We start from the raw sequence: 72,089 nt of genomic DNA, 5'->3' as shown, positions 1-72,089 counted from the left end.
CTCTCTCTCTCTCTCTCTCTCTCTCTCTCTCCCTCTCTCCTGATTGCCTAATTTGAAATCTGTGTTTGGAGACAGATTTTATTTCCTTGTAGGCAATGACTCAGAAATGCTTGGAGAATATTCCACGAATGATGTTGTGTCCTGTCCTTATTGCCATGGTTGATTCTTTGTGTCAACTTGACAGAAATTAGAGTTATGTAGGAAGAGGAATCCTGGTTGAGAAAACACCTGAACAAATGTGCATATAACTGAAAATAATTTTGAACATTTGCTTACTTGATGGTTGATATGGTAAGAATAGCCCAGCCCACTTTGTGGCTGTTCCTGAGTTCTATAAGAAAGTAGTATGAGAAAACCATGGGTAGCCAGCCAGTAAACAGTACTCCTCCATGCCATCTGCTCTACTTCCTGCTTTGAGTTCCTTCCCTGACTTCCCTGGATGATGGACTGTATGCTGTACGATGAAATGATCAGGTGAATTCACATTTGTCCTTTTTGCTTTTGGTCTTTTCTGTGTCTTTGCCCTGTTCTGGGTCTCCATTATGTGTCAGGAGAGTTTTTCCACTGTGAAATTTTAGTGACCTTACCACATGATCTTTTGAAGATGTTCCAGAGTCCAAAGCACTGCCTCCACCTTCAAGGCAGAGAGCTCCATCCTGGGAATAGCAAACACCCTGTTTCCTCCCAGACTGCCAGTCCTGTCTCAGGTTCAACTTCTGCAGGAAGTCAGCCTGTCAACTATGCCATTCAGATTGACAATACTCATTCTGCTGCAAGTGTAGGATAGGTTCTGGGCTTTCAGGGAGTTAGATGTCCTTGGGAGATGGTTAATGGGTCTACTCAGACCTCAGGAATGAGATAAATTATTATTCTTAACAATGCTGACTTAGGAGATAACACTGTAGACTTTATAGTGTGATTACAAGTTTACAATATCTATATAAAGAAAGCAATGGTATGCTATTTATTATTTGAAACAGTAGAAGTCATGGACAACCCTAAAGACAGAAGTCTCAGAACATTATTAAAATACAACCTTCTCTCCATAAAATTATATATATATATATATATATATATATATATATATATATATATATATATATATGCGGTTTTTTTCATTACTGTTCTGGTAAGGATGCAAACTCCCAGGTGTAAAAATTATGGTTTAAACATGGCAAGCACACACACTGAACTAGAAGGTAAGCAGGCAAGGCATATAGCATTGCCTCGAAGGCACCTGCAGATCCCTGACCCCAGTGAAATGAGACAAATCGTGACGATTTGCTCTCTCACATATAGACAAGACAGTGCATCACATCAACGGGACCTGTCTGCAGAAGGGACTGTGTCCCTCAGTCTCTCTAGTTTCCTGTCTGGCAATGTGCTTTCTTACTGACATGCCTGAGTACAGATGTATGATGTCATGCCTTTGAGGGCCTTTGCCAGAGCTTAGACAATGTCAATCATTACCTCTGAGTTCTGCTTTTTTATATAGAAAGAATGAGTCAGATAATGTCATTGATACCGATCCCAACTAACTAAGGAGGTTGCCTTTAGAATTCGAAATTAGGGCTTTGAAATTCCATTTCCCAACCTAACCCAAACAAAAAGAAAACATCTTAGAGTCAGAGGTCATCATTCTGTAATTTATTTCTCTAGGAACAGTACACGTGTTCGAGAGATTAGTCTATTACCCCAATTCAAGTAGATCTGTTCAGTTCATCACAACTTATTAGCTGGTGTTGGTTCAAACTCTGGCAGTCTGACCCCGATCAGTTCATTTTCGGCGTATTTAAGCATAGCACATTGTGGTGGAAACTTGTTCTGGTATAACTGACTCAAAGCATAGATAATTCCCTTTGAGGATCAAATAGACTAATTACAGAGGATAGGCAACTACATGGAAACTCTTAGTGAAGCCCATCAAGACAGGTTCTATAGATTGACTGAGAAAAGTAAATTCACAGTAAGTTTCTTGGGGAGGGCCTGATTCTGGAAAGTCTCTGGTCACACAGATAGAACAAAGGTTACCAGACTCGTAAATAAGACCACTCAGCCTTCTGGGTGGAAAGTAGTTATATATTCCTCCTTTCAAGGAGACACCCCATGTGCTAAATATCTCAGGTCCCCCTCGTGTTTATCTAGGAGCACAAAGACGTCATGCGATCTTTACAATTCCAAACCAGGGCTTGGAAATTCCATTGCCCAACTTGGCTCAAATAAAAAGAGTTCAGCTTAAACTCCGTGGCCACCCTTTTCTAATTGATGTTCTAGCATTGGGGCAGGCGTTTGAGATGGATTTTTGTCGAGGAACAAGTTAAGGGGATAACTGCGTTCTCAGACAGGCTGGAAAAGCAAAGAGTGAACAATGTCTGAACAACTTGGACAAGACCTGGCTTCCTGAGGAGAAAATCCATCAAGCCAAGACAGTGTTTTCGCTGCCTGACCTTGCTGGGCTAGCCTATCGTGACTATTTCTTTGTGTAAAGAGGCATTTTAAATGCCAGGAAGCTAGAAGACAGGATTATGGTAGCTTTCAAGCTAAGAATTAAATCAAATCACTTCAAGGCCTTGAGGCTTAAAGTCCTGCTTATATAACAGCGGCCAAATTGCAAAGAGGGAAAGGTCAGGCTGTTTTATTTACTGGAGCTTTACAGCCACATCCCCAAAACTCATTTGGAAACCCCCAATTGTATTCTACAAGGCCTTGACAGAGCTTATAGCAAATGTAACCAAACGATTTGAATCTGAAATTAAAATTGGCTGCAAGTTTCAACTTAGTATGAGGTGTATAGAAGAAAGGAAATCTATTTTTTAATTGCTTATTTTGTTAATTTACATTTCAAACATTATCCCCCTTCCTGGTTTGCCCTCCACAAACCCCCTATTCTATGCCCTTCCCCCTCCTTCTATGTGGGTGCTCTCCCCCACTCCTGCCTTACTGCCCTAGCATTCCCCCACTTTGGAGTATCAAGTCTCCACAGGACCATGGGCCTCCCTTCCCTTTGATGCCAGACACGACCATTCTCTGCTACATACATGTGTAGCTGGAACCATGGGCCCTCCATGTATACTTTTTGGTGGGTGATTTAGTCCCTGGGAGCTCTGGGTGAAGGGGTCTGGTTGGTTGATATTGTTGTTCTTCCTATAGGGTTGCAAAGCACTTCAGCTCCTTTAGTCCTTTCTCCTAACTCCTCCATTGGAGTTCCCATGTTCAGTCTGTTGGCTGTCTTTGAGCATCTGCATCTGTATTGGTTAGGCTCAGGCAGAGCCTCTCAGAGGACAGCTATACCAGGCTCCTTTCAGCAAGTGCTCCTTGGCATCAGCAATAGACTGGGTTTGGTGTCAGCAGATGGGATGGATCCCTAAGTGAGACAGTCTCTGGATGACCTTTACTTCAGTCTCTACTCCACTCTTTGTGCCTGCATTTCCTTTAGACAGGAGCAATTCTGGGTTAAAATTTTTGAGATGGGTGGGTGGCCCCATCCCTCACCTGGGAGCCATGCCTAACCTCTGGATATGGTCTCTACAGGTTTTCTGTCCCCTTTGTTGGGTATTTCAGCTAATGTCATCCCTGTCAGGGTCCTGGGAACCTCTTGCTTTCCTGGCATCTGGGACATTCTAGTGGTTACCCCCAGTTCCCCTATCCCCCCGCTGCTGTTACACACCTCTCTTCAGTTTCCTGACACCCTGTGCTTCTCACCCCCCTCATCTCCTGCTCCCCTTTCTTCCTCCTCCTTTCTCTCTCTCTCTCTCTCTCTCTCTCTCTCTCTCTCTCTCTCTCTCTCTCAGGTTCCTCCCTCCTTCTACCTCTCATGATTATTTCATTCCCACTTCTAAGTAGGACTGAAGCAACAGGGAAATGCAAATCAGAACAACCCTGAGATTCTACCCCACACCAGTCAGAATGGCTAAGTTCAAAAACTCAGGTGACAGAACATGCTGGTGAGGATGTAGAGAAAGAGGAATACTCTTCCATTGCTGGTGGGATTGCAGACTGGTACAACCATTCTAGAAATCAGTCTGGAGGTTCCTCAGAAAATTGGACTCAGCTAATCCACTCCTGGGCATATACCCAAAAGATGCTCCAACATATAACCAGGACACATGCTCCACATGCCTTATTTATAATAGCCAGAAGCTGGAAAGAGCCCAGATGTCCCTCAACAGAGGAATGGATATAGAAAATCTGGTACATTTATGCAATGGAGTACTACTCAGCTATTAAAAACGACTTCATGAAATTCGCAGGCAAATGGATGGAACTAGAAAATATCATCCCGAGTGAGGTAACCCAGTCACAAAAGAACACACAATGTATGTACTCACTGATGAGTGGATATTAACCCAATAGCTTGGAATACCTACGATACAACACACAGACCATAGGAAGCTCAAGAAGAAGAAAGACCAAAATGAAGAAAGGAAAGTTAATAGAGAATATGTAAAGTTATAATAGATCCCTAAAAACTAAGCAAGGAAAACATATGGAAGGACACATTTTCTTACAGTTTTGTTGGCTGCAAAAATGTCTTGTTCAAGAATTATGGGTTTGGGGGCTGGGGATTTAGCTCAGTGGTAGAGCGCTTACCTAGGAAGCGCAAAGCCCTGGGTTCGGGTCCCCAGCTCCAAAAAAAAAAGAACCAAAAAAAAAAAAAAAAAAAAAAAAAAAAAAGAATTATGGGTTTGGATCCAGAAAGACAAACATTGAATGTTCTTTCTCATTGGAAGCTCCTGGTGCCAAATCTTCAGATGTTAGTCATAATCTTGAGCAACTGCAGAAACCAGGGAAGTAAAAGGGACCATAGCAGAGGTGACAGGAAGAACAATAGAGAGGGAATAGCACAGTAAAGATGATCTGAAGAGGATGATGGGAAAATAAGAGGGTGGAGTGAGACCATTATGGAAGATGGGGGCTAAAATAACAGGAAAGATGTTAGGAAAAGTCACGAGGAATCCTATTATTAACTTTCTACCAAAATGCCTATAATACATATAAAGTCAGCTTATAAATCTTGCTTAAATAAAGATTCCCCCAAAGAGCTATAGACCATCTAACAAAATTCCCAGTGCTCTCTTGAGTTGTTGGGTAATGTTGTCCAGGAGACCCCCAAAACTTTAAAGGTTATTGTATTGCCCTTGGTTGGTCCCTGTCCCCAGAGGCGAAAAGTCAGTCCATACTTCTGAAGACATTATACAGGTTGGATACAGCGCCCAGAGGCCCAGACCTGAATCTGACCTGAACCAATACTTGCAACTTTAATAAACCAGCATGATTCCTAACTACATTCTAAGTACGTGTCCTTTAGCCACAGGTAAGTGTAGTCTCTTCCCTTCATCAAGGAACCTTCTTTTTGCATCAGACAGAAACCATTACAGCCATCTACCACCAATCAAAATGCTGAGTTGTGGAGCTTAGTCCTAGCCCATGCATTTATAGCATAACTCCTGCGCCCAAGACTTTGGCATCACCGTGGAAGAGAAGGCAGAGAGATGGTAAGAGCCAAAGGACCAGGAACTTGGTTGTAATATTGTGTCTTGTAGGGATGACAGAAGCAACTCAGAGGAAGTCTCATCAACATGGCTGCCTAACTGTGATATGAACAAGGATGATATCCACAGACATCTTAATATGGAAGGGGGAACTCAGGAGGTCTCACCTGTAGACAAGATCTTCAGGCATGGAAATATGCTGGGAGCAGAAGTCATCTTCCCCAAGGAATCTCACTACATTTACATACAAGAAACTTTATAAAGACTGAGCAGGTTGTGGGTAAATCCTTGTTTCTTTGGGTTGCTTTTAGCAAGTATTTTACCACAGTAACACAAAAGTGTCCAAGACGTTGGGAATTCGTCAGGCAGGACATTCAGTATTTCTTTGTTTTAGGAGCAAATTGTGCTTTGGAATGTATCTGGAGTGTATCTTGGGTGTACTTTTTTGATGCTGTGACCTAAAGCTAAATGCATCTGTGTAGGAAACAATCAATGTGATGAAGAAGAAATCCAGAGTGGGAAAAAAATCTTTGCCAGCTACACATCTGACAGGATTACTATTTACAATATTAAAAGAACCCTACAGGTCCAAGCCTGAGCGGGTCCTAGTGCTGAGAGGGGAAGTGACACAAGCTCCCACCCTTAAACCAGAAGCTACCTTCAGTTGACAACTGCTTGCAAATGAAGAGTTAATTCTTTCCAATGCAGCCTCACTGGGCATGCTAACCACACTTAAGGGCAGGCCCAATGCCTCACATGGGAAGGATCCAGAAGGAGATGATGGAGGGGGTCACAACAGATTATATAAAAGTACTTTCAAAAAAAAAGAATTAAAAGAAAAAAAAGGGAAAAAGGGTCATGGATCTATACATAGGGTCCTCTGTAGAAGAAATAAAAATGTTTAAGAAATCCATCAAATAGTGTTCATCATCCTTGGCAATTAGAGAAATAAATATGAAACGCCTTTGAGACTTCACCCATCTTGGCTACAATCTTATCCTTAGAAAGGCTAAGATTGGAAAGACAACAGATGACAGTGCTGGTGAGGATGTGGGGAAAGGGGATCCTCCTTCACTCTTGATGGGAATGCAAACTGGAGCAGCTGCTCTGGAAGTCAGTAAGGGAAATCCTTCAAAAGCTAAAAGTAACTCCACAGATACCCGCTCAGCCATGTTCACCGATGCTCTGTTCACAATAGCTAAGACAAGGAAAGAACCCAACATCCTCCAATTGGTGGGCAGGAAATGCGGTACATGAACACGATGGAATACTACTCAGCTGTGAAGAAGAATGAAGGGATGGGAATTTCAGGGAAATTAGTGGAACTAGAAATTATTATGTTGAGTGAGGCATTCCAGACTCAAAAAGACAAAGGCCATATGTTCGCTGTCATTTGTAATTCCTAGTTTCAAATATTCACATTTTAATATATAAAATCTGGAGTAACCCCCAAAACCAGGACAGTAAAGAGAGACTGTTGTGTTAAATAATAAAAAAGGGATCACCATCCCACGCTAGCGCTGGCTACTCTCTGGCCCCAGCGGTCTCACTGCCGCCATGGCTAGCCCCGTGTAGTGACCGTCCATCTTGCCGTTAGCTGCCACAAATTCCTCTAACCCAGTAAACTCAAAACTGTAATTTATCAGTCAGATTTACAGCAGTAAATTCTCACCCCACAAAACGTTCACGAAATAAACTGAGAGCCAATTGATATTGATATAAGCTGCCCACTTAGATTGGACAAATTGTCCTGTAGTAATCCATCCCTTATATGATATTCATAGCTAACTGTGGCTATTTAAAATCACATAGATCTGGGCCATTCTTCTTTTCCTCCATCTTTCCTCCTTCTCCTCTCTCTCCTATCTCTTCAGCCTCTCAAAAACTCTCAGCCCGCCCTCCTTTTCTACTGTCCAATCACAGGCTCTAGCCTTGTCTTTCACCTGTCCTCACCTGCTTACAGACAACAATCCACAAGACCAAAGGTGGGTTAAAGATCCGAATAGAAGGATACAGATGATATGATGGGAAAACAGGAAAAATGAGAGTGCCTGTAATGGGGGGGGAGAGGAGGGGGTGGGGGGAGGGGAAGGGCAGGGGAGGGGAGACTAACACAAAAAAAGAGGGCTGGACGAGTGCAAATAACACTAAAGATGTACAATAAAGCCTAATGGGATCATATTATTTTATCTATCTAAATCATATACAAAATATTACATTTACATTTATTACATAAGTGAAGCAATGTCACTTGGGCTAATAATGCTTCTCACATGAGCCATGATCAATCTAACACAAACCCTGGTGGCAGGCATGAGGGGATCTTTTGAGTTGTTGGAGAGGGTGATCCAAGTGACTCCCAAAACAATCTAGTCCCTGCTGTTGCCCCTAGCTGCATCTCAGAGGTTTGCATTGTTGAAGACGCCACAAGCTTTGGAGACAGGACTCAGAAGATTCAAGATGGATCTGAACTGGAGGCCCCTTTCTTGTAGTCTAGTTTTCAGAAAGGACTATGCAAGTTGCCAATGTGTGTGTGTGGGGGATAATCAATAGCCCCACCCAGCTGCGATGCCAATGAACTACAAAAATGACCACCATGGCAAGAAAGTCCCAAAGGTGCACCTCTGGTATTCATATCTTGGCAGTGACCAATAGCAGTCTAATTGGATTTAAGGGTCACTCAATAGGAGAGACCCATGCCTGGAACTAGAAACCTAGCCGACTCCCTGAAGGCAATGAGGTCATAGATCTTAGAGGAGAACTCGCTATGATCACTTTACTGGGCTGGGATAATGCAGTCGTAAACTTTAGACTTATGGCAACTCTGTATGGCTTCATATTGTATAACCAAGTATAGGAGCGAGGTCTTGGCAAGTGTGAATGCTGTGTTCACCGAAGGAGGGAGTAGAAGGAGCAACAGGGACTGTATGGCTGAAGGCTGCTGTGAGCCAGCCAGCGAGCAGACTGACAGGCAACATGTTGCAATGAACTCTGGGTAGATGAGTCTTCAGAGAGAACTCAGAGAGTTTGGGTTTGGCAGTGCCACTGCCGGGCTTAAATCCGGAGGCTCACACAACAGTGAGCATGGTCTATGGTCTACCGTGGAGCCACGGTCTAGTGTCATGAAAAGTTCTTCCCAGAAGCATTGCGATAGTGGCATTAGAAGACTCAAAGTCAGTTTTCCTAAAAAATGTGCAGAAAGAAAGCAGTGTCCTTGTGAATACTGGAGATTAGAGCCCAAGAGTGAACGAGCAACAAAAATAGTGTTTTTGCTCACACAGTAGGAAGCGAAGTGTGAGTAGAAAGTTTGGATGAGGTAGGAATCACGTAGGATTAGGGAACGGAATTTCTTTCTTTTTTCTTTTTTAGCCTCAAACCAGGCTTTTCCTGCCACCTAGTGGCTACTGCTTGCAATTAAATCTAATTAGATGTAGTAAAAAGACCAATACTACAAACATTTATTTCCATATGTTGCAATCTTAAAAATACTTTTATTTACTCTTTGGTGATTTTATACATGGATTTGATCAAATTCACCCCCTCCTCCCTCTAACTTCTGGATTTCCTCCCATCTTAGTTACGGTTCTGTTGCAGTGAAGAGACAGCATCCAAGGCAAGTCATAAATGAAAGCATTGTGGACCTGCTTACAATTGTAGAGGGTTGGTCCATGATCATCATGGTAGAAACCAGACAGGCATGGTGCTGGAGAAGTAGCGGAGAGTTTTTTTTTCTATTCTTTTTTTTCGGAGCTGGGGGTCGAACCCAGGGCCTTGTGCTTGCTAGGCAAGCAGTAGCGGAGAGTTTTACATCCTGATGCACAGGTGCAAGAGAGAGGAGGAGGGGGAGGTGTAGGAGGAGGAAGGGGAGGAGGGGGGGAGGGAGGGGGGAGGAGGGAGGAGGGAGGAGGAGGGAGGAGGAAGGAGAAGAGGGAGGGGGAGGAGGTGGGAAGGAAGAGGAGGAGGGGGAGGGAAAGGGAGGAGGAGAGGGAGGGGGAGGAGGAGGGGGAGAGGGAGATGGAGAGGGAGGGGGAGAAGGAGGAAGAGAAAGAAGAAGAAAGAAGAAGAAGAAGAAGAAGAAGAAGAAGAAGAAAGGAGAGAGGGAGGAAGGGAGAAGACTGGACTAAGGAAAGCTTTTAAAACCTCAAAGTTTATTCCCAGTGCCACACACCTTCTTTTTTTTTTAATTTTAATTAGCTTTATTGACTTGATAATGTATATACAGAACAAAATATTCCTCTCAAAATAGTTCCACATTCAAGCTTATGAGGCCCACAGGAGGCCTTTGTCATTCAAACCACCACATCCACCGCTCAACTTCATTTCTTTACCCCTGTTTTGTTAGGGTTTCTATTTCTGTGATGAAACACCATGACCAAAGAGCAAGTTGGAGAGAAATGGGTTTGTTCAGCTTACACTTCTGCATCACAGTTCATTATCAAAGAAAGTTAGGGCAGGAGCCAGAAGCCAGGAGCCAGGAGCTGAAGCAGAGGCCACGGAGGAGTCCTGAGTTCTGGCGTGCTCCCTGGTGTGCTCCCTGGCTTGCTCAGCTTACTGTCTTAGGACCACAGGGCCACCAGCCCAGGGATAGCACAACCTACAATAGCCTGAGCCTCCCCACATCAGTCACTAATTAAGAAAATACCCTACAGGTTTGCCTGTAGCTCCATCTTATGGGGGCATTTTCTCAACTGGGGTCCCCTCCTTTCACATGACTTTAACCTGGATCAAGTTGAAACAAAACCTGTCTGGCACAGCTGATCCCTTGTCAGTCTGACAAACACATTACCATAAAGGCACACCTTTTCTTTCTCCTTCATTCCCAAGATCTCATATTTAGAAACATAAATGTCTTTAAAAGTCATGCAGTTCTTTCAAATTCAGACACATTAATAAAAGTTTGGTTTCTTTAAAATATTCAATCTCTTTAGAAATCCAAAATCTCTTTAAAAGATCAATTTCAACTGTGGGCTCAAATAAAAATTAAGTTCTTTCTCCAAGAGAAAAGAACCAGGGCATGGTCACAATCTGAACAAAACAAAAACCAAATTCCAACAGTGTCAATAAACCAATGTCTAATCACGTGGGATTCACCCATAATCTTCTGTGCTCCTCCCAGGGGCTTGGGTCTTCAGCTCTGCCTTCTGTCTTACATGAGTTGGTTAGCTTTATCTCCAGTTCTTGGTACTGGCATCTCCAATTGCTGGTTTTCTGCTGAAGCTGGGCTGCACTTTCACCATTAGGCTCTCCTGGGCTCTCTTTATTGTGGCAAGCCCCAAATTTCAATCCTGGGCCTTCAACTATCACTGAGGCTACACTTTTACCATCGGCCTCTCCTGGCCTTTCCCAGTGCCATATCGCAGCTGCTCTCCGTGACCCCTTAATGCCTTCAAAACAAGTGCCACCTGAATGACTCTTAGGCTTCCAAGTTTGGCCCGCCAGCACAAGGTGCAACCTTGCTGCAGCTGAGACAGTTTCTGGGTGTTGACTTCTAGGAACCACTTCCCAGAAGATCTCACTTCAACGATGCTGGTGTCCTAATTACTGATCGTTTCTCAGCTCCCGCCAACCAGAATAGAGCTCCCAGCAAAGCCAAAGGTTTCATTTTAGAAGTTCTGGTACCTTCTTAATCACAGCTGCTTCTTCAGCCCCAGCTAACCAGAACCACAGACTGGTAATTCAAAGTGACAAATGTCTCTGATAGAGTCTTTAAACGTTCCTCTGAAATGTCACAAGCCAAAGCCTTCATCTTCTGCATTGCTGTCAACATTCTTACCGTCCAAGCTCCTACAGAACAATTCACCAAACACTGAAAACTCAATGACTTTTCTTGCACAAAGTTCCAAAGTCCTTCCACAGTTCTCCCCAGAGCAGCATGGACTTATCTTGGCTCACAGGGTATAACCCGTCATGATGTAGCTGGCCACTTCACACCTACAGATGGGAAGTAGAAACCATTAATGTGATCACTCAGCTAGCTTCTTCCTTTTATGTAGCCAGGGCTGCATCCCCGAGAGGGTCGCTGTTCTCTTCTAGGGTAGGCATTCCCACCTCAGTGAACAGAATCACGATTATGCCCAGAGGACAGCAAATCAGGTTTCCCTGGGGGATTTTTTTCCTTCTTGGTGATTTTAGACCGTATCAAGTTGACAATGCCATCACGGCTACTTACTGTGGTCGGGTTGATATATACTGTATATATGGTTTAAAAAAAAAAACCCTCACCATATTTAAATATATGTATGTACAATTATTACAGTTAAAGTTTTTAAAGCTTCAAAAAAAAAAAAAGAAAAGAAAACGACAGGATCGAACTTTGAAGAAACTGCATAATCATCATTGTTCACATATTACAACAGAGAATAAAAAGGCCATGACTAATATCAAGACTTCTTAAACACAATGCTTTTTGAAACTGACCTTCAGAGGGGACAGAGAATATGCCCTTGTCTATGTTTTCCTTGACGAGCTTTTAGGGATCTAATGCTGTCTTAGCTTTAGTCTGATAAGCTCACTTTTCCCAAATACTCGTATTCAATCCAAGCTTATGATTATGCACAAAAATTTAATTTCAGACACAGTTATCATTCGATTAAATATACCACAAGTTCTCTCAGTGCCTTGCAGAACGCCCGCTGGGTTTCTCAGAGCATTCTTGGAATGTAGCTCCAGGCTCCAGTAAACAAATCAGTCTGACCTTTCCTTCCTTGCAATTTGGCCATTGTTATATAAACACGACCTTAAGCTTCAAGGCCTTGAAATGATTTGACTTAACGTTTTGCTTCAAAGCTACTCTAATCCCATCTTCTAGCTCCCTGGCATTTAAAATGCCTCTTCACCCTGAGAAATAGTCAAGGCAGGCTAGCCCAGCAAGTTCAGGCAGTGTAAACACTGGTTTGGCTTGGTGGATTTCTTCCCCTAGGAGGCTAGTTCCTGTATAAATTTTTTCAGACTTTGTTTTCTCTTTGCCCTTGCAGCCTCGTTGCCATAGAATCCATTCTTGTTTCCTTGAGTTTGGGTGATAGACTGATCTCTCAGACACAGGCACCATTGCTAGAGAAATGAATTACAGAACGATGACCGCTGCCTCTGAGATGTTTTCTTTTTATTTGAATCAGGTTGGAGAATGGAATTTCCAAGCTCCAATTTCGAATTCTGAAGGTGACCTATTAATGAGATCCTTTACTATGTAAAAAAAGCAGATTTATTTAGGTAATCACGGGGAGGACTCAGAGGTAATGACGGACATTGTCTAAGCTCTGGCAAAGACCCTCAAAGACACGGCATCATATGAATGCACTCCTGCACGTCAGTAAGAAATCACACTGTCAGACCCAAAGCTAGAGAGACTGAGGGACACAGTCCTTTCTGCAGACAGGTCCCCAGTGACCCACACTCTGTCCTGTCTATCTGTGAGGGAGCAAATCCTCACAATTTGTCTCATGTCACTGGGGTCCGGATCTGCAGGTGTCTTCATGGCAATGCTATATGCCTTGCCTGCTTACCTTCTAGTTCAATGTGTGTGTTTGCCATGATTTAATTTATACCTTTGCACATGGGAGTTTGCTTCTTTGCCAGAACAGCAATGCAAAAGGTTATTTTTTATTTATTTATTTTTTATTTCGTGGGGTGGATGTTGCATTTTAATCATGTTTTCAGGTTTCTGTCTCCAATACTGTCTGTGACTTTTACTGCTTCAAATGGGAAATAAGACACTGTGGCTTTCTTTATATAGACACTATGAAGTCTACAGTGTTATCTCCTAAGTATTAAGCATCATTAAGAATAATAATTTGTCTCATTCCTCGGGTCAGAGTAGACTGGTTAACCATCTCCTAAGGACATCTAACTCCCTGAAAGCCCAGAACCTATCCTACACTTGCAGCAGAATGAGCATCGTCAATCTGAACAGCATAGCTGCCAAGCTGGCTTCCTGCAGAAGTTGTGCCTGAGACAGGACTGTCAGTCTGGCATGTAACATGTATTCATATGCATATGCTCATTGGTATATGTGAATGCTAGGGAACAATCTCTAGCATCTGTCATTCTTCAGGTTCATTCACCATATTTTTGAGTGAGAGTCTTAGTTACCTGTTACTTGTCTATTGGCTAGGCTGGATGACTCTGTTCACGATTGGTTATAGCACAAGTTTGCTGTAGATGATGGATATCCTGCTTTCTCCTAACTGGAAATGATTGCTCTGCCTTTTCTCGTAAAGCAGTTTTGCTGGGAATAAAAATCTAGGTGGGTGGACTCTCTTTCTGCTTTGTCCTTTAAAGACACTGCACCATTTTCTTTATTCTGTCCTCAACCTGCATCAGTGTCTGTACTCCATACCTAGTCCTCTTCAGTTGTCTCAGGTTGAAAGGTGGCATTGGCACTGGGAAGGGAACCATGCTACCAATGCATCAGAGAAGCCTGAGGCACTGACAGACTTGTAGGACAAGGAGTGTTTGGGAGGAGGCTGCATTCATCACTACTTTGGCTTAGACTTGGTGTAGTTAGGACCCTAGGATTAACGTTATCTTCAGTTGTATGCACACTCCAGTGAGGCCTGAACATTGAATGCCTGTGCATTATTAGGTTTGTTTCCCTGCCCTCAGAAGAAGAGGATCAACACAGAACTTTGATATCTTAAGGAGGTCAAGTTTGCAGGGTCCTGGAACTGAGTTTTGATTTGGTTGTTTCTAGACAGTGGAGATACTGAGTCTTTATAGATTGTTAAAACTTTTTAAAAATCATAACCAAAGCTCAATTTTTATGACTGTTCAACTGGGGGCTTGAAAAATGAATGTGCACCCTCTGCGACCACACGTCATCATTTGTTAGTAAACCAAGAACACTGCAGGATTCACCTTAGTGCTCAGTGGGCTGTTTCACATGTTACATACCACAACCTCAACATCTCTCTCACAATTTTGCTTCAGGATACACAAACTGGCAGAGACAGGTATGTCCCAGAAATGTCCAAGTCTATGATATCACAGAGCCCTACAGTGGTTGAGCCACATGTAAGCCTTCCTCTAGTTCTCTGTAAGAGGATTCTCCCCAGACAGACAGAGCTGGTCATGGACATCAGGATCAGCCACCAAGCTTTAAAGATGCAGTAGCCTGAGCCAGACCCCAGATTTGCAGAAGCAGAATTTCTTAGCCCTGTGCTCCATATTCAACCTCCACCTTTCTTGGAAGAGACAGAGGAGAAAGAGGCATGGGTGTTGGGGTACAGACAAAGCCCTGTAGCTAAAGATGCAGAGATAGGAGTTAGGAAACTTTAAGCCAAGGCACCCCTGGAGTCATCAAGAGCTGGAAAAGACAAGGAAGATTTTCTGTCAGAGCCTGTGGGGAAGTCTGGCTTTGTTAACACCTGTATTTTGGGCTATTAGCCTCAGAGGTCTGAAATAATAGCATTTTGTGGTATTTGTCCACCAAATTTGAGGCAAGTTATTATAGGGCCCATAGGAAATATAGGAGTTGGTATAGTTTTCTCATTTCCAATCACAAAACGAGAACTCCCGCAGTGGAATTAAATTTTATTTCACAGAGTTCTTGGTTCTAGTACAATGGTAATAAAATTGTTTCTACACCAGGAGACTTACAGTTCAGGTATATTTATTTGTATGCTGAAGACCCCAGAATTTTTCTCTGCAAGGAGAGAAGTAAAGAGGCTGGAGGGGAGTTCCAGAATTCCCAGAGAACCTTGTCTCGGGACTCATTTCCACGGAGTGCGTCCTTCACTGGAAGTTGCTGAGTGGTGACCATGGCAGCGCTAACAAACACACTGGAAGCTGTGTGTGGCTCAGCTGGAGAGAGTGCCCTCGGCTTCCATCCCCAGCAGTGCACAGAGAAAACCACAGCCTTATCTGTGCCTGTGCCCACTGTTCTCATAGAGCTCAGAGCCTGCCTGTCAGGGACCAGACACCCCTGGCTGAGGTTTCTTGCCTGGCATTAAGCACAGAGTCCAGCTCCATTTTCTCACCAGCCCCACCTTGCACAGCTCTGAGCACAGGGTAGGATCCAAGAGGAAGGAAAATGGAGGTGGTGCCGACATTGACCCAGTTCAGAAAGGACTCTGAAGCATATTCAGTCTATAAAGTATTCATGATGCTTCACTCCTTCTTTAAAAGGGGAACAAGAATACCCTTGGGAGGGAATAGGGAGGCAAAGTTTAGAACAGACACAGAAGGAACACCCATTCAGAGCCTGCCCCACATGTGGCCCATACATATATAGCCACCAAACTAGATAAGATGGATGAAGCAAAGAAGCGCAGGCCGACAGGAACTGAATGTAGATCTCTCCTGAGAGACACAGCCAGAATACAGCAAATACATAGGCGAAAGCCAGCAGCAAACCACTGAGCTGAGAACAGGACCCCCGTTGAAGGAATCTTAGAAAGGACTGAAAGAGCTTGAAGGGGCTTGAGATCCCATATGAACAACAATGCCAACCAACCAGAGCTTCCAGGACTAAGCCACTACCCAAAGACTATACATGGACTGACCCTGGGCTCCAACCTCATAGGTAGCAATGAATATCCTAGTAAGAGCACCAGTGGAAGGGGGAAGCCTTGGTCCCTGCCAAGACTGAACCCCAGTGAGCATGATTGTTGGGGGGGGCGGTAATGGGGTGAGGATGGGGGGGGAACACCCATAGAGAAGGGAGGGGAGGGGCTAGGGGCATGTTTGCCTGGAAACTGGGAAAGGGAATAACATTTGAAATGTAAATAAGAAATACCCAAGTTAATAAAGATGGAGAAAAAAAAAGAAAGAAAGGTAGCTGAACTTGTGAACATTGAGCTCCTACCATGGCTTTCCTTAATGATGGACTATGAGCTATGACCTAAAATAAACCCTTTCCTCTTTCAGGAAAAAAAATAAAGTCTTCATGGCTCTAAAAGCCTTTCAGGGGATTCAAAGCACGTGCTGAGTTGCCGGTGGATCCAGACTGGAATTCTAGCTCAGCCTCTTACCAGCTCTGATGGGCTTTAGGGAAGTTCCATAACCTCTGGGATTGTCCCTTTCCTAACTTCCAAAATGAAGTCTTGCCTCACTATGAGTCATGGCTGGGGATCAACAGAGAGAATTAAAAGGACTGATCTAGTGGCTGGCAGACAGGAAGTGCTCAGTGCTCACCATTCTCACCATGGGGATGGCGCTTTGCTTTAACCCCCTGTGTGGGACAGGCTCACCGCTTTTCTTAGATGTACTGGGTAAAAGATGTGCAGGCAGGAACAATTTGAGGTCCTTCTATAACTGGAAATTAGCAACTTAATGTTTCTCCCGTGACTCCAAGTCATTACCTTTTTCATTACTTGATTTTTGGTTTCTTTTTTTTGCATGCACCAGCACTGGTAAGAATGGTTGAGGTAAACTATTACAGAGAAGTGGTGAGATTCAACCCAAGTATGGATTTAAAGAAGGATATGATATATTATTTATTGTGCTGTCCTGTAGGGGACTCACAGATTATACATATTTAAAGGCCCTTTTCATGTACATCTTTAATAGACAGATTGTTGTCTTGTTCTGAGTTTCAATCAAACTGACAGTTGGATGGAAGTCTGCAGAATGTTCATTCATGCATTTTCTGTGTCAAAAAATCCCCTCCAACTTCAAAAAAAAAAAAAAAAAGCACACACCCCATCTTATATAACTGTGTCAAAGTTATTTTGCTCTTTTATTTTAAGGGCAGGTTGAGGTAATGCATTTTGCATGCACAGAAATAAAAATCTTAAAATAATTTTTATCCTAAAAGTTTCATGTTAACAAATGCTACTTTGCAATCCAGGATAACAACCCTATTGGTGTCACTGTTTATATATTAAAGGAAAATCAAGACATTGTATCAATTTTTTTTTCTGTGAAGCCATCAGACTCCAATTTCCTAATGTATTAGCTCCAAGAACATATACTACTCTATACTTTTGTGTTCTTTCTTTTTTGCCTCACTAGGGATGCAACATAGGGCTTTGCACTTAGTAGCAAACATTTTAACATTGATCCCATCCCTAACCCTTGTCCCAGACTCTCTGGGTAACGTTGGCTCCTTGACGATGAACTATACACTGTTAGCCAATGTTGCTTTAGCCAATGTTTTAGAACAGCAGCAGAGATGCAAGTTCGGACAATGGCAGCTGTTAGATCGTGAAGGTTGGCAGGGCCCAGTTAATTAGCAAAGGGGTTCAACTGAGGAATACAGAGATGTAGATTTTTTTTTTTTTTTTTTTTTTTTTTTGACCAGATCTTTTGGCCTCATTTTGCCCTCTGCTTTCAACCAAATGTGTACAAAGATTACCTTTTCCCAATGTCACAAGATTGATGTGAATATCTGTCCACACCCCCCCTCCCCCATAGATATTTGAATCGCAGGCCGGTTTCCCAGCTCAGATTGGCCAGGCAGGGCTTTGCGCATGCCTACTCAGCACCTTTACCCAGTAGCCTCAGAGATGCCACCGGTGTCAAGAGTAGCACGCCCTTTCACGCTTGTGCAAACTAGCACGTGCACACTGTGCTAGAAGCGTTGCTTGGCAACTGCGCCTCTACCAACTGTGTAAGGCCCTGGTTGGCAGACGTTTAAGCCCTGAGGTCCTCTGTGCAAATGTGGATGGTGGGGCTCGGTTTTACTAAGACCTAATATTGGGCTCGAGGACCAGAAAAGATGAAAGGTTTGGAAGGGACTTGAGGCCAAATGTCTTTTTCCATGAAGAAGATCTTTGGTGCTAAGGAAAAGACACCCTTGGGTTTCTGCGATGCCCCACAAATGACGGTCTCTGAGTTTTTCTTTGGTGACAATCCAAACTATCCGAAATATCATACAACATACAGACCCCTGGGGCATATCCACCGGGTTGCAGCGGAGGGTGATGCAGCCCAGATGGAGATTCTCATCACGCTTGGACAGTGCAGCGTGTCCGATAGAGACCGCAAGGACAGGTAATAGAGGAGGGAGGGCAACTGTTTACTTCCCCGTTAGGCCACTGTGGGAGAAGGGCTGACTTCCTGACTTCAGCGAGAGCCCGGCTGCCCGCCCACCAGCAAGGGCAGGAGTCGGCCTGCTCTTCTGAGGCTCCACACCTGAGACCGGCACACCCGAGAGTGGTCCTGAACTGCCAAACAGGAACTTTTAACTCCTTCCCAGTCTCCTGCTTAGCCCAGCAGAGCTGGCAGTCATAGCTCTGTCAAGTGTCTATTGTTGTCAAAGTACTGAGGTCCCTGTGACTGGAGAGCTGTGCTTTCCACTGAAACCTAATATTGATTGGGGTTTCGCGGGGAAAAGTGAACCACGTGTTCTAGTCACAGCGTTCACACTCATCTTTGGCTCTGTGTTTTAGTGACTATACAAATGGAGACCTTCCGTACTGGTGTTGAGAAAAAAAGTGCATTATTCTGACCCACTCCTTCCCACTTCTTCGCCTCTTCCCTGTCTCTTCCTGCTCTTCCTGTTTCACTTTTTCTTCCTCCTCCCTGTTTCTTTTCCTCCATCTCTCTTTTCCTTTCCTCCTCCTCCTCCTCCTCCTCCTCCTCCTCCTCCTCCTCCTCCTCCTCCTCCCTCCTCCCTCCTCCCCCTCAGACCCTCTTCTCCTTGTGTCCTCCTCTTCCCCTCCTTTCCCTCTTCCTCCTTTACCTTCTTTCTCTTTCTTCCCTTTTCGTCTCCCCTCCTCAGGCTTCTCATAACACTGTTTTTGAAGCAGAGTTGGAGTTTCTTAGGGAGAAAGGTAAACAGATGCAAACACAGGAATTAATGGAGGCACTTAGTAAAGGACACTGCATACCCACGATGGGGAAGGCCCACCGAGGTCTGGGTGCAGGTTTCTCAAGACGGTTATCTATCTATCCTTTCTGTTTCTAATTTTGTGGACCAGGAAACCGAGGCACAGGAAGACTGAGAGGTAGTCGTAAGCAACTTAGCTTGGAGGAGAATTAAACCTAAGGGAAGTTCAATTCAAAGAAGGTGCTTTCTTTTGTTGAAAGAAAACATTTCATGTATTTTCTGATGAAGCTTTCCCCTCCTGACACTCATCTCAGATCCTCCCCATCCCCACCCACCTGACTCCATACCCTTTCTCTGGTTAAGAAACAAATAAACAATACCACCCTCCCAAAAAACCCCTAAGAAACTCACACAGAAGGCCTCAGAAAAACACAAAATGGAATGGAGAAGCAAAAGACCAATAAAACACACACACACACACACACACACACACACACACACACGTGCATGCACACACATTGGTTAAACAAAGCAAACAAAGCAAAATGAGACAGAAAGTATACAAAAATACCATCGAGGGTTTTTTGTATTGGGCCCTACTTTTTTTCTATTCAAACAAGCCACTCTGGGCTGATGGAAATGAACAGCTCAGTGTCACAGCTTGTCCCTATCTGGAAGGCGACCAAGTTAGTTATCTATGCATAGCTCACACAGAGAAAGGAATTCCAATAGGATCCCCTTTCTTTAATAAGAGTGAATCTTGTCCCCCCTTAACAAGAAGAACATTGAAGCTTTGTTTAGAAGGCAGAAGAGTGACATGGCATTTAATGTTATATTTACACAAGGAATTGTGGGTTTTGAGACAGCGCTCTGCAGTGGCACCAAAGTTCCTCTCATCCCCACAGGACAGCTTTGCATTTTGCCTGTGTTTATGGCCGGCTACCAGTAGTGACTGTTCTAGTGAACAATAATTGTGAGATCGATGCCTTTGACAAGAACCACATCACACCTCTCATAAAGGTAGGTGACAGCCGTGAATTTCGTCATGGGCTAGGTGTGGTTGAAGCGCTTATAACGGAAAGAAGTCTACCTCCACTACGTATGGCTTGCCTGTCGAGCCTTGTGGGATGTGGGATGTTGATCTTGAATTCCTCCAGCCGACCATCTGTCTCTTGTGATAAACCGCAGTCTGTCCAGTGCTGGAAGCAGAAATGCGCGACCCTGCTGCTGGAGCACGGTGCTGATCCGAATGTTATTGACAGCAGTGGCAACAGTGCCTTGCACTACGCTGTGTACAACGGGCATGAGGAGATGGTGGCCCTACTGCTTCAATACAACGCCAATATTGAGCAAAAAACCAAGGTAGGGTTCACTGCATTTCAACCTCAAAGTTCTCTGGAATAGGTGTTTTAACAGCGGCAGAAGTGGGGTCACTCTTTCAAGCTTAGAAACCCAAGCGGTTCTCAAGTGGAAGTGTTTGAGAAGGGCTTAACCATAGAAGCTGTTGAGTTCGACATTCATAATTTGGAAGACATATTTGATGTGCAGCTTTCTTCTACAAATTTAATGTGAAATAGTTGAGAAACCACTGACTTCGATAAATGTAAAATTTCCTCATTTTTGTCCTTTTTTTCCCCTCTCTCACCATTTTCCCCTGACTCCTGTAAAACAATCTCAGTAGACAGCAAAATTTACCTTGGGAATGGCGTTAGGTTAATACTCAAAGACAACAAAAGCCCGTAGGTAAAATGAAAATCACGATGCTTTTGGTGAGATGTTGCCAAGTGACCTATAGCTGAAGAGGAGGAGGTATGGAGGGAAGTTAGCCAGAGATGGACATCTGGAAATTAGGGACTTGAGGCAATGAGGAAGGTAAAAAAAAAGAAAAATCAGTTAACGTGTGCTGATGCAGTCTTTCTTCATGTCGAAGGTTGTAATTTGGGGTTTGAGCAAGAAAGCTACTTGACTGCAAACATGTCTAGAGATCAGTTGAAGGAGGACCCCGGAAACATGAGACTGACAGTGACTAATTATGTGGAAAAATAGGTGGAAGGTCAACCCGTTCACTAGTATATTTTCCGGAAGAGATATCCATTTAGGCAAAACAAAACCAAACAAAACAAAACACAATGAAAACTAAGCTCTGCTCTCAAATCTACGATTGCTTGCTGAGGGGGCAAATATTTAAATATTGCTTTCTTCTATATTGAAATTATGTCGCATCCCATGCTGCGGGCTCCCTGTTTTTAGCCATTGAGTCCCTCTTGTCCGTGCCCACGTAGGTGAGTCTCAAGTTCTGTTTGTGTGGGTTCTGGTTCTCAGCTGCACTTGTGTGCAGTTTGATTCATCACATCTAATAAGTAATGGGCATGCATCTCAGAAAACGTTTCCTTGAGATTCTGAAACAACTCCTGAGTTAAAAAGAAGACCCCAAAGAGATACCTGGAATTAAGGGTATTCCTAGGTTCTAAAATCCTGACATCTCTAAAGGAACTAGAATTTGATTAGATACCACTTCCTGTTAGTATGGTTTTTTTTTCTAATAATGCTAGCCTAACTTTTCTTTTACTTTTGTGTCGAGAAGCTAAATGGAGTATTATTTTGTGGCTGCGATAAAATAATCCTGACCAAAAAGCAACTTCGGGGAGAAAGGGCTTATTTTGGTTGACAATTCTAGGTCTATCATTTGGACAAGTCACTACATCGGAAGCTTGGGTCATATGTTGGTCCCATAACACCTAAACTCAAAACAGAGAGAAATGAGCACGTTTGTGCCCACTTGCCTGATTGTGCAAAGCTCGATGTTTTTACTCTTAAACAGTTCAGGCGCCTGCTTTAGGGAATGGTGCCACCCACAGCAGGCTGAGCCTTTTCACATTAATTAAGACAGTTGGCCATAGACATGCAGACAGGCCAGATCAATGCAGACACTCCCTCGTTGAGACTCTCTTCCTGGTTCCGGGTTGTGTCAAGCTGACAAAGCTAACTGTCGTAATCCATAATGACTAGTAGTTTACAGAATAAACCATTTCTCTTCTAACTACTTATAATTATTCACTACTCTTAGAAGGTCTTCAAAGATTTCATAAGTGGAGAATTTTCTTTTAAAAGGTTTCATGTCAATATGTTCTTCAAGATAACAGATCCTCAAATGTCAAGTACAAGCGAATTTTCTCTATCAGAATATAAGAAAACAGGAATCTTCTTGTGGCTTGAAAAATTATCCGTTTGGTCACCAATCTCAGTGCAGATGTTCAGTTGATTAAGCCTGGCTGTTGTAAACACACACACACACACACACACACACACACACACACACACACACACACACACACACACACACTACAAAGTCCATAGGAATCATTTAACTTCAGATTCTGTGACTAGTACTAATCATTTTGCGGACACTGGAAAAATTGAACACAAGCGGAGGATAAATCACGAAGGGCAGGACGAACCAAGTACGATGAGTCTTTTTATGACATTTTGGAAGGCTAATGGTTCTAAGTCATATATGCCTACTGGAAAACACCACAGCAGCAGTGAGAACACAGAGGATATGGGCTCAGTGTGGCCCTGGCTTCACTCACTCAGTTTCCTCCATGTCTTGAACCTATTGATAAGCTTCAGGAGACTTCTGCACAAACCATCTCATTGCTCCTAAAGAATTAAGTAAGCCCTGTCTCCCTTGAACCTTGTATTGTTGGGTGCCCATGCAGAAGGCCGCCATGTTGCCTGAGGCCCACATGCACTTACGTTAATAAAATCTTGATGCAGAACTGAAAATTTGGCCATTGATTCACTAACTTCTGAATATCCCTTACTACTGTGTGACGAGGCTTGGTTTGTTGTTTGAAAGGAAGATGCAGGCTCTGCTCTGGAGAAGCTTTTAGATTCCATGAGAGTCATCGCATGACTTCTAATAATGGACGCTGTAATAGAAACAAATGTTTGAGGCCACAATGTGGGACTAAAATGGGCCCTGGAGAGGCTTAGGCTCACATGACCACTGTCAGCCAGAGAAGCAGAGTATGCGAAAGGCAGTGCGGTCAGAAGCAAGAGTCATTTCTCCACCGTGATGCTACTGTTTCCTCAATGTCTGTATTTGTACCGCCCTTTACAGAATTTTTGGGTAAGCTGTTATTTTTTAATTTCCAGACTGCCTTTGTTGTCTTGCAGGATGGCTTCACACCACTGCTGCTGGCACTCAGAGAGAAGAGGGTGGAGGTAGCAGAGCTTTTAGTAAGAATGGGAGCCGATGTCCATGTTGTAGATGAACTGCAAAGGTAAAGTCGTTTGCTCTCGGAAGGAATTAAACCTTAGTGGGAACAGTCACTCCACTCGGAAGCATGGCTGGTTGGGAGAGGAGGACTAATTTACAAGGGTAGAGTTAAGGCATAGACATGAGTGTCAGTCTGTTAGGGAAACAAGCAATTGTGAAGTGAGCTATACAAGGTAGAATGACAATAATAACACACACATACATGTATACGTCATATACACACATACATCATATACACACATACACACATACACATACACGTAATGTATGGTCACATCGCCTTATAGTGCCGACTGAAGATTGTTACTTTGTTATTTGAAATCTTACTCTGTCAGGTCATATGACCTGAGGAGTTATCAGCTAAGTGAGTTTATTTGTTACTAAAATGTACAAATTTTTAGTATGCTTTCTTTGATTCACAATAAAACTGTTGACCAGCTTATGATATTTCCTTTTTTTTTAAGATTTTCTTTTTACTTATTTATCTTATTTAAAGTATTTTTAGTGAGTCTGAGAATTTAATGTTATCTATTTTGTTCATGCTCCCCTCAGCTGTTCCCCTTAATTCCTGTCTGTTCTTCCCCCATCTTTCTACCCTAACTTCACATCCTCTCTTTTTTTAATTTTTAAATTAATAACACTCCCACGCCAGTTTGTGCTGTCCGTATACTTCTGTTTGTGGCGCCATCTGCTGGAGCTTGGTTGACATATCAGGAGCCACACTTAAAGATACCTGATTCTCCTTCCTCATCAGCAGTCAATAGTTCCTTAGCTAGAGTGGGAACTCCTGAGCCCTTCCCCAACCCTCCCTAGAAGGCTGACCGGCTCCATCTCACGCAGGCGTCCACAGCTGCTGTGAATCCGGGAACACAGCCGTCCGTCCTTTAATTTCCAGAGGACACGGTTTCGTTTCACTCCTCCCCCACCTCTGGCTCTCACAACCTTCCTTTCTCCTCTTCCTCAAGGCTCGGGGACTTGAGGGACTCGGGAATTTGAAGGGGTGTGATGTAGATGTCCCATTTATGGCCCAGGCCGCCTCTGTCACTCATTTTCTTCACTTTGACTAGCTGTGAGTTTCTGTATTAATCACCATTCACTACACAAGAAAACCTCTTTCATGAGGTCGCAGAGATCTTAGAGTGTGATGTACACACATTTTTCTTTGTGTGTACTTAGAGGCATGATATTTCAGGATTTGAAAATTATAATACAGGGGATGACTCCTTAAATTGCTTTTCTTTGTAGAATATTGATATCAGGTTATCAATGTTCACTTCCACGTTTTCCCTCCCCGATTTATTTTAATTCATTTATATTTACGTGGCAATGGAAGGGAGATAAAATAGTATGCATCGGATAAACTTTAATTAAGGTAAGCCATAAGCAAATGGTAAGAGAGGAGGCTTTAGATTCATCCAAGACCGGACTTAGTTCTCAGTTTTCTCAGTAGCTAGGCCTGTCATCTTCAGAATGATGCTCACAGCAAAATATATCTCCTGATTTGAAACAGGATAACACCCTTGATAAGTGGTTATTCTTTCCTTGGCATTTACGTAGTGTATAGTGCATAGTTGTCAATATCATTAATTGAAAGCACTACCTATTTTATTATTATTTTCATAGTACTATTGCTCAAATCATGCAATAGCATTGAATTATTTCATCTTCAGCTTATTAAGAAACATATAACTATATATAATTATATATAACTATATATATAAACTATATATATACATACACACATATATATAAACTATATATATATATACATACATATATATATATATATATATATATATATATATATGATGTTCTATTAGGTTAGAGTAATGTGGATTCTGCCTCAACTACTTCAGATGCATGATCTGAGCATAGCTATTTTCTTCCAAAGGTCATGAAGTCAGGGGTTCTTCTACTTCAAAGTAAACAACGGGCAAAAGATCTTCTGAATGTGTTCTTCCCTGGTTATGGCCCCACAAAGAGAAGCAATTGTGCTTCCGCGATGCTGTCCGTTAGTAAATGGTCAATTCTGCACAGGCAGGCAAGACATCAACTTGGCAAAACACATCTATGTAGATTTAACTAATTTCATTCTTTTCATAATAGTGAGTCTATGTATCTGCTGTTTTAGAAACACCCTGATATACGCTATAAGATGTGGGTCAAAAGATCTGGCTGTATCACTCCTCAAGAAAGGTATCGATTTCTTCTACAAGGATGTCTTCGGATGGACGGCCCTGCGCTACGCTATCGAGGGCCACTGTACTTTGTAAGTATTTCCATTAACACGGGGAGCGAAGCTGTACCGAAGTTCAGAGCAAACACAGCTACTGCACCGTCCAGCCGAGGCGACGCTGCACTGCGCAGGCGTTTCAGAACGGCGGTGACTTAGCCCACTAAGTCGGTCAGGAGTGTAGAGTGAGGCACAGCACTGGGAAGAGAGTGCTCAGGCCGAGCCCGTTTGGGTGAATGCTGAACTCTGGACCCAGAGCCTGATATTGTAGTCAAGTCTCCCATCATCTTACTAAATCTCCAGCTAGGAGATCTTAAGACCTATTTAACCTTAGGGATCTCAGCATTTTCCATGCTATCCCCGAATATGACCCCTAGAAATGAGGTCTAAACAGTATCTACCGCAGTTTCGATCTTTCCAATAAGCTGATGAGTGTCCAGTCAGGTCGTGAAACGTCCATTTTAGCACAGTCTCACTTTCCCGTGGGAGTTGTCTTCGGTACCTTACTCCTCGATTCTCCAGTTGGTGAGGGGGTTTCTTAGATCCAAAGAGGCCAATTCTCTTTAGAAAAATCAAATGGAGCAGAAGAATGGTACCCCATCATTCTTTGTGCCTGTTGGTTCCGTCACTATTAAAACATGCCCCGAAATTGAATACCAGTTAACCTTAACCACCACATTGTCCTTACTAAGCCAGACCTCTAAGTCCTTACTGTAATGTACCCCGAGCCCTGAAGGTCACCATATCTTAAGTTCACATGTACTTATTTTGTAAAATCCAGGTATTAGTCTTAAAGCAACACGTTATCTTTTGGCAGCTAGACTTCCTAGCTTCTGCTACAAACATCGTTAGCAATCTGGCCCTTCCCGCCCATTCAGAATCTCATATAGAACTCACGTATTAGCTTAGATTTGTGTGGTCAAGTCACATTGAGCACTTTGTGTGTCTTTTTCTTTTCTTTTCCTTCTTTTTTTTCTGCTGACAGATATAAACTGTATAAAAGCCCAAATCATGTTGCAGAAAACCTATGAAGTTTCTCTATTGATTAATACGAGATCTGTACCACAGGCCAATTGTACACTTTGTACACCTTTTCCTAGGTGCTGGAATTCACCATGTGAATTCTACTGATTCATATTCTCTCTCTCTCTCTCTCTCTCTCTCTCTCTCTCTCTCTCTCTCTCTCATCTGTCTGTCGATCTATCTATCTATCTATCTATCTATCTATCTATCTATCTATCTATCTATCTAGTACCTATCTGTAATGTCCCTCTATCTACAGCAGTAAAGTTTTCCGAAGTTATTTCAGTCCTGGTCTCAGGTTTACAGAGATTTTTGAGTTCTTCCCCATGAAGAAGCAGCAGAGCAGGCCTCTATCCAAAGAGCAGTAGGGCCTAAGAGAACAAACTCACGTCAGGTGGCTGGGTGTAGTGGTTCACACCTTTAGTCCCAGCACTGGGGAGGCCCGAGGCAATTTGATCTCTGTGAGTTTGAGGCCAGCTTGGTCTACAAAGAGAGTTCTAAGGCAGCTGAGGGAGGCTGTTACACAGAGAAACTGTCTCAAAAAACAAAAACAAACAAACAAACAAATGAAACAAACAAACAAAAAACCCAAAGAAAACCAAACAAACAAAAAGAGTCACTTGGAGATAAATATGATGATTTAAAATAGGCAGGGAGGACAGAGGTGAGAGCAAAGGGAGATGTTGGGATGAATTCTCTTTCTGCCCTCAGTGTGACTATTTTAGTAAGAATGACCAGTCATTCATTCAGCAGGTAATAAATCAATAAAGTACTTAGTTTCCAATTGTTAAACAATGCATTTTCTCTGAATTATAAGCCACGAAACAGACTAGCTAACAACCAAAGAGTAAGGGCTTAATGCTTTCTAAACAGCTGTAATATTTGAACTTCGGACACTGCCAAGAAACATACCTTAGACTTTATTTGGGGTTGAAAAAGAGCTCAGGACTGGGAAATCCTTGTTGCTTTGGTATTTCCCTGCACATATTTTAATACTGTCCTAGGAAATCTTAGAAGAAACCTACAGAATGCAAGGGGTAAAAGTCCTTATTTATTTATTTATTTATTTATTTATTTATTTTTAAATAACACTTAATGCCTATGGGAAAGAACTTGCACAATGACTCTTAGTTGCAGAGGGAGGACGTCTTCTGACATCAGAGAACATCACTGCCTGTCAAGCAAACCCCGTCCAGCCCCTAAGCTTTATTTCTTCTCATTTGATGTCCCCTTTATTTAGTCTTTTCTCTTCTCTCATTATAGGCTTCGTTAAAAGACTTAATTTAGAGCTCGTACATTTCAAACACGAGGCAAACACTTCTAGTAGCTCCTAGATACTAGGATAGTGATAGTCTTCATTTAGAGACAGGGTCTCATGTACCTCATGTGGCCTGGAGTTCACTGCGTGTCTGGGGATGTCCTTGGACCTGCTGATCTTTCTGTCCCCCACCTCCCAAATGCTGTGGTTATAGGTGTGTGTCCCCTCAGTGCAACATTAGAGACAGAACCGAGGCTTGGTGCATGCTAGATAAACACTCTGCCGACGGAGTTACATGCTCCTCCCCCAGCCTCTGTAATATCCTGACGGACTAAATGTAGTAAAATGCTTTCTTAGAGTATTAAAGCAGTACTTGTATTTATGTTTCACACAACAGTAGACAGACACTTCTGGATTTTGAGGAAAATCTACACAGCAAAAAAGAAAACGAACCAGGTAAGGCTTACAGTGAACTTCTCTTTGTAGTCCTACCATACACGAAAATGTCAAACTAAGAAATTTTCACTCAGAAAGGCCAGAAAATTACATTCATAGTATCTTGAGTCCTTTCTTAATGGTCCACAGATCAGAATGATCTCAGACATAAATTAGATGAACGTCACAATAGGAAGTGTGATTTTTTTCTCAAAAAATCACGGGGGAAGTCATCGAGGAAGACCCTTAATATTGACATCTGGACTTCACACGCATGTGCACATATGCACACAGACAACCCCATGAACATGTGCATACAGAGAGACAGAGACGAAAGAGAAAGAGAAAGAAAGACACAGAGACATACCCCCAGAACAGGAAGAGGAGAGAGAGAGAACAAACTAATCAAAACTTTTGTTTTTATAATAGAACTAGAAGAACCCAATCCCTCCTGCATTTTAGGTAAGTGCTGTATAATTTGATTTACCTCCAGCCTTTTTATTCCTATGTTCTTGCTCACCATCAGAAGCTATGCACTGTATTCTATATGTAAGTATATATATAATATATATATTTAAGCCAATATATTGTTATGTTTGTGAAAACACTCTGTGGGCATGCGCATGAAGGTCAGAGGACTACTTTGTGAGGTTAGCTCTCTCCTTCTCCCCTTACCTCCCGTTACACGGGTCCTATTGACTCAAGTGTCCTGGCTTGACATTGCCTCATGGGCCATCTCACTGCTCTCCAAAAGCTTTTATAGAAATGACTTTATTTAGGTGTCTGAGCCTTTTGCACCATGTGTGACGAGCTGGTGAAGGCCAGAAGAGGGCCACGGGATCTCTTGGAACAGAGTTACGGACAGTTGTAAGCATCCACGTGACTGCTGGGACTTGACCCTCTGCAGGCGTAGTAAGCGCCTTTAACCACTAAGTCACCTCCCCATCCCCCAGGCTCTGTCCTTATAGCAGTCTGCTACCTAGTAAGAGAGTCTGAGAGAAATGACGTCACGCTTGAACTGGCAGCAGTGATTGGGCAACCATGTTCTATTCATGTCTAATAGACCCTTAACAACTTCAGGAAGCTGTGCTTTGAAAAGAATATGTCTTCCCAGGCAACATGTAGTTATAGCTCAGAATGGATAAATTCTCAAGGAAGTGATCTAAGATTTTCTCCACCGGAGGAAGAATGTTAGACGAATTTGAACTTTGCTCCAGAGATAAGAACAAGAAAACAGCCTTTACCGAGAGAGCATATTGGTTAGTGTCTTAGTTAGGGGTTTTACGGCTGTGAATGGATTAAGGCAAGTCTTATAAAATACAACATTTAATTGGGGCTGGCTTACAGGTTCAGAGGTTCAGTCCATTATCATCAAGGCAGGAGCATGGCACCATCCAGGCAGGCATGGTGCAGGAGGAGCTGAGAGTCCTACATCTTCATCTGAAGGCTGCTAGTGGAAGACTGGCTTCCAGGCAGCTAGGATGAGGGTTTTTAAACCCACGCCCACAGTGACACACCTTCTCCAACAAGGCCACATGCTCTAATAGTGCCAATCCCTGGGCTGAGCGTATACCAACCATCACAGTTAGCTAGTGCAGGCATCGCATGACTGAGTCTTGGGGTTCTTGATTAGCATCCGGGAAGTCTTTGCAAGGTCCTCCCTCTTGGTCTGCTTTTGTGTTTCGAATCCTTCCCCTTCAAGGCACAGTGTCCATAGATAAGTGTCATTGGCATAGTCTATTCATCCTAAGCTGAAAACTGATTACCTGAAGAATCTCCCTTCTGCTATAGCCCACACATTCTCTTATTGGACGTGACTAAGAGTGTTCAGGGTGGTATGGCCGTAGACTATATTCCTTTAACTCCCTACACTGTTAGTCCAGATATATCAGGCGGTTTTCTTCATGCTGTTATTTTAGATGCCATTTTAAGTCAGTCTCACACTGGTCCACTGGGATTATGGTCACTGCACACAACAGTTTGCGCTTCATAAACGTCTTAAGTTTTTTCTTTCTCCTTGCATCGCGCTAATACAAACAAGAGAAAGGACCCGGATGCCTTCATCGCTCCACCAGCAGTGTGATTCGTATCTACTGTGGGGGATTTTCATGGTCTGTTTTCCCAACAAACGTCCTTCTAGCAGAGCTCCCGAGTTGTTGATTTCAAGCGTCTGAAACTTTTCTTTCGTTAGTTTAAAAGGCATTTTATGTTTTTCTTTAGCAGAGCAAGTAGATGCTGGCGATGACTCATTAGCCAGGTAAGTCTGTTCGTTATCTGAGTGTCGAGTGGACAGACGAGGAAGAAGCATCGCTCAGCCTTCCTCTGTGGGACGCACCACGCTTTGCAGTTCCAATAGTGTTGTTTGTTCTCATTCTCATGGCAGACATTCAAGGTCGTCGTCATTGTTTGTTTCTCACTAAGTAGGCAGCTGCAACTGAGAGTCGCCCATTCATGCTTTCACTGCCATCTTGCTTGGCTCGCCCATTCATTCTCTCAGTTATCCACAGGTTGACGAGAACCTGTGTAGATGCCCCCTCCCCCACCCCTCCCCCAGGGCTAGATAAGGTCTATGTCAGATCAACCACGGAAGCTCAACTTACAGATGAGTTCATTTGGGACTTTCTTGAGAAGTGTAGCTACACGACAATTTTTTTCTTCTTCTGAGAATTCTGGTAATTGCAATGTTAGTCGGTAACCTTGTCTCGAGCACAGCAGTTGTCTGCACACCTTACTAAGGTGGACTTAGGGTCACAGGAAAAACTTCGGGAGAGGATTTTCTTTTCCAGAAATGAAGAATATCTTTGTTAAGAGGATATTTGGAAATTATTTTCCCTGATGACTAATTTTTCATTTTTGTTTTTTCCTTTAAGCTTTTATACATAGGCAAACGGCATTTTATCTATTCTTGGTTATTATTATTATTATTATTATTATTATTATTATTATTATTATTATTTTTGGTGATAATAACTTTTCTCTGTAAATCAACTTTTCTGATCTCCCTCTTGTTTGTCCTGTTTGTAACACTGCTGCCAGCTAAATACTGGGTTTTCCTGCAGAGAAGATTGAAAGCGTTAAGAATTTTCAGAATTTTAAGGAATCAAAGAACTAATCAAAATATACTCTTGTGTTTCATTCGGATGGAGAACCGAAAACTCAAAAGATATCAATGTGAATTCTCTGGATGGAAAAACATGGCACAGATAACAGTAGACCCATGAGCCTTAGTATTCAGGCCAATTACTGTTTCATGTTTGATTCCATAGATGGCTATTTTAGTTAAGTAACTGGGAAGTGAGCCTGGTAATTCCAGGACACAGGATAAGAATAAAATTAAGATACTGGAGGACAAGAATGGTGTTAGCAGAAGGTGGGACTAGGAGGAGATGGGGGGCTGTGATCAGGATGTAAAGTGACTACTACTACTACTACTATTACTATTACTACTACTACTACTACTATTATTATTACTACTACTACTACTACTACTACTACTACTACTAGAATGCTGTTAACAAACAGGACATGGATAAAGAGAAGGACACTGGGTTCAACAGAATAGAGGTTTAAAAGACTGGAATGCAGGTATATTTGACAAATTTGGTAAGAAGAAGACAGGAATCAAGGACACAAGATATTGAACATTTATAGGCAGGCCCAGCAAAATGTGCCTGCCTATAAACATGAAACACGACAGTCTTGATAAAGATACTGCCTGCGTGTTTACTTGTAGGACTTGAGAGACATCAGCATTTCCGTTGAAAGTCAGTAGGATAATTTGAGCCACTGGGGTCAGTCTCTGCAGCAGCTAGACATGGATACTGTATATATCGCCTCAACTTACAAGATGCCTTCGAGCCCATCAGGCACCAGGGTGTTGGAAGTTGAGGGACAAGGTGTCCCTGTGGCTGAGGCGGGTTTCTCCCTCCCGCTTTGCTGAACAGATTGGCATCCTTCCCACCTGCACGGTGGGCAGGACTGTTTTAGGCTCCCCTGGCACTGTAGTCACCAAGGCTCTGTTGGGTAGATAGTGAAATGGCTGTGTGGAGAGTTGAAGCTCTGTTAAGCTCTGATGCTTTTTTTACTTATAATTTTCCTGGGCTGGACATCTTAATTTTGGAGATTGTCTTTGAGTCCTGTGGAAGTCACCAGAAGGAAATAGTTCTGTAGAGGACCCGGAGGAACAGTGCTGACAACGGGAGACTGGTTTTATTGAAGTTTTTCCCCTCCAGTGTCGGGGCCCTTTTGAAAGTTCTTAAGTGTTGTTTACATAAACACGAAAAAAGCGAGAGGTCTGGAAAATAATTGGAATTTTAGAATTTAAAGTATCTAATCTTTTTGGGAAGGCCATTCTGCTAACCACACATAGAATTAACATTTCGTTAGGCTTTTGTACACATTTAAAATGTTAAAAATGCTTCCGGAGACTCTCCTGGGTGTTTGAGTTGAGAGCCTTTGTATAGTAAGAGGTCAAGTCGCTTTCACTCCCATGAGTGAATTCATACGCAAGCAGCTGAACTGGAACAGAGCTGCGCTCACCTGTTCTTACTGCTTCCTTTGCCCCACAGGGTCTCCAGCTGTCTTAGTCCCGTGACTCCCGTGCTCGCACTGAAGGACGAGGAGAACAGTCGTCATACCGGGGTAAACCGCTCCTCTGTGGAGTTACCTTCCTTGGCCTAAGTTTGTTTTTGGTTTATTCTGAATGTTTACTAGTGGTCTGGGTGCCTCGGCAGTGCATGGAAACCTAGTCGGCAGAAACAGGATTATGGGCAGCTCAAAACGCTTGTCAAATTGGTAAGCAGTCAGAAGGACTGGTAACTACTTTGACGCCATAGGCCAATGGTGTAAAAATACGAAGCCCAAGAGAAATTGTATTAGGTTTCCAATAATAGAGGAAATTTTAAATTTGGTCATTGATTATCTGGATAAATCTCATTTGCTGTGACTTTTAACTTACATTAACATGGTCTTTATAATACCCAAAGGAATCTTTAATAAATTCAACTTGTTATTATTGTAGCCAATTTCTCTGGCACCTTTACTCTCAACAGTAAAGGGAATCTAGCATTTTATTTCCTAGGATACTTTTCCTTCGCATTTTAAGTTTGTCTTTTAAGTTTTTCATGTTTCTTGTCTTTTGGGGCTTTTTTGACACTTGGGAGACGTGCAGAGCTGTGGGGTGGGGCCCGGTGTCGTGAGTTTTTTTGTTTTTGAGTCCATTTATGTGGTTCATTCTGCTTATTGATTTGTGTATGTTGAACCATCCTTGAATTTCAGAGATAAAAGCCAACTGGGCCATGGTGGATGATAATTTCAATGTATGTGTATTTTCCTTTCTTTTTTTTATCAGATATTTTTTATTTACATTTTAAATGTTATTCTTCTATGAGGGTATTCTCCCTCCCCAACCACCCCCCTTACCACCCCATGACATTCCCCTGCATGGGGGTGGGGTGGGGGAGGGTCTGTTTGCAAGTATTTTATTGAGAATTTTTGAGTCTATGTTCATTGAGGATATCCGTTCATAATTTTCTTTTTTTTCCTATTGTATCTTTATCTGGGTTCACAGATGTTTGGGAGTACCTTTTCTCCATTTTTTTGTATAGTTTTAAGAAGGATTGTCTATTCTCTAAAATTCCTTAGCTGCGGGGTGCATTCCGATGAAGAATCAGTCTTCGACAAGGGTGACTAGGGTCAGAAGGCAGGTGGATGGCAGCGCCACCTGTGGATCCACATCCTTTTCCAGGATAGGTCCTCAGATAGCCCAACACTGTACACTTTTCAGAAGTATTTTTAGACACGCACCTGCTGTGCTTTGTAGATTTCTTGCTTAGAAGTAAAATGTCTTCAAAATGAAAGCTGCGTATTTGTAAAATATCTGCGGAAGAAAAAAAAAGAGAATTTGTGAAATTATTATGCAATTTGGAAGGCCAGGTATCAGCTTCTAGGAAGGAAAGGTTCAAGGAAAAGCACCAAGGTAGAATTAGAGACTAGAGATTCCATTTGTTTTTTGACGCTCGACTAAGGATAAGTCAACTGAAGAGTTAAGGGCACCAAGTACATTTGGGGCATCCATTCCTGTGGTAGTAACTATAAATAATGAAAACACAAGGGTAACACGGAGGAGAGGAATGGAAAGAACCTGTGTTAAATGTATTAAGGAGAGTTGCACAGCGCTGTGAGCACAGTCGGGCAGTGCTGTGAGCACAGTAGGTAAAGGCAGAGGACCTCTCAGAGTCCTAGTTCTGTCATTCAGTATCTCTGCGGAACTAAATAAAGGAAAACATGTCAGTATCAAGAATGTTACTGTGACTTTAAGGCGATATGACATATATAACATTTCCACATACCTCATGAATAAAAATCCGGAATGGGTAAAACCTTTTATGAAATGTAACTTATGTTACTATTCAAGAAAACCAACCCTGTTTTCATTTTGAGACTTAAGTGTTGAAGACCTTTTCTTTAACCTGTGGACAGTAAAATGATAGCAGCATCAAGGATAGATTTAAAAACCTACAAGGAGCAGATATAGTTTTTACTTGGACCATGCCAAACCTGAGTAACTCATTTATGTATGCATCCTATGGGAAGACACAAACTTGGCACTGTTAAAACCTTTCTGATACATTTTTAAATATTTTGGCCTTCAACACGTCTTTGTTACTGAGTATCCATCATGCTCTCTATAGACATTGCCTCTGGCAGATGAGATTTGTTTCACAATAGAAAAAACAAACAGCACACACTAAGTCACTGTGGGTACTTCATATTAGCAAAATTGTTGAGGAAGCCTCTGCCGAAATGACCTCGCTTCTGAAATCCTCTGTTTATATACAAATTACTATAAAAAATTAGCTTTTCAAGCCAAATATCCTCTAATTCTATTTTTTTATTTCTGTCTAAGGTGTATGTGCATGTGTATATGAGTGTGTATATGTGTGTGTGTGTGTGTGTGTGTGAGTGTGTATGTGTGCACACGCACAGATGTGCATGTATTACAATGAGCATGTGGAGGTCAGAGGTCAACTTTGTCATTTCTCCCTTTCCTGTGTATCTGGCTTCTTTGGCTCAAACTCCTGTCAGTCTTCCTACCAAGGAAGGCACTCGCAGGCTCCAAGCCAAGTACCTTAACACTGAAATAATTTCAGCCATCTGAAATGTTTAAATGTCTACTGCTTTAATATACCAAGCATATTTCTAAGACTATGTTTACATATGCATAGTTTAAAAATGCTCCTTTCATTTTGATGTGGAAGCTGAGAGTTAGATGGTATAACAGTAGCTCCTTTTTGGAAATATGCACACAGGTGAGTATCTTGCTTATGAATATTTTCCTGTGAATTTTTGTATCAGGTTCACAGAATTAGTACCCATATAAAAATTGCCACATAGAGTTGCAAGGATATGTTTGCTCTAGAGAGGCTTGCATGAGGTTTGGTAAGCTTTAGAAATAAACAATTTACATGTCTTAAAGTGATTAAGAAAAACCTAGGCAACTAATTTTGTTATTAATTTTTACAGAGTAACTCAGACAGCGAGCCTCCTAATTGTTCTGGCAATTCACCAGCGGCTACAGACAAAATATTTGGAAACAGAGGAAAAAGAACTGTGGAAGGTATATGTCCCTCCTGGTCTGTTTCTCCACTCAGCGCGTCCAAGGACATTGTGCACTGGGCTGGACCGGAGGGAGTAAAGCTTAGCTGGGGTGGGTGGGTTAGGCAGGATCTCTGTCAGTGTGCGTGCAGGAAAAACAGCCTTCTCTGGAGACAGTTTTCAGTGAAACATCTCTCTCTGTTGGAGGGGAATAAGGGTATATAGATCTTGGGGAATGAGTAGTGGTTTTCTGGGTGACTGTACATCATTGGCTGGGGATGAGGTGCTGGGGGAATGCTTCATTTGCATTAAGAGGAATTCCAGGCCGGTAGCTGCACATGTCCTTATAAGGAGAGAGGAAGTTTAACCTGTAACCTGGCCACCAGGCTACGAGACTACCTCAAGGGTGGCAGATATGGGGGTCACAAGGCTGTGTGTGCTGGAACACGCAGGCCAAGAGCAGGGAGGAAATAGTAGTACTCCTGCCGGTCTCAGGATGAGATTTTCGGAGTTTGGACATGTTTCAATCTCACTCTTGCTCCGGACCGACTTCCCTGGTCACACAGCCTTCTGGCCCCAGATCTCTTTGTTTTTCTTTTATAAAAGGGGGGAGAGGAGGGTGTATCACCATAGTCACCAGCCTCTGTGTTGGGAACAGTTTGGTATTGAACCAGAACCCGACTGCCAGTGCTTTCTGCAAGGCTACTTATATCTGCCGCTTTAGATGAGGCAGGATTCCAGGAGGAGGAGGAGGAGGGCCCCAATGGCCAGTATGGGGCCAAGGAGAAGAAGTCAAACTACCAGAGGGTTTGGGCACCATGGGGTAGGGGTGTTGGTTGCAGAGCTTGCCCGGAGGTCTCACTTTAGACCTTTGAGGATTTGTTTCACCAGTCCAGATTGATTAACATAGAAGCAGCATTTCTCCACCAACAACAGCCCAAGCCCCTCCCTGTTCGGCAGCAAGTTCAGAGCTCTCTGATTTTGTAAAATAACCCCAGCTAGGGAAGTCGTCCGTTGCTGGAGTGATTCGAGGCTGTCCATGGTGGAAGGCACAGCCTGGTCAAGCCTTTCTGGGAAGCTGTCAGCCAGGTCTGGTCCTTTTGCTCTGAAAATGCACAGACTTTTAAAGGTAACATTGTAGGTACATTTCCGCATTTGCACACGTTTGGAACGTGGGGCAGGCACAAATCAGATAATGATGGTTCTCTGCTCTACGTTTGAGCAGGTAAAAAGGCACCTGTCAGTTTTGTAAGTCCGTTTGGACTGCATAACCAAACTGATATAAGTCTCCATCCATGCCATATAAAAGGATGGCATGTGGTAATAAGTCATAGGGACCAGGAGGCCACAGAGATTTGCTGTTCTCAGCCAGCCTTTTGAGCTGTTTCCAGGTAGAGGGTTCAGTATTTACCTCATCTGTTTTGGTGTTTTTGCTGGGTCTCTTCCTTTGACGTCTGTAGACAGGATTTTCATGAGGTCTTCCCTGGTCAAATCTAATTTTTATTAGCTTTGAAGAGACCTGCAGCTTTTTGCTTCCTGTTGAAAGAAGAGAAAAACCTCTTCCCCCAGTACAACACATACCTGGACTTTTATTCTGAGGCAAACACATCCTTAAGATATATAAGCAGACTTAATTCAGCAGACCTTTCTAAAATACAGTGCTTGAAGCAGCCGTGTCACCTGTCTCATTACATTTAAGATATTTTGAAGTCGATAAAGCATCATTTATCCCACCTACTTAGAATAGCCGAGAAAGGAAATGTCACAACAACCATGTGACCTGTGTACAGAAGCCTGGAGAGACCTACTTAAAAGGCAACATTTTGGGGCTGGGGTGGGGTTCCAGATCTTTGCGTTTGTAATCTACCACCAAAACCATGGCTGAAGATGGTTTTGCATTCAAAAGTTTTCAGAAATCTTATAAAAGAGTATAAAATACAGTGAAATAAAAAGTGCTTTTTGTAACCCTTTAATAAAATTGGCTGCACAAAACTCAGAAACTTCACAACTAAGCTTCTGTAATTAACTTTGCTTCCAGGAAGGAAATACATTAGTTTGGAGCTTGCTAACTACTAGGATGTGTCATAGGCAGGTTTAGTTGTTAGAAAAATTCCATACATGATAAGAGATGACATAATGCCAATATACAATATTTTTGGAATAGCCAGTAGCAGCTTGTCTGTGTAAAATGAACTGGCTCAAATAAATGGCATGACCTCTATTACACCAATTGAAGACTAAATGATAAAAACAAAATAAAAGGGGGTAAAACATATCTCCCAATTAATTTTTATACTGATTTCACATTGAAATAACACATTTGATATATTAGCCAATAAAAAGGAACTGTACTAAAATGACTTTCACCTATTTTCACTAGCTTTTCGTGTGTTTTCCAGAAAATATAAAATTATACGTAATACATTTTTATTCAGTTTTATGGTATTGTTTAAGAACATAGACCTTTAATTAGGTTGATTGATACCAGAAGCAAACCAATTTATGAAGTATAGACCAGGGGGTTCAGGCGCTCTGCGTTTGCGATAAGTCCTCAGTCACCACGAATCAGCCACATGCTCAGTAGCAGTATGACACTTTTTTTTTGCAAAATTGAGAAAAAAAATGCTACTGGGTAATCAACAGCGATGGAATAAAATGAAGAAAATGAATTTGCTTTTGTTTCAAATCATGTTTATAGAAAACATGGGAGAAACTAAGATAGGAAGAGACACAGATCATAATCCTCAAATGAGATTGAAGTAGGAAATTCATGGTAAGACTGATCAACAGAATGAACTACTCCCTGAGCTCCCAGGGACTTAACCACCAACCAAAGAGTACACATGGAGGGATCCATGGCTCCAGCTGCACATGTAGCAGACGATTGCCTTATCTGGTATCAGTGGGACAGGAGGCCCTTGGTCCTGTGGAGGCTGGATGCCCCACCATAAGGGGATGCTAGAGGAGCGAGGTGGGAGTGGTTGGGTGGGTAGGGGAGCACCCTCCTAGAGGCAAAGAGGAGGGGGAGGGGATGGGAGGTCTGCAGTGGGGAGACAGGGAAGGTGGACAACTTTTAACCAAATATTTTGTAAATAAACAAAATAACCAAAGGAAAATAAATGTAGAACAGATGAAAACCTGAGCTGTGGAGATCCCTCCTGTAAAGAAGAGGGAGGACTGGGGGTGAGGCTCAGTCGGCAGCGAGCTCGCCTGGTATGCAGGGAGCCCTATGTCCCCATAAGCACATAGGTGGAGGCAGAAGAATCAGAAAATCAAGGTCATTATCTGCTGTACAGTGAGGTCAAGGCCAGCCTGGGATATAGGAGAACCCTTCTCAAATGAACCAATGGGAAAGGAAAAGAAGAAAGGAAGAGTGTCCCTTAGCTGTAAGAGCAAGAATAATTCTGATAACGTCTGAATTAATTAGGGAGTGTAAGTGAACTTAGTTCGGATGACTTCAATATATGTGTATTCCAACCAGAGGTGAGGCCGCTGCTGCTCCTGGCAAAAGTGGCGGGTTGAAGGAATGCTTGGATTTAGTGAACCGTAGTCACTTAATCACCTCTGCCCAATCACCAGACTCTGAAGGTGTATGGTGAATGGATAACAGTCATCAATATTAATACACAAGTGATTGGCTATAGAAGAATGTTAGAAAAATTGATTTTTATCTATTTTTATTGTATGAAAATATTTTAATAAATAAAAAAAGAAAAATAATACACTTTCAGGAATTGGTTTTGTCCTATCTTACATCTTCTTCAGGCTTAGAAACCAAAGCGCCACCTTCGGCTTGTTTGGTTGGTTGGCCATATTAGAGCACGAAGTTTCCATTTTTGTAAACGCTCTAGTGCAGGGGTGAAGGGGAGGGACATGGGAAGAAGTAATTTACAGTTACAGTGAAAAGGCACTGAAGTACTAAAGTAGACAAAGAAAAACTATAACCAGGGAAGACTTCATGCATCAGTTTGAATCTTGGAAAAAGAAATTTGTCTGATGGTAGATGGAAATAATTTCACACACCAGAAACCATGTGATCATAGATGGACATGTATGACTTAGCTGTTACCTTGTGATCAAAATGATTAGCAGATTGTTTAAACTTCTTTTTTTAAAATTTTATTTATTTATTATATATGACTACACTGTAGCTGTCTTCAGACACACCAGAAGAGGGCATCGGATCTCATTACAGATGGTTGTGAGCCACCATGTGGTTGCTGGGATTTGATCTCAGGACCTCGAGAAGAGCAGCAGTCAGGGCTCTAAACCACTGAGCCATCTCTCCAGCCCCCTAGCAGATTGTTTAAAATGTAACATAAGATACAACTTAATATACATTATGAATTTATTTGTTGCTAGGGTACTTGGAAATTTGTTTCTGTAGGCTTTATTCATTTATTTCTGAAGATTTGACATATTATTTATCTGTGTGAATGAAAGTACTAGTGGAGGCCAGAAGAGGGCATTGATTCCCTGGAATTAGAGGTACAGATGGTTGTGAGCCACCATGTGGTTGCTGGGAATTGAACTCAGGTCCTCCGCAAGAGCAGCCAGTGCTGTTAACCATGGGGCCATCTCTCCAACCCCTAAAATTATTTTCAATTCTAGAGATACAATACTTTACTTAATCATGACATTTCACCATGCATTTTTACCTTGTTTATATCTGTTCCCCACTAAAAATCTCTTGTCCTGCCTTACTCCTTCTCTGGTGCTCCTCTCTGAGACCAATACTTCCTCCACTTTTATGCTGTTTATGCGTATGGAAGTCTAGATCCTACAGAGGGGATAAAACATGTGACATTTGCCCTTCTGAATGTTTCTGATTTAGTGGACATCAGCTACTCTTCAAACAGTAACAAACACCACCACACAATTCTAATCTGGGAGGTGACAAAAATTACAGGTTGGTTTGGGTGTCCTACCCAAATCTGTATTTTTATTAATTTTGCACAGGTTTCCCCCCTTGAATGTATTTTATTTATTTTTAAATTCCTGTTCCAATGTCTGCCATGTGTATGAGGGTGCCAGCAAGGGTTAGAAGATGACCGCGGATCCCTTAGAGCTGGAGTTACAGGCCGTTGTGAGCCACCCAGTGTGGGTGATGGGAGCTGTACTTGGGTTCTCTGGAGACTAAGTCTTTTAATCACCGAGCCATGTCTATGACGTCATGGGTATACTCTTCAGTTGTGCTGCTGTCCAGGCCTGTGAAAGCCTTCCAGACTTTCAAAGTACAGAGTGATAATTGGACATCTAAGAAGGAGAGCTTAATTCCAGCCTAATTCTTTATGAGCAGGTGACTGGTGTTGTATCAACATAGAAATGATTGTGTTTCCCTTTGCTTTTTAGCATGGGTTGAGAAAGATCCCTCTTCAAAGGTAATAAGCTTTTGATTTTATCATGAATTATTAAATATGTATTAATGCGATATAGATATGTAAAACATTTAAATATTTTGCTTTTAAAATCTACCCAGTCTGCCACTGAAGCGAGAGACTCTGTCACAAATGAAGCTGTAGAGAGGATAGAGCTCTTTACATCCACCTCAGGTACGCTGGGTACACTGAACCATTTTGGATCAAAACAAAGTGTTTGAGAAGTTTATGGACCTCACCATCTTAACTCTGTCCTCCCACCAAGTCAATGGTATGTATGGTTTGACGTAAACGATGTGAGTAGTGCCTACGTTTTTCAAAAGAGAATCTGTGAGTGCAAGATCTCTAAAAAAGAAGTTGGACAAGTTGTTTCCACTTTTGCATTTTGGGGTCCCGTACTTCCGGCGTGGGACCTCTGTCCTAAGGATTTACAAAGGGTGATTATGATGCCCATGAGATTCTTTTTTCTGTAGTTAAAAAACATGCTATTCAGAGAACTGGGCTCTAGGCTGCACACTGTAAACTCAGATATCTGAGAGAACCAAACTAGACATTCATTGTGCTTAAGAAGTTTGGGACCAGGGTGTATACAAAGCAGCAATATTGTTTCCTAAAACTCAAGAGAAGCAATTTCATTTCTACTCAGACATCCAGTCAGCTCGCTGTCTGGATGGATTGTGTGTGTGTGTGTGTGTGTGTGTGTGTGTGTGTGTGTGTGTATGTGTTTTCCTATCAGCTGAACCAGTACTGTTAACCAGTCATAGATTCTATCTGTAACAACTAATCAGTTATTACAGTTTTACTGTTATACAATTGACTTTATGTTTCAAAGCTAAACACTTATAAAAGTGTTCTGGCGATACTTTTTTTATCCTTCATTTTTTTCCCCTAGAAAGTTCTGTATTTGCCCTACCTTACCTTTTAGTTTTTATTGGTTGTTTTATTTATTTACATTTGCTGTCCCCCTCCCAGGTTTCCCCTCTGCACTCTCCCTATCCCATCCCCTTGATTCTATGAGGGTGCTCCCCCACCCACACACTTACTTCTACCTCACCACTCTACCATTCCCCTGTGCTGGAGCATCGAGCCTCCACAGGACCAAGGTCCTCCCTTCCCAGGGATGCCTGATAAGGCCATCCTCTGCTACATAAGCAGCTGGAGCCATGAGTACCTCCATGTGTACTCTTTGGTTGGTGGTTTAGCTCCTGGGAGCTCTGGGAGGTCTGGTTGGTTGACATTGTTGTTCTTTCTATGGGGTTGCAAACCCCTTCAGCTCCTTCAGTCCTCCCCCTAACTCCTCCATTGGGCTCCCTGTGCTCAGTCCTGTGGTTGGCTGGGAGCAACCTCATCTGTATTGGTCATGCTCTGACAGAACCTCTCACGGGATAACTATACTGGCTCCTGTCAGCTTACCTCTTAATTTTTAAATCACCCATTAATTCTAAAAAAAATCTACCACTAATATTTCATTTCCAGTCTGCAAAACTTCATGCTATTTCCTATCAGGGCACAAAATAATTATTGTAGAGAATCAAGAAAACTGACGATCCAGGGATGGTGTGAAAGATTGACAACTCCAGTGCAGGGGTGGGAGGGAGGGGCATGGGAAGAAGTGGGTTATAGTTACAGAGAAAAGTCACTGAGGCACAGAAGTAGACAAAGAAGAAGTATAACCAGGGAAGACTTCATGCATTAGTTTGAGTCTCGGAAGAAGAAACTTGTCTGATGGTGGATGGCAACAATTCCACACGTCAGAAACCATGTGATCACAAATGAACATGTATGGCTTAGCTGTTACTTTGTGATCAAAATGATTAGCAGACTTTGTTTAAAATGTAACATTATAAGATAAAACATTATGTAACATTATGTTGCTAGGGTACTTGGAAGTTTGCTTCTGGAAGCTTTATTCATTTTGATAGAGCAGGTGAATTTTATGTGCAGATCTTCAGGGTGTTTTTGTGTGTTGAGCATGTTGACCTCTGCTGCTTCTATTTGAGTAAATGACGACGGTTTAGATAGCTAGAAAGATCCAACTCCTTATTTACTTCGTTGAGTTTTTTTTTTTTTTTTTTTTTTTTTTTTTTTTTTTTTTGCGGAGCTGAGGATGAACCAGGGCCTTGCGTTTGCTAGGCAAGTGCTCTACCACTGAGTCAAATCCCCAACCCCTTCGTTGAGATTCTTAATCAGAAAGTAACAATATAATGTTATTTTTAGCTAATTTGAACACTCATATTATTATACAGACTGTTGCTCTATATGTGTTCTACACAATTAATAAAATAAATGTATTTGCCAACAGAACCAGAGTTAGAATTGATGTCAATAGAAGAAGACATATCTGATGAAAGTGAAAATGACCAGCCTTTGGTATGAAAACATTTAATTTTAAATATCATGTAATACTGTGTCCTTTTGTTTAGTAGTATAGTGTGAGCCCCAGGAAGTCATACTTCAGATTACTTGATAGAATCAATAGATTCTAACTCATAGAATGCTTAATGTTTAAAACACTTTTACCTTATTATAACATTTAACATAGTGAGTTTTAGTACAGCCAGAGACACACAGACAGACCCTCAGAATAAAGAAAAAAACAGCAAAACCCCGAAACTTTAGAATATCCTTAAACTCCTTTGTTCAATGTGTTTTAATCATATTGATTGCCTTTCACCCAACTCCTTTTAGATCTACTCAAATTCTCTACCCTTTTAGATCTACTCAAATTCTCTACCCTTTTAGATCTACTCAAATTCTCTACCCTTTTAGATCTACTCATCTTCTCTACTTTGTTCAATAGAGAAGGAAGAAGAACTGAAAGCTAGGCTCATAAATAGCTTGGAGCATCTATGTAGACAAAAAGAGATAGGTATATGTTATAAAGCATCTTATATTTACATCATGGTATAAAAGAGATTTTTCAATCATTACTAGAAGCATCATCTCACAGCCTTGTGTGCTTTGGCGTTATCTGGAGGCACATAAGAGACTTAAGTTAGCCATGAGTTCTTCACCTGATAATAGTTCTAGGTATGGGTTTAATGTTTTGGAGCAGGACATAAATTCAAGCAGAAGGTGGTTGGTTACTCTCAGAATGTTTGTGCCATGATTATATCAGTGGTCATGTATTGTCAGGACAGCCATTATTGTGGCTTCTGGCTTAGTACTAGTATGATTTCTTTATGTTCTAAAACTTAAGTATATGGTGTCTTCAGTACTAGGTAGGGTCTTACCTTCAAGTTTGGCATCCATAGGGCCTCACTGACCAACAATTTCAAAAGAAATAACAAGTTCCTGGCATTAGGCTTTTTATTAGTTAGTCTCTGGAGTCTAGTAGGGGTACTGTTGCCTTGTTACACGGTCGGTCTGTCTGTCTATCTATCTATCTATCTATCTATCTATCTATCTATCTATCTATCTATCTATCATCTATCTATCTGTGGTCACAATCTAGTCATTAAACAACTAATCTATCCATCCATCTGGAAGCTTCTACACTAGTAGGCTTCCATATGACTTTTCTCCAGAATATCAGGTCTTATCTTGAGGTCCATTTGGAGTTGACTTTTGTACAGGATGAGAGACAGGGTCGAGTTTCATTCTTCTACACACGTTTATTTGGTTTGCTCAGCATCAAATGTTGAAGATCCTATCTTTTCTCCAACAGTACTGTTGATCTCTTCGTTAAAATTTATGCAATTGTAAGAATGTGGGCATTTGTGTTGGTTCTCCGTTCTGTTCAGTTGATCAGTGAGTTTGTTTTTATTCCAGTACTATGCTGTCTTTTATTATTACAGCTTCTTGTAGAGCTTAAAATCTGGGATGATTTTACCTTCCACCATTTGCTATTTTTTTGGACAAGATTGTTTTGTCAATCCTGTTTTATTTATTTTTTTGTATTTCCATATGAAATTTAAAATTACTTTATCAATTTTTGTGAAGAATTGTGTTGGAATCCCTGGAGACAGGGATTTTGTTCAATCTATAGATTACTTTTGGTAGGATGGTCATTTTTATAGAATTAATCCTTCCACTCCACAAGCATGGATGAGCTTTCTATCTTCTAGTCTTGTATTTAAATTTATTTTCCTGTAATTGGAAGTTTTTATTGTGCAAGTATTTTCCATCCTCAGTTAAACTTATTCATTATGTATGTATGTATGTATGTATGTATGTATGTATGTATGTATGTATATATGTATATATACTGTTGTAAATGATATCATTTTCTTGATTTTTAGAATTATGTCATTTCCTCTTCCTTTTTCTTCCTCCAAGCCTTCTCATGCATCCCCTCCTTGCTTTCTTTCAATTCATATAATTTTCTTTATTTATTTCTCAGTTTATTATATAAAGGAAAACTCATGTTTTTTTCTTTCATTTTTAAATTTTGTATCCCATGACTTTTCAGAATGCATTTATCACCTGTAGGAGTTTTCTTGTGGAGCCTCTGAGTTTTTTAGATAATGGATAAAATAACACCATCTGCAAACAAGGAAATGTTCCCTTTTACATTTAAATTTAAATTGTTTTTAGAACTTCTTACTTGAGTTTACAACATTTATATTATTTCACTGTCATGAGCCATCTAAGAAAGGTTAAGGTTAGCAGGCGTCCTTCCTGGAGATGGCCCACTGTCTTTGCATGGTCTTCACTGGGTGATACCTGAGAGGCAAGGCCCCAAGAAGTTTCTTCCCAGGATGGCTTTTTGCAGTTGATATGCCTTTCCTGTCACTATTACATAGCCCAAGGATTCCTGGGCTTTACCTGACCCTATTGAGCAAATCTCTTGCAGATCAACATAAAGATGAACTTTCATGAATTAATACTATTGAGATGAATTAATGATTTTTATAGAATTCCTGATTTGATTCAAATAATTTAGGAAGGAAGCTTTAAGAGATGGTTTTAGTTGTTTTGCTAGAAAGATATAATAAAGGTAGAACCAGTAATAGAGTGTGTACCCTCCTTATAAATAGTAAGTAAAGGCTGCATAATAAGAAATACAATGAACTTTCATAATTACACTAAAGGAGATATAGGCTTGGGACAAATTTGTGTTCAGGGAAGAACATTCAGGTTCAAGGATGAAGCCACAGGTATGCTCTGTAGTAAGGCAAAGCCATGTAAAAATTGTTGCATTAAACTTATAATGACCTTACAGAGTGAAACACTGCTTTCAACTTGTTATTGATTTTTTTCTGTTACTCCCCTTTTATGTAACACTTTATCTATGAATTTATAATTCTTTTTTACATAGAATACATTTGTCCAAAAAACTATAAAAAGTCTGAAAGCAATAAAATAAAAAAAGGGGTGTAAACACTCTGTGTCATCGAGTGTGGGTGTTGTCTATGTGAGTGACTTCTTTCTTTTCCTTTCTTTTCTTTCTGGTTCAAAAGGAGTTAATGAACTCCAAGCCTCTTGTCCAGTGAGAGGCTTCTGGCTGACTTGCCAGAGAAAGGAGTTCTAGCAATAAAATCCTTTTCATAATTTCTCAGCATTTATTTAAGCACAAAGAGTTGAAGCTTTCCCAGCACTTATTCAAGCAAAAAGAGTTAATTTTCCCCAGTGCTCATTCAAGCACAGAGAGTTAAAGAGAAAAGAAGCTGGTGGTTTTCAGTCACAGAATAAGCAAGAGAGTGTTAAGTTTCCAGAAGCCACTCGCTTCAAGCCCTCAGTCAGAGAGCGTTACAAGGCCAGAGATATCAGTCTTTTGGCTTCATTCAACTTTGTGTTCCACTTCAGCTCTGAACCCCAAAAGGCTGGATCAGTCCCTGGCATTTAACCTCTCTTTCTACCCCACCAACTTCTTCTGTGCCCTTCATACTTCCTCTCACATTCATGCCTTTTCTTTAATTTTATTGTTATGTTCATACAAGTGCATATACATGTATATAGGCAAACACATACACATGGCCTTAAACTGTGTATTCTTACTAAAGCTTGCTATCAGTTTTGGAATTTCTTCATTATGAAAGAGTTGCATATTACATCCGATATTTATGCAATTAATTTAGATACAATATAAATAAACATTTTCTGAGTTAACATTTATTTAATCATCTTTCTACCAGTAAACATTTTATATAGAAACAGGTTTGGTTTAAGAATTGTTTACCCATACCAAACAGCTTCTTTAGTGTTTTGTTTATACCCAACACAATAAGCTACGAAATATTTTCTTCTGCCTCTAAGACATTTCTGTCACTGGAGAAGTATTCTAAATGTTAAATATTTGCTATAGCAAGTGCTTTTATTTTTAGTAAAATTAGTCTAATATGTATTTTTGAGAATTATTCTTTTTGTGGGAGTATAAAATAGCGCTAGGTATTTAGAGGTTAATTCTTTATTTTTTATTTTTTATTTTTTATTTTTTTTGTAGAAAATTTGTCCCATTTAATTTTTTTCTCCATCTTTATTAACTTGGGTATTTCTCATTTACATTTCGATTGTTATTCCCTTTCCCGGTTTCCATGCCAACATCCCCCCTAACCTATCCCCCACCCCTTCTATATGGGTGTTCCCCTCACCATCCTCCCCCCATTACCGCCCTTCCCCCAACAATCACGTTCACTGGGGGTTCAGTCTTGGCAGGACCAAGGGCTTCCCCTTCCACTGGTGCTCTTACTAGGCTATTCATTGCTACCTATGAGGTTGGAGCCCAGGGTCAGTCCATGTATAGTCTTTGGGTAGTGACTGAGTCCCTGGAAGCTCTAGAGGTGAATTCTTATTCAAATGTGCTGACTAGACACTATTGTGCATATGCATTTGTTTCTTCTGTCCTTCCATGATCTGTTTACACAGTTAGCAGCTATATGATGGAAAAATATTAAATTTATATAAAAAGCATGGAAAACATCTCCATAAAACACTTTAGTGTTTGTACAACTTACTGTTATTTCCCATTTTAATTGCTTCTGAAGTTGGAAAATCATACATCTTCTCAGAAGGCAGCCAGGAAATATTTGTGTAACTTGTTATTGACATTTTTTTTAATAGAGTGAATTGGAGCATCTTCCACAGATAAAAGTTGGACACTTATCTGGTGCAGGATATCAAGTGGAAAAAATTAATATAAATGGACAAATGAAAGGTAGGACTAGCATTTTATTAAAGATTTATGTGTTCACTTATTTACCCAAAACAGGTCACTGTCACATGACACTAAAATATTATTGAGTACCTAATAAAAAAGTAAGAGACTTAAAAAAATTGAGTAATTTCAAATTTTAGCAGCATGCTAAACTGATAGTGTCACTAGAAGGTCTGAATTATTAGTTACTGTAGGGTATTCTAATAACCCAGGAATTCTGATATTAAGGAAAAGGACAGAAGGAGACTGAAAACAAGAAAAGTGGTGAATACAGGAATTACATGATGAGAAATTAGACTTTATACACATGAGGGAGGGAGGAGTTTTAAAACTACTTTATCTAAAGCATGTAACAGTGCTATGAACATTGTAGAAGCACGACCCAGTTTCTAGTAACTAACCATGCTTAGGATGTGGAATAAAATGTCCCTATACTTGTCTTTGTCACCGAAGACATTAAACAGCCCAACAAGTAAAGCAATGCTTTATATACCATAGATAAATACAATCATGTATGATCATGCATGCATATAAGAGTTTAACGTCATGTAACGCACTGCATTTTCATAGGGATAGTTACATATATGACAATAGAATTGGAAGGGGAAGCCCATTAGAAAACTCATGAGGAAAACAAATGCCCAAAGGTGCATGATTGCTCATGCTGTTTTGAGTGGGGGGACTGGAAGAGAGGAGGCGAGTTAGGTAAAGTTATTAAGAAGAAGATGCCATATTTACCAGAAAATTTCAAGTTTTAAGACTTACCCTGTTGCACCATGCCACAAATGCACACCATGCCCCAGAGTCTCTGGGACTCTGTATCTCTAATATTATCTCAGACATTAGGGCTCTATCCACATTCTAAAGAGAAAAAATACAGACATACTTTCTGTACACAGATCAAGGGGTGATATTTAGAAACAAAACTGGACAAAAGGAGACCATGCATTTTCCTTCTACTTCTGAGCATGTTTCTAGCCAGAGAGAAATGAGTAAACAGATATAGACATAGAAAGCATAATATCGTCAGGCTCTGTATGGCTCCAGAACTTTACATTTGTAATTCTTAGATACTTTTGGTAAATGGAGAGAAAGTGGTTCTAAAAAATCCACAAAATAGTATAAAACTGAATAAGTCAAGTGTACATTACTTTCAAAAATAAATGGTCTAATTAGAGAAAAAAAGAGAGATACTAATGAAGGGTGTGCTCTAGGGAGACTTCAGATAATTCACCTCATTCTACTTCTGCACACTTAACACTGAAGACAAAGGCACCATCTTTGTTTTATTGCCTTCATGTGGGTCGGTGGGAGTGAAGGGAGATAACAGAGTCAGAGTTGTAAGAAGCCAGCCAATTGCTTCTTACAACTTTTAAGCTTCAAGGAATAGGTTGAATTGATCTTAAGTAGACAAGCAAAATTAATTTGAACACAGTAACATCTTTCTCATATGAGAAACATCATTCTACACTACACAGTTGTTTCATGGAATTTTGTTGAGCACTAATGTGATATGCTAAAATGATTTACCTTTGAAGACACTGGCTTTAGAGCATTCATTCCTTTACTAAAATTTACAAAATTTAATAGATAATACATTGGTCTTACATGTAATATGCCTCTAATATGTTATATTTACCTGGAAATTCAGTTTATATTTTCTTTGGATAATTGCAGTTCACTATTGAAGACTTGCACACTGTGCTCTACATGCCATTCATATAACTTCTTATATTACCGAATCAAGGAGCATTAGGATATCTGGACTAAATGTAAAAACACAGCCATGGCAGTCAACAGGATGAGTGCAAGAAAAGGAGGATGCTGCAAACTTTATTTTTAAAAGTACATTAAAGGTTATTAGTTCAGAGAACTCTGAGAAGTTACCACTGGGGCGTCCTTCCTAATTTATGTCACCAATGGAGGAAGGCGACAAATCTCGTCCTTAGAGGCAGTTTGCTGACAGTGTTCAATGAGACACACAAAGCCTCACTCTACCAACATCTTTGACAGTTTAGTGTCCTCAGAGTCACAATTTGCTTCTTAGTGAGGAGCCATTGTTGTCTGTATCAATCAGTGGGCTTGCCACATTGGCACACGCGCCTCTTCTGCTTCTGGTACAGTGGCTGGTTTCATACTCCTCTTTGAAAATATTTGCCAAAGCTACCTTATTTTAATTCACGACATTTCTTCAACAAAGACAACAAACTAAAAGTTGCCCAAACCCCAAACCTACAGCAAACATTTCTAAAGGAAAATGTGAGGACTCAATTTGGTAGCAGCTCTGTGTGACAATGTGGATGACTTCCAGATACTTACTCATGACTGACTGATGTCCATTTGGCATCTTAGGGTCTGACGAGGAATACGCTCAATTGACGGTAATCACTACTCTACTTTATCCTGGATGATGAACATCGCCACTGGGTGAAGTATGCAATATTTGTTAAGTGTCCCATTTCAAAACCCATTCAGACTCCTACTGACACGAAAGACCCTGTTTCTAAAGAACCACGGACGACGAAGAATGCACCTACCTTCAAACCAGGTAAAGTATGGAATTAAATCACCCCACAGTCCCCTCCATCCCTACTTTAAAAAGCACAGATAAACTTAACCATTGAATTGAACTAAATATTTCCAAAGTCATTGTTGACATAGACAACTGAATAGAAAGGCATTTCCAGGGCTAGATATTGGAAATGTACACGTTGAGTCAGGTGTTTCTTCTTTCTTATGCCATCCCTTAAAGTTTGCTTGCTTGAGACCTATAGTCATTAGGGACTTACAGAAAGTACCTGGGAAAGTCTAAAGTTTTTCTCAAAGTCTAAAATAGTAGTTGGATAGCTGAGGATTGCCATATGTCTGTTGATTCACTTAGCAAGAGCTTCTCTTTAATCCACAATTTCAAGGGTCTTGTAAGCAACGCAGTCATAAATTCCATCCACAAATAGTGTTTGTTTTTTATTATAACTGGGAAGTCTTATTGATTGTGTGAATCTGGGTATGTTTTCAATTGCACATTTGAATTGCAATTGTTATTTTCATGCTGTTAATCCATTATGACAATCAGATCTATTGCAATGTGATGTGGCATCACTTGTATCTTGCCTTTCCTCCTAACCTTAAGTGTATGTTTCACAGACTTAGGTTGCTTTGCAGTGACACCGAGCTCTGCACACAACCTCACACACCCATACAATTGCTTCACAGATGCCACTCCCTTAACTTACTGAAGAACCGATACCCTACCATGCTGTCATTGTTTGATGAGTTTAGTAGATTAAAAAAATCAGGTCTTTCAAAACAAAGCACCAACCAAGTACCCTCAACCTAGAAAGTTGGGCACCAAAAAAGTGGCAAATGCAAATAACTTAAACATAATTCACTTCATAGTTTTCCCAAATGGTAAGACTCTATTTCTTCAAGGATACAAACTGACTTATACATTTAATAAAATATGGTCTGATTCAGACATTCATAAATTAGTGACCTGAATATTTTTATAAACATTCCACAAGTTATGGCCTGGGTAGTGTTAATCATGCCACAGTAGCTTCTTATCAGACACATTCCTCCATTTATACACATACTGTGCACATTCATACATAAAATAGCTCGATGCGTTGTCTTCATTGAAAGTGTTAGCATGCTGAAATGAAATGAAAGTGTCCAGCCTTCTTGAAACTACAGAGAAGGCTTTCATGACCTGTGCCTAATATTCCTCAGCACACCTCCAGTCTCCCCTTTCCTGTGATATTACTAGACTGCTGGTGGTATCTTCTCCAACAATTTGCTTTTAGGCAATCCCTATTACACATAATACTTCCTTTCATGGACTTGCACTTTTGTGACTGATGTCTGACTACACTACTGAGCAGTTACTATGTTTATAAAAGCCATCTATAAACCCACCATTTACATTATTTCATATAAAAGCCAGCAACTAATAAGAATACAACAAGCAAGTACTGAGCAAATTAAAATAAAGTCTGCTTACACAGGAAGGTCTTATAAGATTCTTCCCTCCACAGTAGGTAAAAAGGAATAAACATGTAACTATATAATTTGCAGGCCTAGAGGTAAAAATAAAGTTAAAAGAATCAATAAAACACCCAGACAGATCCAAGAAAAGAATGATCTGTTTGTTTAAGGAAAGAATCAGAATCTTGAAACTTTACACAATAAACCAAGTTTTAAAAGAAGAAACAAAACCATCAGAATAGTGGACAGAAAGATTATAAGAAGAACGTAAGGAATGGGGGAAAGGGCCAGGGTATGAAGAATGATGGCAATTTTGTTTGGAACACAATTAGTGGACTATTTAAAAGTTAATGGTGTGAGATAAAGAAGAGTGTACCGCGATGACCTTGTTCATTTCTGTGATGTTTTGAGGTTTCATTTCTGAGGGCTTGTTGATTTATTTATGGTTGAATGTGAGGAAGAATCTCAAAAATGCTTTTTACATCCAGGATCTGTCAAAATCCAGAGTTGAGCTAAATACTGATGGTGATTTGTAGCAACTCATTAAGAACCAAATATTTAGCTACTTGCTAAGTTAATTGGGGAAACCTCAAATGCAGTTCTCATGGACACGAAGGTTAAGATACCCCCATCTACTGCTGTAAAGACTTACTGTTTTATGCACAGTGTCTCAATCGTTTGTTTAACTAAATATATTTATTAGTAGAGGCAGATTTAGAAGTGGCATTAAAAGAAGATCACAATAGATTTGACGACAAGAGAACTATCCAGTCATTGGTATGTAAATATAAATTACAGTTTCTGCTATAAACATCTTCATTGTTCAAAAATGGTGCATGGAACAAAGGAAATCATAGTTCAGAAAACCAAGAATTGTTGGCTTGTAATTTAATACCTAGCCTTAAAGGGATTTTAAAGAATATCTTACCATCTTATGGAACACATGGCTAACATCTATCCTTAAGTATTATTTCCTCTGTGCTTATTACCCTCAGGATAAAGATATTAAAAACCAATACTGTCTATATATCTTTTTTTATCTGAGGGAAAAAAATGACCTTTTCTGAGTCTTGGATTTGAGCAGGTGTAGGTATTAGCAAGGTTGTAGTGATAACTTAGCATGAAGTCAAATGAGTAAAAATATCAGAAGTGTGGTCTGTTCTTTCTATGGGCTTTAGAACACATTGGAACAACTTAGTGCTGAGAGTTTATGTAGCTGAGATCATGTTGAATAAATTCCCAACTTTAGGAAGGACAATCCACAACAAGTCTACTCGACCCAAGCTAGAATTATCTGAAAGGCAGAATCTCAATTGAGAAAATGCCTCCTTATGATCAAGCTGTAAGGCACTGTCTTAATTAGCGATTGATGGGGGATGGCCTACCCATTGTAAATGGTGCTACCTCTAGGCTGGTGGCCCTGTATTCTGTAAGAAAGCAGGTTGAGCAAGCCATGAGCAGAAACCAGTAAGCAGCACTCCTCTATGGCCTCTGTATCAGCTTCTACCTCCACATCCCAGGCTCATTTCGAGTTCCTATCCCAACTTCCTTTGATGATGAACGGTGATATGGAAGTGTAAGCCAAATGAAACCCATCCTTTCCAAGCTCCTTTGGTCATAGTGTTTCATCACGGCACCGGTAACTCTAAGATAATACCAAATAATTTTTGTTATTGCGGGTCAATGATATCCTAACTAGATAGTTAAACACTGAATAATCCAGATGTCTCATGTTCTGGTGAGAATAGCCAAACAATAGTCAGCAAGCGCATTAAATGTGGATCTTATGAGGAGAATAGCATTAATCTACCCAGCAGTTAGGATGGGGCTGTGCAATTATAAATTAAGGGAAGACTTTCCTGCGTGAGAAATAACTTCTAATGAGAAGATGGAGACATAACAACCAAGTGAAATCTAATCGAGGTGACTAATGTAGGGAGAGGGAGAGGGTAGCACATTTTTCCTTTAGTTGCCTCTTACCTGGAATAACCATGAAGCACGGAGTGGGGTAAGCCCCACAATAATCATTTTATTGTTGATATGCACATAGAGACGTGTAGCTCAGTCACTTAAAACTCAGTGTCCTTGTGTTGGATGTACTCCTTCTCTGGTAATGGCTGTACACTAATACATAGAATCCATGCAACGTTATTCAGCCATACCGTAGAGAGTTTTTTGAAAAATTGTTATTTAAACTTTTTTGAATTAGTATACAAAGTAAGCGGTTTTGCTGAGGTGTTTTCATACATTGTTTAGGTTGATCTTTCTCCTCTCACCTACTCTCTCTTCCCCATTCTTGTGGTCCTCTTTCCAGTTTCATAAAACACTGTTGATATCCCCACTGGATAGTCAGGCAAAAAAATTAGAAGCTAGGATCAGCTTATGAATGCATATTGGTGTTTGCCATATTTTCAAGGATAAAATATATATCAACAACTTCATTAATGCTAAGTGTTCACAGCAGTTCTTTTTTTTTTCCTTTTTTTTATTAACTTGAATATTTCTTATATACATTTAGTGTTATTCCCTTTCCGGTTTCGGGCAAACATCCCCTCCCCTCCCCTTCCTTATGGGTGTTTCCTCCCCATCCTCCCCCCTTGCCGCCCTCCCCCCAACAGTCTAGTTCACTGGGGGTTCAGTCTTAGCAGGACCCAGGGCTTCCCCTTCCACTGGTGCTCTTACTAGGATATTCAATGCTACCTATGAGGTCAGAGTCCAGGGTCAGTCCATGTATAGTCTTTAGGTAGTGGCTTAGTCCCTGGAAGCTCTGGTTGCTTGGCATTGCACAGCAGTTCTTGATATACAAAGTAAATTAAATGGGAGTGAGTTCACAGAAAATCGATCTTCCCATGATCAGTTTGAACCATTTAACATTTTTACATATAATTCAGCGCAAAAGTTGAATAGTGACAACATCCTCAGACTTGGAGGAGAGGAGGAAGGGGAAGATCTGATCAGGATGTAAATTGAATAAATAAATTGATTAATTAATGAAAAATAATCATAGACTGTGTTTGCGGTTAAGTGAACACATATATGAAGACAGTGTTGGTTCCTATTAGGCTAAAGAGAAGAATAAAAGATTTAGAGGTGTAATCATCTTAATATGGTTTGCATGTGATTGCGTATGTGCGTGTATAGGTGTGTGTATGTGTGTATCTATGTATGTATGGTGTGTGTGTATCTTTGTGTGTCTGTGTGGTGTGTGTATCTGTGTGTGTTGTTTGTGTATACTTGTGTGTGTATGTGTGTGTGTGTATGTATATATGCATGTGTATCTGTGTGTGTGGTATGTGTGGGGTGTGTGTGTGTGTGTGTGTGTGTGTGTGTGTGTAGTCAAGAGACATCAGTGAAGGTGCTAACAGTGGGGTATGTAACAGAGTGTTATGAAGAAGCCACCTAGTAGGGGTGGTAAGATTTCCCCTTTCACAGTTTCTCGGGGGATCGTCCTGTCACTATTTAGATACCATCACCATCAGTGCAGCTAGCAGAGAAAATCCATGTCAACGTTTGTTCTTTATCTCCTTAAGGTTTCCTCCCTAATTTTTCCTTCATCAGTGAGAGAGCTGCCGAGACTCTGAGCTCTGTATCCTTCCTGCTAGTTCCATTCATTTGACACAACTTTTTATAGCAGTCATTAGAGGTATCGAGTGTCCCAATATCTGTTTTGTCTTTGTGAAAGAAATCTAGCGACTGAAAAAAAAATTCTCGAAACAGTGATGGAAGCGAAGAAGTTGTATTCTGAGGATGTTGCGGTCTTTGTCTTTCTGCGTATGGGACACTTCACTTAAGATAATTTCCAAACAGATTTAGTTTCTTGCAAACTCCAAGCCTTTCTTCTCCTTCTGGCTGAATTACACTCCATCTTGTACTTCCACTGCATGTGCGTCAATCGACTGTACTTCATGTTCCCCTCTGGGAGCTGAACTCCCCCCTTCAGTTAGGTTTCTAGGGATGTGAATTACTCATTGCCTGGCTTTCGTGGTGACAGGTGACCAGAGTTGTTGCATATACTTCCCTTGGTGGGGCCCGTCTCAGCACACGCATGTTGGTGTAGTCAGGGTGCCTTTGGGTGCTTTGTAGAGAAAGTCTTAGCTATATTTCTATTATTTCTATTTTCTGTAACTTGCTCATTTCTTTCCTAGTAGCTTTTTCATTGTTTTCTCCCTTCCTGCCATCTTGCATCTGCTCCCCAATTTCTCACTTTAAGCCATTTTTTCTCCCATCAGTAAGCAATTTAACAAAAAGTACAAACGTTTATCCTTTATTTCATTGAAGAATCTTTAAATCATGTCCGGTCCTGATTGTGTCAACAGTAGTTTGTAACATATATTATATCTAATTCTAATGCACTTGCTGCCATCTTAAGTACTCATAAATGAACTTGATATACTGAAACATGAGCTGTTTAGGTATATATACAGTTTGGAAAAAGAAACCCATTCTCTTCTTTTTGCTGGGGATACAGTTTTGGCATGCAGAAGAAAAGTCCTGGCTAGCATATGTAAATAATACGTCATTATCTATTAAGATATAAGTTAGAATGGATTTGAAGAGCACATCTAAGGTTCTACTTCCAAATACTTTAGATTTTAATAGTGCTTCTTTTATATACAACCCTGTGATTTTAAAATATGAAATTCGGCCTCTTGATAAAATCGATTGGGAGGACTTTGTACAATCATGAGCACTACTTGTTGTAACAGAGAATCCGTGAGGATCCTCCAAATACATCTGGCAATGTATCCGTGGCAGTAGATCCAAGGAGAGAAAGGACAAACAGACAAGCAGCAGGTAGGAAGTGCATCTTATGAAAAGGTCATTTGGTGTGATGCTTGTATGTTAAAGGAGACTGATGTGTTATCAAGCTTCATTGAAAAATTGAGAGCATCACTAAAGAAGTTGAACCGTGAGTTGCATTTCTGGCGATCCCAATACTAAAGATATGCTAATCAGCTATAAAGAGATGAGAAAGATGGGTGATGAAGGATGAGAAAAGCAGTGATGAGAATGAGAAGGAAAAGCATGTCAGGTATACAAAGTAAAGTGTTAGTGTCCTACTGCAATGGAATACTCTCAACAGAGCAGGGGAGGGAGGAAGGGTTTACATCAACTCAAAGCTCTGGGCCTATCCTGTGGAGACAACTCAACAATTTAGGTTTCCTCCTCTCAGGTGACTCTGGTTTGTATTGTTGACAAAAAACAAAACAAAACAAAACACCAGCCAGCATGTCTCAAAGTCTTTTACGTTTTAGCCTGTTCCAGTCTACTGTAGCTTTGGCAGTTGTTATGAACTCAGGGTCCTGACACACCTCCCTTGTTTAGGGATTGCTTTTCTCTTCATTTATCGGCATATTCACGTTGCCCTATGTGCCTATTGTATTTCTGCTATATTTATTGCATAATAGTCTCATTTTGAAAATCTGGGCAAGCTTAATTGCAACTGTTTTAATTTTTCTTCCATTTATTTATTATTTATTTGTGTTATGATTCCAACTAGACACAAAAGCAAAATAAGCCAACTCAAAACCTGAAAAGCCCAAACAGATATCATTTGCAAAGGTAGCCAGGGGGACTGAGTTCCACACTACCTATGCATAAATGTGAGGTTGACTGATTTACGTATCATTGATGATCTCTTTCGCTTTTTAGAATCTGCAAAGGAATATCCACCCTTGATGGTAATTACCTTTAATGTTTTTGTTTTGAATATTTTACTTCACATTAAATGAAATACACAATTACTGTTCAATTGTTCCTTCCAACCCCTTACAGCCGACCAATGAAACGAAGGATTCTGTCCCTGAAAAAGCAGTCACCAAGAAAGGAGCAGGGACAGCACAGCTGGGTAGGTGTTGCCCTACTTGTTACTCTGGAAAGAAATACTCTAAATATTTGAAATACCCACAGACATATCTCACTCCTATTTCTTTTTTCTCCAAGATTAGATGTCAGGATTTGTTCTAAGTAACCTCAATGTTATTGTTGACATAGATTTTACAGAAGACATTTACAAGTCGGAGGCACTGGTTTGAAGAAGCAACTTGAGTTAGTTGTTTCAACTTTCATGACTGAACACACTCATGAGATGAACACACTTCGGTATCCGATGTGCTAGGGAGAGGGCAACACTGGCAAAGCCATCCTACACAGAGGAGGCCGCTTACTTCACATCTCACGTCAGCCTTTTGCTGTAATGTAATCATCTAACTCTCCAGGGAACAAAGCCTATAAATTTAATCACTGGATAAAATTACTCTTTACTGGGCCGCGGTTATATCTCAAAATTTTCTGGAAGCTTCCACACGGTTTGGGGTTGCTTCAATTTGAATTTGCACTGTTGCCCTCTGCTAAATCATTTCCATCCACTTACTCAAGGATCCCTCACACTGGCGTCTCTGCCACATATAGAGGACCTCATGTCCCCCTCAAATGGTCACACAGACTAATCAAATGTGTCAGTTGTCAAGCCTCTTAAAATTGTGTACATTTTCATAATATAACTTCCATCCAAATCTCTACTTTGAGCCATGTTTTTGGTGTTTGTACAGTGATGATGATGTCATTCTGTCAACTCTCTTGCTCCCTCACAACCCATTTGGTGCTTCTCCTCCTCCTCTGTTGTTTCTGTACACTGGGTTCTTGTCATGTATTGTTCCGACACCTGGATAAATCACTCCTTAACTGTGAGGTAAGGCATTATATATATACAAATTCACCTGGCTTTTAAAATGTATACTCTTTAACTAAACTAACACCAGGATCACGATCATTAATTGTTTAGTATGGCAATAACTGCTGTTCATACGAAAACAGTGTATGAAATCACCAATATAGTCTAGGAACAAAATGAATAGAGACATAGATAATTTACAATGGAAATGCTAAAGATACACAGGAAAAATGGAATGAACAAAGACAACAAGGGGAGAGCCAGGGAAAGCAAGCATAGTCATCTAGGCCAAGGGAACCACACTGGAGAAGGACTTAGCCTATGATGCTGAGCCTTCATTGAAGAAAACTCAGCATGTTGGAATAGGAATACCGAACATGGCTTTTCAGCTGTAAGTTACATTAACTGCCTCTGAGAGTAACTCTAAAGATGAGATCGTCGGCTGGGCATGGTGGTACACACTTTAGTTTAGCACTTGGGAGGCAGAGGCAGGTCTCTGAGTTTGAGGTCGACCTGCTCTATGCTGTGAGTCCAGAGTCAGAGCTGTTAAACAGAGAAGCCCTGCCTCCAAAACCAAAACCAAACCAAACCAAACCAAAAACACACCCTCCCCCAAATCCCCAACAAACTAACACACTCTGAAAACATTGTTAATAACCAGTCAATTTACCAATGTAAATTTCATGTTCTGTAACTAAACAGTATGAATAGAGGAAAATGCACAGCCCATTGTGACTCCTGGCTCTATGGAGAAAAGTGTAAAGCGTGACTGTAAATGCTTCCTTTTTTTTCCCTTCCAATTTGGTTTCAAAAGTATTTTCAATGCTGTTTAATGGAGTGATTGTTGCAGACCCTTGGAGATGTGTGTCTGTTGTGTACATGACATATTTAACTGCTGTCTACTCTATAGAAGCTTTTATAGTCAAATAAGTCAGTAATTCTCTTGAAGAGTAAACCTATTTGAAGATTATAAGTGGAAAATGAAAAGTCCTATTGATGTTACTACTAGTGTCTACTTTCTATATATGGAATAATTATCATGTTACTTTCACGGTTTTCTTGTTTATTTTAATTACATATGTGGACTTGTCAGAAGGACCAGCTGTAAAATTAACGTCAGAGGAAGAACCAAACAGACAGGACAGCTTTGAAAGGAATCCACCATCGGTATTTAAGTGTTTAAATTTGAATTGCAAACTTGATGTTTCTCATTGTACAATAATATAAAACAGTTCAGGGAAAGTTACATTTCAGACTGCGCTCAGGATCAATAGACCGTGACTTAACATTTAATTTTTAACACCATTTACTTAGTTATGGATTACAGAATGGTTTTAGATTCTGAAAAAAAAAACTTACCCGATCCTCGGGATCTATCTCAAAAAATTAATTTTATTGTTATTTTCCATTCATATACTTACCTATTTAGAGAATAGATCAAATTTGAGACTTAAAGCTAGGCACTTTAAAATTTGAATGATTTCACAATTTGATGTACTAGAAAAGCCTATTATTCTTTTGTAACTCAAAAATTGAGGGTGGCTGTGAAAATTCAGGACTGTCGATGTCTCGGTTTCACTTCCTCATGTTGTTCCCCAATAGCAGCGCTGCTGTGAGAGAAAGCACAGCTGTACACAATCAGCCCCACTTCCTAGAAAGAGAATGTGTCATCTATTAGGGCCAACGGTGCTGTGCTCTGCAGGATAAACTTCAAGTTCATCTTATTTCAATAAATGGAGTCAGAAACTGTATTGAAAATGTTACCCAGTGACTTTATTGAATAATAAAATGTATCGGGACTGAACATAGATGTTTATGAGTTTCATGTTAGTGTCTCGATTTCTAATTTGGAGAAAAATAATAGAAAAACATATACTGTTTGAGTGTACTGTTACATTCAAGGCAACACACAAAATGGCCTTATAACAGTAATTTTAATAGTATGACCTTGAATAATTTTAGTTCTTGAGTATCAGCAAGGAACTAGGCAATTGACACCCAACATAGAAAATCATGGCAAAGCAAAAATAGAATCAGCAAACACTGACTTTTTTTATATAATAAAGATATTTGATGTCTAGATAGAGAAAATCGATGTAGTCATATGTGGTGGCACACTCTCCTAGGACACCCTGAAGAGGCAGAGGTGGGAAAAGATTGATGCAGTTTATTTAAATGTATGTTTGGAATAATAATATGAGCAGAAATAAGAACTCAGAGAAGGAATTTCTGAATGCAGAAGGACATGTGGAAAAGGAGAATAGGAATCGATAGTAGACAATACTTAAGTCTACACACACACACACACACACACACACACACACACACACACACATACACACACACACATGTATGTACATATATATGTAAGCTCCTAAAATAATAAGTTGACCTGTGGCTTTTCCAAACATCTTTAGAATTATTTATCACGCTACCATCTCTTTCTCCTTGTAATATCCTTTGTACTCCATCCCAAGTTAAATCCTACCCTCCATTTCCCCCATCATATCCCCTATCTCCTACTAAGCGATCTCTAGATCATCCCATATATTTTAAAAGCCAGGTGAATTTTTTATATATTATACCTTATCTCAAAATTAAAGAATGATTTATGCAGGTATTGGAACAAAACATAGCAAGAACACGGCGTACAGAAACAACAGAGGAGGAGGAGAAGCACCAAGGGGGTGTAGGGAGTAAGAGTGTGACAGAATGATGTCATCATCACTGTATAAACACCCCACAAAATGGCTCAAAGTAGAAATTTAGATGGAAGTTATATTATGAAAATGATGTTCCCTTTTCTCTACTCAGGACAAGTTAAAAAAAACACAAAAACAAAACAAAACAAAAACAATAAAAAAAAGCAAATGAACCAAAACTCAAAAAATCCCCAAACCCCCCAAAGCAAAGCAAAGCAAAACGAAACATAAAACAGCACAAAAGACCTTCCCAACTTCTACTATCTTCGTCAGTGTCTTAAAAATTTTCATTAATTAGACCATTTCCAAGATGTTTTACAATACAGTTGTGAATGGGAATGTTTCCTCTGATTTCTTTCTTGGTATATTTCCCATTGGAAGGCCACTGATTTTTGTTTGTTAGCTCTGTTTCCTACTACATTTATAAATATGCTTATTAACATTAGAAGATTTGATTGATGGTTCTCTATACAAAAATTTTGGGAATATTGTTTTAACAGAAATAGAATTACATCACTTTGCATCTTCCCTTTCCTCCCTCTACTTTCCCCAGCTACCTTCCCTCAAACCCCTCCTATGGCTTTCCACCTAAATTGTTAGCCTCTTTTTACTTATTATATATATATATATATACATATATATATGTGCATGTTATATATGTGTGTGTATATGTGCAATACATATATCATGTTGAGTCATTTTTGTTATTTGTAATACATTGTCAATTTATTTTACATCTTTTTAAATTTTTAATTTAAAATTTAAAATTCACACACACATATATTGTGTTTGCATTTGATCCACATCTTGTTTCCTTCCTTCCAATTTTTCTCCTCTCCCTGCCCCTTTAATCAATTTAATTAGTTTAAAAATAGATTGACAGATTTTTTGCTAGAAAATGATTGAAAATGTTTTGTAACTAATTATTGGTGCTTATTTCCACAGAATATTTTAAAGCAAATCCCAACACAGGACATTGGCTATTTATCAATACCTAAATATCAAAGAGGAGAAAAAATGGTGGCATCTAAGGCAAAAGGTACATAGGAGTTACGGGTATTCCAAGCCAGAACACTTACCTCTTAAATATTTACTAAGTAGCAGGATATATTAATGTGCAGTTATTTGTATGTCAAAGACAAGTTTTAGGACAGATTAAATGAAGGGGATCAAAGGATGGGGCAGACATCAGTTACTTATCAGGTCTTTTTGCCCCTAGGGGAGGTTGGAAAGTATGCTGGAGTGGTGAAGAACGGGGAATAATTAGGGAAGGTAGGAAGGATAGAGAGGAAAGGAAGGGCGTGAAGAAAGGTGTCATGTAGGAGACGGCCTGAAATTCATATAAAAACCGTGGGCAGGGGATTGCACATGTGAAAACAGAATTGTGTGTCAGAGAATGAGCAGTACACTTTCACAGTCTTGTTTGCTCACAAGGCATAACGATTTGAGGTCTTAGATCCTTCTTCAGTGCTACATATTGTGTGTAATTAATATCTATTCTCAGCTGCATATTTTATTTAACACCAGTGTAAAGTGTTCTTAAATCCCAGTACAATACCATTTGGGCCTAAAATAGCAACCGAGAAATTCAGATATAAGTTGATCTAAAGTGGCGTCAATAGGTCCAAAGAGCATTCAGAGGTCATGGTTTATGATGCTGATTCAAATTATGAGACAGGAAAATTATGAGTAGAAAAATCACACGGCATTGAAACTAGATTTTGTAGAGTCAAGCAGTACAGGGATTTTGTAAGAGGCACCAGAGTTTCATGGTCAACCTGTTGAGGACAGTGTTCAAAATAATTTTGGTTCAACTTTTCTGGGAGTTTTCCTTTCTAAGAAGTTGTCTAGTGGTGCAGCTGGCATTCCAAATACAAACAGATTTCTCATCAAAAAAAATCTAGAAAGATCCTCTGAATAAAGCCAAATTTTGTTATTATTTCTGAGAATATTTCGCAAGGGGAGAATGAACATAGAAAGGTCATAGAGAAAGTGCAATCCCACGAGATGTTTTGTTCACCCATCCCATATCTGTCTACATATCTGAGAAGATAATTTCTACAGTTATATCAACACTAAACAAAAAGGAAAGGAACTTCTAGGTTCAGTTTACCAAAAGAATGCAAAAAGGAAAGAATGTGATGGAAAGAAGGTTTCACTGTGAAACTAAAAATGGGAAGTATGTCAGTCTGTTTTCTATTGTTTCCTATTGTGCTAAAACACCAGGAGCAAAGGCACCTTGGGGAGAAAAGGGTTTACTATGCATCTCCGCTCATGAGGGTTGCCAAAGTTGGTCCCTGGAGTCAGGAACTGAGATAGTAGTCTTGAAGGAATGCTGTTTATTAGTTTGCTTCTCCTGGCGTGCTCAGTTTGCTTTCTTATACACCTCAGAAGTGGCACTACCCACAGTGACCTGTCCTGGTACACATCAGTTCAGTCAAGAAACTGCCTCACAGGCTTGGCTGTAGGCAAACCTGAAAGGGGCATTTTTTTTTTCAAGTGAGGCTCTCTCTTCTCAAGTGACCCTATCCTGTGTTAAGTGGACAAAAAAAGTAACCAATACAGGAAGAAAGAAAACACATGCAAGTTTAGGGTTAACAATAAGGAATTATAAAGATACAATCACAGAAACCTTTGATTTATGTCGATTCAAATCAAAATGAGATTAATGCTATTGTGTAAGTTATTAGAATCAAGGTGAGAGGTCTATGGCGAAAACATTTAGATTTCTGTGTGAGTTTGAGGTATCAAAGATGTAAATGACATTGCTTTTAGGGATTAAGATGAGATTAATTTTAATGTAAAATCATCACTTGGCTTTGAAGCGGCACTGGACTCCCTTATAAGATTGCTAACTGATGAAATTCTACTTGTATATTCCCACGGTACATCAAATAAGGTAACTGTGAGAAAAGGACACATATGGTTATTTATTGAATGCATGTCTAATAATAAACACTGCTATGATTTGAGATGTAGCAAATTAGACTTTATAATTCTCCTGTGACAACTTAGCTTGTTTTTTTTGGCTTGGAAATCATATCTCACAAAGAGATTTTTAATTAACTAATTTTGTAGTTGTTGATACACACAATTAATTTTGAGATCTAGTCACACTATTGTATCCTCTCGTTTTTGGAGTTTAGGTTCTTGTTTCTCTGAAAAGTGTCTATCAAAAAAAGAGACATGTATACTGTAAAAAGGAAATGAAGCCCAAATGTCTAGATAATAGCGCATACATATATGTGAATATTTACTCAATATCATTTTGCACACAAATACCCAAATTGATTGATTTTGAGAACTATAATGTATGGATCACTCACCTCTTCAAAGTTATATGACTGACTGGTGCTGCAAAAAGTAGAATATGATATGGCGAAGATGAGCAGAGCTCATAGAGGACTGCGTGAATGTCTCTGAAATGCTTCATGGGGGTTAAGATTTGATCCACTCAGTCAGCAGTGTTAATAAGGGAAATGCCACCCACCTGATAGGATTTCTTCCTGTCACCACAGATCAGTTAAAAACCTCTCATTGGTATATATGTCTTTCTTTTTACATTATATCCACTTGGGTCACATTTTTTGGATAATTTTGAGTATACATACAGCTATGGTTTGATTATCTTCCATTGGATTTCTGTCATGTTCCTCAGTCTTAAGTACAACTCCGTATTTTAGTATACTATTCTGAAATAAAGTTAACTAGCCATTACCAAAATTACCCATGGCAGTTACCTTTCATATTAACTCTTTATAGACATACACAGTTAATATTATCATATTTGTGTTTAATTGACTATGTGTCTCCTTGACTTTTCAGAGTTTTCTAAAGAATGCCCTCAATCAAAGGTAGTTACTTTTAATTTGACTCTGGATCATTAATTTCATATTTTATAACCTGTACAAAAAGTCCTTAAATATTTTTTCCCAACTCCATACAGCCCACCATTGTAAAGGAAGAGTCTGTTTCAAAGGAGGCCTGGGATGTGATTCCTGTGAAATCATTTTTAGAAGGTGAATTTTGAAATATTACTTTCTTTGGAAAAACACCTCACAGTATTTGAAATGGTTACAATCTTCTCATTACTTTTCCCACCTTCCCCAAATTTCATCAAAGAATTTAAGGTAAATAAATGCAGTTCTTATTGTTAATCTGAACACTTCAAGAAAGTTATTTGCTGCTTCAAGGTAATTTGTTTAAAGCTGGTGTAACTCACATATATCTTCTTCTATGTGTAGTTACTATGGAGATATACTTTTCTGAAAATACCTCATGCCTTCAGAGGAACCTAATCCTTGCCAGACTCTGCAGCCATGTTAGCAATATGCTTTGAGATCATTTATGGCTATATTTTGGTCTGCTATCCTACTGTGAACTCTGCTAGCTTAATGTGCCAAGAAATGTTGGCAAACAACATGGATACGAGTCAATAATATTTGTATATGGTTTGAGTGCTATTCTCGGTCAGTTGAAGTCAGTAAAATAACTTCTCTTATAAAATCACGTTAAAGATTTCTGTAAAAAAAGTATTCCCCCCTTTTTTCCCCAAACCATGTATCCTGTGTTGTTTGGTAAATACAGAGCAAAGCCCTTTGTTAGAGACAAGCACATCAAACAGGCAACAGGATAAACAAATTGGATAGGAACCACACTCAGACAGCTCAGGCAGGCAACAGGGACACATTAGTTACACACCATGGACAGACTACAGGTAGGCCAGTAACCACAAGGGAAGGCAAGGAGAGAAGCAGAGAATTCAAATTTGGGTTCACTCATGGTAGAGCCACTTCAAGAGGAAATTTCTGTTTCCATGCCTTAAAGTGACCCTGGCATATTTTTCGTGTCCCGCCCCTTTTGAGGTTCCTCTAGTCCACAGTCAATGCCATTGCACCAATGTTTCTATTGTAAGGTGTTCTTAAATCCTAGGAAAACACACTGTAAACCTAAAAGAGAGCATGAGTGAGAGCAAAGGCATAAGTGGTCAGGAATGCAACCAAATGAATGCAAACAACCTTTGAACTGCCATGGTTTCTTATTCTTCAAATCACAACACAAGTGAAAACTTTAAGAAGTGTCTAGCATAAGACACTTATGAGCTTAATGAAGTCCCATTAATAGCCAAGAAATGAGTGTACAGAGGAAAATCTTTATATAATATCATTTCACATATGTGTATCCAATCCCATCTGTTCACACAAAGCTCCTTGTGGGTTGACTGCACCTCAGTGGATGGCTGCCCATCCGGAAGGATATGGACAGCACAACTAGAGTCGATGGGTTGTCAAATTAAAGAAAATGGAAGACAGTGAACAGTGAGTGGGTCTGTGAGGAATTAAGGGGAGGAGCTGGAGTGAATATGATCAGGATATCATGATGAGATTCTCAAAGAATTAGTAAAATATTAAACAAACAAAACACAAAACAACACACAAATGTGTGCTGCCCTATTCAAACACCTGCTCCCACAGTTTAGATGTCATCTTTAGAACCAAGACGCCCATGCTATAATACTCTCCCCACCCTCGTCAGGGGCCTTGACATGTAGCTCCTGAAATGGCTTCTCCAAGAACTTGTGCTACCTCCATGTATCTAGGTCTAGATCCAAGTACACAACTTTACCATTAGCTTTCCCTAAGCTTGGCTAGGGATGGGAGCTTGTGTACACTTCCCTCTCCCAGTGCTGGAACATCATTTGGCTGAGACTTGTTTAGGCCCTGTGCATGCTGCCACAGTCTCTGTGAGTTCATCCGTCAGTCCCATTGTACCTAGAAGACACGGTTTATTACTGTCATCCATCCTCTGAATCTTACAATCTTTCTGTCTTCTCTTCCACATAGTTCCCCAAACCCTGATGGGGAGGGGTTTGATAAAGACCACCCACTTGGGATTGAGTATTCGGAAGTCTCTCACTCTCCACACATTGTCCAGCTGTAGATCTCTGTATTATTTCTTATCTACTGTAGGAGGAAGCTTCTCTGACATTGGCTGAAGAAGACCCTGGCCTATGGGTACAGCCAATGTCATCATGAGTCATTTTACTGCTTCTTTATGCAGAAAAATGGTAATTCCCCTAGGTCAATGGCCTATTGCGTCTCAGATTCTTGGCCATCTTAGCTGTGTTGGACTTGGTTCCCATCCCATGCAGGGGGTCTTAAATCTAATCAGATAGTTGGTGGTTGGTACCACAATGTTCATGCCACTATTGCTCTAGCATTGTATGACCTGTGCTCTTATTTTGGGGAAACTCTAAGTTTATTTCCAGCTACGGTATTATTTTCTCCAGTTGATATCTTTGAGTTGCTCTTTCTTGGCTTGGCCAAATACAAAAAACCATACAGAAATCCATCAAACCTTAACATTAACACACCCATTCTCATCCATGAGGATTATTTTCTATACTAATTGTACATGAATATATGTGGTCAGCATCAGGCTTACATGGAATTGATTATTACTTTTTTTGACATTTTTAGATACTCCTAAAGACTATCCTCTATCAAAGGTAATTACTTGTATATTTTCCCTGCATAATTAAGTTCATCTCATATGAAATGTGCAGGAGTTACTAAGAACCTTGCTTCTAAACCCATACAGCCTACAGTTGAGAAAAGTGACTATGTTCCAAATGAAGTCTCTGACATGAAGCATGGGAAATTGTTCCAAGAAAGTGAGTTAGTAACATTAATTTTTATGAAACAAGTAAATAAAAATGTTTGAAATGTTTACAATGTTCCCAGTTTGTTTTACTCCTGTATTCTCCAAATTTTATTTAAGAGTTTGATGTAAATGATGCATTATTGTTTCTAGAAGAAGAGTTGCAGGTAATCAACAGCAATTGAGAGATAGTGAATCAGTTTCTTGCCAAGGACAGGCTCTCTGATATGTTGTCCTGTCCCAACTTGTCAGCTCTAAACACATCTACATATATGAAATACTAAATGGACTAAAGTTGCAAATATGTATGTGCATTTGAGAGAAACTAGAGACAGAATTTGGAGAGGGAGAGAAAGGGAGTAAAATGATAGGGGGCAGGGAGGAGGTATGGGATGTGAAACAGTAGGAGGGTATACTGGGAGGGGAATAAAATCTTGAGTATAAAAATAAAAATATAAATTAAAAAAGAAATTTCCCCCAAAATTAAAAATTACAATCCAAGAAAAATTCTTTTTACGCATTAAAAGGGAATTTATTAGACAGACTATAGTTTGGGTAGTTCAATCTTAACTGTCTCATGAGGGAAAGGCAGAGAATCTCGAGGTTGTTGACTCCATAAGGCTGGATGTCTTAGAAGTCCCACAGTTTGGTGCTGGATCCCTAGACCATCAGTGATCTTTGGTCTGTGTTGGAATCCGGAAGAAGTAGGCTTTAACATAGATGAAGGAATACCTCAACAACAGGAAAGATGAACTTGCCAGCAAGAGTGAGCACCAACAGACAAAAGCCAAACAATTCCTTCTTTCAATGTCCTTTTACGTGGGCTGATACGTGAAGGCGTGACACAGGTATAGAGTGGATCTTTCTACCTCTAGTAATCTGATTAGGAAAACCTTCCACAGGCATGGGCAGCAGGTTGGGTTTTAGTTGATTCCAGATGTTGTCAAGTCAACAACCAAGATTAGCCACCATGGAAGCCTTGGGACTTGGTACAATTCAGTTGCAGTGGAGGGAGGGAAGACTATATCTTATCAGACAGCTAGAAGTTCCTGCCACATTCCTCAACACTGCATGCATATGGTTTACTTAAAACTGTGTTCACAAACTTCCTAATTCTGCAACCCTTTAATACAGTTCTTCACGTTTGGTGACCCCAACCACAAAATGACTTTCACTGCTACTTTATAACTGTAATTTTGCTACAGTTATGAATCTAACATGCAAATACAAAAATATAACATTTGTGGGAGTAGAAATAGCAATTTTTAAGTGCTATCATTCTACAAGTGAATGACCATGGAGATAAATTCAGAAACAGTCTTGAAAAAGAAGTGATATTCACATCTCTCTGAAAAGTGGTGACTGCTTACAACTTAGATATAAAGGGAAGAACATGATGAACTCTCATGGAACACTAAACTGAATGACTGGAAAGTATTCTATTGCTGAAAATGCACTTAGTCCTATAGTATATTCAGTTTTGACCATTGGAATATTATTCTGGTTTCCTGATTTCATTCTGAAATTATAGAAACATTTTATTCTTCACCCATTAGAAATGCCACCTTAATGAAAGCACATAGATTTTTAAAATAAATATCCACTGAGCCCATAATGTTAATTTGAAAATTGTCAAGTTTAATGAAAATTATGAGGTTTATCAGTTTTCAGTAGATATTTCATTCCAAAAACAGAAAGTAAAAATTTGCCACAATTCCAAAATTAGTAAAATCATTATAAAGCTAACCATAAAGAATAGTTTTGAGCATAATTCTTTATGAAAGTGTGGTACTTTGTCATGTTTACATATTATTAACTATGTATCTCTGGTGTTTTTAGACTGTCCTAAGGGATGTGTTCAACTGAAGGTAATAAGTTTATGTATTATTCTGGGTTATTAAAATCATAGTGTTTGAAACACACAATAGTAATTGAGTATCTTCTTTTAAAACCTGTATAGATTCCCATTGAAGAGAGAGATTCTTTCCCAAGGGAAGCACCACCAGCAAAGCAAGTAAAATCATACTGTGCAGGTAAATTTTACAATACTGAGATATGTAGGAAAAGTGATTCGAAATCATGAAATCTACATAGTCTTTTTGATTTTGACTTCCCTGCTCTCCAAATTTGATGGATGGACTTTGCTTAAGGGACAAAATTATACTTAATAATATGTAAACATGACAAGCTTTACCACATTTTCATAAAGAATTACTGTCAAGAATATTCTTTGAGGTTAGCTTTATAATGATTGTACTAATTTTGGACTTATGGTAAATTTTTACTTGAAGGAAATAGCTACTGAAAAATGGATAAACTCGTTTAGAAGAAGTTATTTAGTTACTTAAAATAATATTTTCAAAGTTTTAACTCTAACACAGACATTTCCCCATTTGTGTTTTGGTATACTAATATGGTCATTTTGCTATTTTACAGAATAGTTGTACTAGGTATAAAAGTTCAATGATATTTACATAGCTTGAAAACAGAATTGTTGTTTGTAATATAGTATATGCTTGAAAAGCCAGCTACTTAGAAGACTGAGGAAAATATTTTTTGAGGGAGCATACATTTAGGGTATGAACTAAATTACAAGTTACTGCTTATTAAAATTCAAATTATGTTTTCTTTTATTTTAACACACTCTCTTCTTCAAACAGTTTGTATTTTTAATTCACTCTCCTCTCAGTTTCTTTAATTGTGGCAACAGGAGTGCAGTAGGAACTAATGTAATATACAACATGCTAAAATATCTTCCCCGGTTTTTGCATATGTGTAGAATTAATATTCCATGTTAGAGAAAATGGCTGAATGTTTCCTAAAATAGTCATTAGGAACTCTATTCATGTTATCCATATTATCTAATTGATTCAGTATTTATTATACAAAGCCTAACTAAGGCTTCACACATCTATTCTTATACCACATCTGTAAGTTCAAAGACACTCCATTATATCCTTTTCAGATGAGCCTGTAAAGAGTTGTAGCAGAATTACAAGATGCGTAAGACAGAATGGTAATTAATCATCTTATTTAATTTATTTCACATATCATTTGGTATCATAATGCAGAGTCTACAGGGATTGTGTTTCCTCTTGTAGTCTCAAAAGCCGAGGTGTGTTAAAGCCATTTCTTTACTATTTGCTCGTGAGTTCATTTATTCAACAAATTTCTAAGTAAACATTACAGTATTTTATATCTTTCTACCTTCTAAGCTACATCCCTCAAATTTTTACTCACGCCAGTAACAGATTCTGTACCCACATTTATAGGTTTTTTTGTTTGTTTCTTTTTTTTCTCTTTCTTTTGAAAAAAAAAAAAAGTTTAGAAACAGGGTTTCTCTGTAACAGCCCTGACTGTCCTGGAAATCACTTTGTAGACCAGGCTAGCCTTGAACCACTGAGTCCCTTAAGTTAAGATTAAGAGACTTAATATTATCCTGAATATTCTGCAGGCACATGGATTATTATTCAAAAAGTCTTGTATTTTAATAAACTGTATGGATCTGTCAGCAGAATCAGCAGTAAAAGCGACATCAGAGGAAGATCAAAAACGCCTTGATGACCAGG

At 40.1% G+C, this 72,089-nt stretch overlaps 1 protein-coding gene across 1 annotated transcript; it reads left to right on the top strand.

The window, feature by feature from the left end:
- The first annotated feature begins 18,177 nt into the window (after positions 1–18,177).
- Positions 18,178–48,587, top strand: LOC116915071 (POTE ankyrin domain family member A-like). The gene is made up of 14 exons (XM_032919486.1): positions 18,178–18,422; positions 20,106–20,220; positions 20,389–20,562; positions 23,380–23,486; positions 25,614–25,751; positions 28,394–28,452; positions 28,861–28,893; positions 30,652–30,688; positions 33,000–33,072; positions 35,956–36,049; positions 41,380–41,408; positions 41,507–41,579; positions 43,714–43,775; positions 48,408–48,587. The coding sequence occupies exons 1-14, from the start codon at positions 18,178–18,180 to the stop codon at positions 48,585–48,587; spliced, it is 1,419 nt and encodes a 472-aa protein (XP_032775377.1).
- Positions 48,588–72,089: the final 23,502 nt, after the last annotated feature.

Source organism: Rattus rattus, chromosome 13 (genome assembly GCF_011064425.1).
Source record: "Rattus rattus isolate New Zealand chromosome 13, Rrattus_CSIRO_v1, whole genome shotgun sequence".
Lineage (NCBI taxonomy): Eukaryota > Metazoa > Chordata > Mammalia > Rodentia > Muridae > Rattus > Rattus rattus.
Note: the sequence above shows the minus strand (reverse complement) of the source record. Positions and strands in the feature narration are given on the sequence as shown.

Excerpts from the sequence above, each read along its gene's own strand:
- LOC116915071 (XM_032919486.1), top strand. The coding sequence starts at position 18,178 with ATGTCTTTTTCCATGAAGAAGATCTTTGGTGCTAAGGAAAAGACACCC. Across the intron at positions 28,453-28,860 it reads CAAAAAAGAAAACGAACCAG|AACTAGAAGAACCCAATCCC; the intron begins GTAAGGCTTACA and ends TTTTTATAATAG. Across the intron at positions 36,050-41,379 it reads AGGAAAAAGAACTGTGGAAG|CATGGGTTGAGAAAGATCCC; the intron begins GTATATGTCCCT and ends TTTGCTTTTTAG.